The sequence below is a fragment of the Primulina tabacum genome, chromosome 2 (genome assembly GCF_025594145.1).
Source record: "Primulina tabacum isolate GXHZ01 chromosome 2, ASM2559414v2, whole genome shotgun sequence".
In the NCBI taxonomy this organism is placed as follows: domain Eukaryota; kingdom Viridiplantae; phylum Streptophyta; class Magnoliopsida; order Lamiales; family Gesneriaceae; genus Primulina; species Primulina tabacum.
Window position 1 is genome coordinate 7,785,925 of NC_134551.1, and position 72,089 is coordinate 7,858,013.

Here is a 72,089-nt window from a genome sequence, read left to right on the forward strand (position 1 = left end):
CTCGTTCTCTTCTTGACCCTGATCATGTCCCACCTGTTGTCATGCACACATGCAAACAAGACAACAGACGGATAACTCCGGTGAGAATTACATTCCCAGTATAAATCAAGTATACATGCAATCATATAAACAATATAAAAACATGAATCAGATATACAAAATGTGAGGCCCGGGGCCGAAGAGGGCGGGGGGTGATCGCCGGTGCCATGAGGTTGCACGGACAATGAGCGGCTCCTGTCAGGCTTCTAGGTGGAGGGAACATGAATGAACTGATCCCACACCGGAATGAGAGGGATTCCGAGACTGTTCAATGTAATGGACTGTACAGTTGAAGAGGGCTTAAAAGATTTGATTGGTACTACTCATATCACGAAGGTGCATCTTCTTTTCGGTAGCTCATCACATAAGAACTCCAAAGTTAAGTGTGCTTGACTTGGGGAAATTTTGGGATGGGTGACCTCCTGGGAAGTTTCCCAAGGTGCGTGTGAGTGAGGACATAAGCACGCTGGAAAGACTTGTTTTGATACAGTGAGGACAGTCGTCGAATCTGGGACGTTACAAGTGGTATCAGAGCCGACCTCTCTTAGTACGGTGTGGTTCGGGGACGAACCAAGCGGAAGCTGGTGGGCATGTGAGGCCCGGGGCCGAAGAGGACGGGGGGTGATCGCCGGTGCCATGAGGTTGCACGGACAATGAGCGGCTCCTGGCAGGCTTCTAGGTGGAGGGAACATGAATGAACTGATCCCACACCGGAATGAGAGGGATTCCGAGACTGTTCAATGTAATGGACTGTACAGTTGAAGAGGGCTTAAAAGATTTGATTGGTACTACTCATATCACGAAGGTGCATCTTCTTTTCGGTAGCTCATCACATAAGAACTCCAAAGTTAAGCGTGCTTGACTTGGGAAAATTTTGGGATGGGTGACCTCCTGGGAAGTTTCCCAAGGTGCGTGTGAGTGAGGACTAAGCACGCTGGAAAGACTTGTTTTGATACAGTGAGGACAGTCGTCGAATCTGGGACGTAACACAAAACATGTATCTAAATCAGAAACCTGAATCGATATCAACTATCAATTATACTTTAAATATGTACCGCAATCTGGAACATAATTCAATATCAAATAAGGAATCACACTCTGTGACTCTCAGACTCAGACTCGACTCATTTCTAATCTAGGGATCCCAATCTAAATAAGAACGCAACGTTCTCCCATCTACTATACCCCAGCTAGATGGTGGTACGTTCTTAGTCCCAGACTTTGGTTGTCTATAATGAAGATCTGCAATAGGAGTTGGTCTTCTCCTCAGTCTATCAATATATATCCAAAAGTCCAGTGACTCGGCGGTTCTGCCAAAGACTAGGCGGGTCTGCCAACTCTGACAATGTGCAATGGGCCATTAACAACTCTGTCCTAATCTGGCCCTTCTGTCAGTGACTCTCACTCAATAGCTATATGCTATACCATGCTTTTCTATAAATCAGTAATCAAGCATATTCCTTCAAATAATACAAATGTATGAAAAGCAATAACATACAAGTATGTGATTTAGGAAAACTCAAGTCCAATCTGACTTAAGTCGATCTCCCGATTCACATTGGTTTATACCTTTGTCTTCTCGGTCTGACGAAGACGAAGTCTCGCATTCCAATCGGTCCATACCCAATCTGGCAATGACAATATCAAATATGCAAAATATCAATGTACAACTCAATTTAAGACATGTTCTGATCAATACTCAAATCCATACATAATCTGATCAATGTCAACAAAGTACGATACAATCTCAATCAATACAAAATCTGATCAATATCAATCTACTGATGTTTCAACGGCATAGTAATACAGTCTCGATAATCCCGTCAATTTCAATATCACAGATATAATATCACGAGACATAATTGATATCGATACAACTCATACTCCCAGCAATAACATATCATAATCTCAAATCTGTACAATCTCACTCATATCATTTCAGAAAATCATAACAATTACATAAAAAGTATGTTCTTCGATCTGACTTCAATTATATACTGAGCAGTACATCCAGGACACAATATATCAGTCAAATCATAATTCCCCCAATATCATAATTTCCAACGATACCAGAATTCAATAAAACTTACGTCCTCTTGTAGCTGTCGTCGCTAGGAACTCGGTGCTGTACTCGGATTTCAAATCAGACGAGCGCATTTTCACAAATCAAAATCTAAAATAAAAGGCATCAGAATTTTGACAAAGTCTCTCGGTGCTTCTTCCAATTTCTGAAGAGAAAATCGACTTATCTATATATATATATATAGCAAGTTGTACGATGAACCACCTGTCGATTTTATATTTCGCATGCCGCGCGCATATGCGCGTCCTAACTCTGCGCATATGCGTCGGAAGTTCGATCCGGAAGATTTGCTACTGGACTGCTCGCGCATATGCGCGCACATAAGTCGCGCATATGCGCGAGACCTGTTGTCTCGGCATTTCAATACTCGCGCATATGCGCGCCTTCAGCCGCGCATATGCGCCAACTTCTCTGCCATTCTCGCGCATATGCGCCCATTCATGTCACGCATATGCGCCAACTCTTCTGGACTTCCCCCTTGGCTTCTCGTATGGCTCGCGCATATGCGCGCACACTTCTCGCGCATATGCGCGAGGTCTTCTGCCACTCACGCGCATATGCGCGGATCCTCACCGCGCATATGCGCCCATTCCTGTCACGCATATGGCCAACTCTTTTGGACTTCCCCCTTGACTTCTCGTATGGCTCGCACATATGCGCGCACACTTCTCGCGCATATGCGCGAGGTCTTCTGCCACTCACGCGCATATGTGCGGATCCTCACCGCGCATATGCGCGAGGTGTTATGTCCTCGCACATATTCCGTGTTTTCTTCCCGTCTTTTCTGAAAATCTTACTGTGTTTTTAACAACAGAATAATCTTCATTCTGAAATATCTCTCTTTTACAGATCTCTGATTTCAAACTGGAATATTAATTCAAGAAGTATAATATCTTAATACCACTCAAAATAACTCTGACAGAATCAATCTCGCAATACTGGCTATACAACATCCGTATATATCAATCAACAGCTCATAACAAATCAACACCCTCAGCTGTTATCGAATCTGTTTATCCCAGTCAAGGATATATTCAATCTTCGGCCTTAAATACCAACAGTCATCGTCTGACGTTGGCATATTCAGTCTGCTTATTTTGAGTTGTTTTCATTCTCTTCTGAATCAGCTACATTTTTCTTGCCATATCTCTGACCGTATCAGATCTTATCTTAGGTATCTCCGAGATATTATCCTTATACAAAAGAAATCTGCAGTTCTCACTGTACAATGCCTCGTTTGCAGCTATCTCAATGCTCATCTGATAGCTATTATCATACAATCATTCACAAAGTGACAATACATCGTGTTAGCTAGTACTAAAATCCAGCACTACAGTTCCACAAATATCCTCCCATATCTAGATAGTCCGCTCTGGCTATCTGTCAGTCTGGGGATAATATGTGAAAGAGCTCAAGGTATATTCTGCTACAAGTACAAAATCAATCAAAAATCACAATCTGATATAATCTATTTTGGCATTCTGTTCAATCTGACCATTTTTCTGACATCGATCTTTGTCATCTTATACAAACTAACATATGCAGATTGAACAATCTGTCAATCACAATCATATCACATCACAATCTTGAAAATATTGTGGTAGTTTCATTAAGAAATTCATAGAAATGTACTCTCATTTCTATTCAGAATTAAACAAATCTGTAATACATCTTCTGGTTTCTATCTTTCCTTTTTTTATCTGTCAGTAATTTAAACATTTCAGTACAATTCTGCCATATCTAATCTCATCTGTTTTTATCAAACATTTTCTGCTATCAGAATGCATACTGAATCAATTATTGTGCACTTCTGACAATATCTATCATTTCAGCTTCGAAATATCTGGCACAAACAAGTCAGTTATTAACATACAATACAGTATTACTTACCTGGTATTCTGATCGACATCCTGTTCTGACTATCGATATCGAATTCTGTTGTGTAAATCTGAAATATTGGGCACAACAAGATGAGTATTCTTATACAGTATACTGTCACATACCGATTACTCTGATCGATGCTCTGCTCTGATTATCAAAATCAAGTTCTGAACATTCAGCTCCAATTTCTGAACTGCTTTAATTCTCGAAATCAGCTCTAATTCGGTTTGAACTGTATATAATCTCAATGGTATACAACAATCTGTATCAAACACGGATTCAGAATAACAGCAATATCGTATCAGATTCGGAATATCACTCATCGATACTGATCTAGTAAACTCATAAAACTGCAATTTCTGGCAATATTGTCGATTCTGACTAACCGATCACATTTCCACGTTGCCCAGATCAACTGCTATATCATCTTCAGATATAATGTCTGAGGCTCAAATAGCTTCAATATAACAATCATATATAATAGCTTGCTAAACTCGTGCAAATATGGATTTCTGACATTTCTGACACCGATATCGTTCTCAGTTAATAATCACGGCCTCAACTGTGTTAAGATCAATCGACATAATGTCTTCGGATATCACATATCACAATTACAATCTGTTTCAATCAAGATTCATATCTGAACAATTTCTGTATACAACAATTTCAGTTTTCCGATAATTCAATACAATTTTCAATTGTTCGATTCAATCAGTCATACGCTGCGAATATATCACGATATCATAGATACAACGAGCGTAAAATTATCAGAATACTTCTAGATATAAGGTTCATCAACCTATATATAGAACTGAAGTATTTCAAAGAGAAACACTCAATCCGATGTAACTCTCGGTCAGCACTCTTCTAACTGGGTTTTTTTTTTTTCAATTCTTTCAGTTCAATCAGTGTCATTCTGTATGGAGTTCTAGAATTGAAACAGTACTTGCTATCGAGTCAAGGCTATAATCACTCTCCCCGACATAAGGCAAATTCGGAATCTCATCTGAAAAGACTTCAGCATCTCATATATCATTGGCAAATCTGCCAATGCTAGGCTCGATTTCAGTACATCTACTGGATACATAAGGATTCCATCTGCTCCTTTATGTAACCATCGAGTCACAGACAATACGGATATCAAAGGAATTCTGGATCTAGAACCCTCACCGTAGAATTTCTACTCATCAGCCATATCTGGTCTGAATCTTACCATCTCCTGAAAGGAGTCTACAATAGTCATGTACTTGCTCCGCATATTAATATCAGTAATGCGGTCAAAATCAGACAACAAAAGTACAACACATTCTATCTCGATTTCATTCTCATCTTACTGCAGTATACGATATTTACAGAATTCACTGATATCAATCTTTCCCCCAAAAGATAAAGAAATCAATACTACAGTATATACAGACCCAACCGATAAAGCATGTATCAATGCAATTCATACAGAATCATGTATAGGATGTATGAGTATCTCTTACGTACACAAAATAATCATAAAAGAACAGTTACATGTCACTATATCATCAAGTGTCTCCTGGATCTATTCCTCGGTCACTTCCACCAGATGATTCTGCTCTCTGAAATCTTCGGGAACATCTCTGTGGACAAACTCTAGCAAAGTGTCCCTGCTGTCTGCAGATACGGCAACTACCAAATACTCCTTGGCATTGCTCTGTGGGATGTCTCCCTCCACAGGTTCTGCAATAAACTCCAGTATAACTCGGGCTAGAACCACTGGAGCTAGATGAACCGCTCGGTCCACTCCCCAATTTCTTAAACTGTTTCTTTCGAGCTTTCAGCAAATCTTGCTTCCCACTCGTACTGCCACTATCAAATTTGAGAGGGGATTGCTGTATCTGGGATCGAATTACATCGAACCTTCCTCGTTGTCGAATCAAACTTGCCTCAGCTCTCTTTGCTTTATTCAAAGCATCAACAAAATGATGGGGTCGCTCTATCTTCACCAAGGCAAATATCTCAGGATTCAATCAGTTGATGAATTGATCCGCTACAGCTTCATCATTCCCAGCTACGTGAGGAACAAAACGCAGTAAAGTAGATAATTTAACAACATATTCTTCAATATTCAGTTGGCCCTGTTTCAAATTCTCAAACTCTGCTCTTTTGTCCTCTCGGTACGATCTTGGGAAAAATCTTTGATAAAATTCAGCTCTGAACATCTTCCACGTGATCATCGTACCACGCTGTTCTAATACTTCTTTGGTTACCAGCCACCAGCTCCTTGCGATGTCCCGTAACTGGTTGGGCACCAGTTTAACTCTCCGTTCATCTGGGTAATCAAGTGAATCAAACAGTATCTTTATATCATCTAACCAATTCTCACAATCATCAGACGTCTCAGTACCCTTCAGAATCGGCGGTTGAAATGACTGAAACTGTTTCAACTGTATTTCCATCGGAATTTCCAACTCATCTATCTGATCCACCGCAGTACTACCTCTTTCTGGAATTCTTCGAGGAGGTATATCTGATTACCAAAAGCATTAGTAACCAAATACAACAAACCTGTTTCAGTCCTCCTCTGATCATCTTACTGCTGATCAAGAATCGGTTCTGATTCATTCTTAATAATACACGTTACAATCAAATCAAATAGTCAAGTAAACATGTATTATATAAAGCAGTAACACATGCTAGCAATCACAAGCAAGGAAAGAAAACTCAATATACCCCGCTCATTCTCCTCTATCTCAATCTAAGAAACCTACTGTTCTAGGACCTAAAGCTCTGATACCACCTGTTGTGGGGGCCCGGACGCTAATTCTAATTTTAATCATTCTTAGGACTTATTCAATCGATTATAATACACAGGGTCTAAATTTTTTTTTTTTAAATACAATGCGGAAACGTAATGTAAATCAATCTGAATTACATATTAAGCATAAACATACAAGTCTTGTATTGTTTATGATAATTCAACAAGGTTCAACTACATATCAGTGCTGAAACCTAATTTAATTCTGAGCCCGGATCTCCACGCTAATTAGTCTTGCCTCGTTCTCTTCTTGACCCTGATCCTGTCCCACCTGTTGTCATGCACACATACAAACAAGACAACAGCCGGATAACTTCGGTGAGAATTACATTCCCAGTATAAATCAAGTATACATGCAATCATATGAACAATATAAAAGCATGAATCAGATATACAAAACATGTATCTAAATCAGAAACCTGAATCGATATCAACTATCAATTATACTTTAAATATGTACCGCAATCTAGAACATAATTCAATATCAAATAAGGAATCACACTCTGTGACTCTCAGACTCAGACTCGACTCATTTCTAATCTAGGGATCCCATCTAAATAAGAACGCAACGTTCTCCCATCTACTATACCCCAGCTAGATGGTGGTACGTTCTTAGTCCCAAACTTTGGTTGTCTATATTTAAGATTTGCAATAGGAGTTGGTCTTCTCCTCAGTCTATCAATATATATCCAAAAGTCCAGTGACTCGGCGGTTCTGCCAAAGACTAGGTGGGTCTGCCAACTCTGACAATGTGCAATGGGCCATTAACAACTCTGTCCTAATCTGGCCCTTATGTCAGTGACTCTCACTCAATAGCTATATGCTATACCATGCTTTTCTATAAATCAGTAATCAAGCATATTCCTTCAAATAATACAAATGTATGAAAAGCAATAACATACAAGTATGTGATTTAGGGAAACTCAAGTCCAATCTGACTTAAGTCGATCTCCCGATTCACATTGGTTTATACCTTTGTCTTCTCGGTCTGACGAAGACGAAGTCTCGCATTCCAATCGGTCCATACCCAATCTGGCAATGACAATATCAAATATGCAAAATATCAATGTACAACTCAATTTAAGACCTGTTCTGATCAATACTCAAATCCATACATAATCTGATCAATGTCAACAAAGTACGATACAATCTCAATCAATACAAAATCTGATCAATATCAATCTACTGATGTTTCAACGGCATAGTAATACAGTCTCGATAATCCCGTCAATTTCAATATCACAGATATAATATCACGAGACATAATTGATATCGATACAACTCATACTCCCAGCAATAACATATCATAATCTCAAATCTGTACAATCTCACTCATATCATTTCAGAAAATCATAACAATTACATAAAAAGTATGTTCTTCGATCTGACTTCAATTATATACTGAGCAGTACATCCAGGACACAATATATCAGTCAAATCATAATTCCCCCAATATCATAATTTCCAACGATATCAGAATTCAATAAAACTTACGTCCTCTTGTAGCTGTCGTCGCTAGGAACTCGGTGCTGTACTCGGATTTCAAATCAGACGAGCGCATTTTCACAAATCAAAATCTAAAATAAAAGGCATCAGAATTTTGACAAAGCCTCTCGGTGCTTCTTCCAATTTCTGAAGAGAAAATCGACTTATATATATATATATATATATATATATATATATATATATATATATATATAGCAAGTTGCACGATGAACCACCTGTCGATTTTATATTTCGCATGCCGCGCGCATATGCGCGTCCTAACTCCGCGCATATGCGCCGGAAGTTCGATCCGGAAGATTAGCTACTGGACTGCTCGCGCATATGCGCGCACATAAGTCGCGCATATGCGCGAGACCTACTGTCTCGGCATTTCAATACTCGCACATATCCGCGCCTTCAACCGCGCATATGCGCCAATTTCTCTTCCATTCTCGCGCATATGCGCCCATTCATGTCGCGCATATGCGCCAACTCTTCTGGACTTCCCCCTTGGCTTCTCGTATGGCTCGCGCATATGCGCGCACACTTCTCGCGCATATGCGCGAGGTCTTCTGCCACTCACGCGCATATGCGCGAGGTGTTCTGTCCTCGCACATATTCCGTGTTTTCTTTCGTCTTTTTCGGTCTAATCCTTCCCGTCTATAATCACATCAATTATCGCCAAATCATTTCAGATCAATTTCAGATTACGGTAATAAAATTCTCGGGCCTTACATCGTGCATGCAATTCACCGTTTTAAATAATTAAATATTTCATTGTGTTGAATTATTTAACATAGCTTGAGAAATAATGTTGATTATTTAGGAAATCCTATCAAAGAAAAAAAATAGTCGAGATTAATTACCAAAAAATAACGAAGGGTAGATGAACCGAAATTCTCAACAAATTTACTTCATATTTGATTTTAAATATTCATTTTGTTTTATTTATTTAGCATTGGAACCACTTAGTTATTTAAATTCTAGTCGCTAACAAATCAATTTAAAGTATCGTTTACTAAAGAATATACAACTAAAAATAATATTCGTGTAAGACAGTCTCGGTGGAATGATATCCATGTTTTTATACACTATATTATAATTTGCACCAGCATAGTGCACTTGCGATCATTTTGACATTGAACTTGTCAATAATTTATACTGGAGATTTATAGTGAAAGAAAATCTCGATCACGACTCACAACGAGTTCTGAGTCCACCTTCTTGAAGTCCAAAAATTTTCCCACAATGAACTTATTGAGACCAGCATATTCCGCCCTATACTTCTTATAAAACATCTTCCAAAGTTTTTTCGCAGTCTTGACTTGATAATACACATTGCACAGTGCATTATTCAATCATTCAAGATGTATTCCTGCAGAGAAAATCACTTAAGTTCCATGCATCCAGTGCAGGCCTCTTATTAGCGTCGACTTATTTATCTACGACGGTGGGTGGATCCTCCTTAAAAAAAATTTCAAACTCGGAGTTGTAAGATAGAACATCATTTTCTTTTGCCATCTTTTGAAATCTGCGCCATTGAACTTATCTTGTTTTCCCCTTGTGCTATTGGAACAGTTATTGCAGTAGATGATGATGCCATGTTCGAATTTCAAGATAGAAAATTTCTTTTTAAGATTGTTGGCTGCATTATACCTTGAAACTCGAGAATGATAATTAAAAATCTTCATGAATTTGAGTTGAGGCAAGTGTTGAGCACTCTTTCCTTAAGAATAATTTTTTCACCTCTTAATGTTTTGGTTTATGACAATTTTTCCCCAAGATACAACAATTTCTTCTTACAATAACACTGTAAATTATAAGAGGAATAACTAGAAAATTTGAGTTGGCTCTCTTTCAAAAGAAGGAAGTAAAGGAGAAGGCAAAATGAATGCAATGTATTCATAAAATTTGATTATCAAAAGTGTTTTTTTGTTGTCTTATATCATGTATTTATAAATCTCAATCATTAGGAAAATATTGTTTCATATTTGAGGTGTTCTTTCATCCAAAAGTATGATGAAAAACGTCAAAGGACATCATTTGGATGCAATATATTATGAAAACTCGCAATTTTTCGTCATCAGGACGCCTTAGCACCTTTCTTACGGCCCTGGAATTTCCAGGGCACTGAAGCGCCTCAATGCCCCAAAGTGTGGTCTGGATAACGGATTTACGGGAAGCAGATGGCCTTAGCATGTTTAAGTTTAGAGGAAAGGTTGCAGCCACGTCTCTTCAAGAGCTACACAATTTAGTCATTGGGCTCGTCTGTTGATTTTCTTTATTTAAATTTTAGATGTTAACAAGCTCAATATTTGTTCACATATTTTTTTTTTTTAAAAAAAAAGCAGAGTTGAATATGTTTTATACAGATAATACAAAATGCAGGGGATAAGGGTCCCATTTATTATGCTTTGTTATATATACTATTAGGTACTGTTTGGTTCGTTATATTATTTATTTATATTTTTTCGATATTTTTATCAATCTAATTTAATGTTTGATGCACCATATTATTTATCTATCTCCCAAATATTTATCTTACATCAGTCAACTCATCAATCATTTATCTCACATCAATCAAAAACTGAATTGAAATTACAATATCACCCTTAATAAATAATATTATAAATATTTTATTAATATTTTCAAAAGGACAAAAAAGTAATATCACATTATCTCAAATTTAATCAAATCAAACATTTTATCATTTTTATATATTTTATTATTAAAAAATATTATTTATCTTCGTACAATTTATCTTATACCACGAACCAAATAATGCCTTAATAAAAAAAATCTTGAGATAATTAATAGTTATATGTCTAGCTCAGTTGGTAAGTGCATAAGTTTAGGGCTCGAATCCCATGGTGGGCGTAAATTGTTTATAGAGTAGGTTTCTTGTGAGACGGTCTCACGGATCTTTATCTGTGAGACGGATCAATCTTACCGATATTTACAATAAAAAGTAATATTTTTTAATGCATGACCCAAATAAGATATATATGTCTCACAAGATACGATTCGTGAGACCGTCTCACACAAGTTTTTGTCTTTTTATGTTTGACTTTTTTTTGTTTCTATACAGAACGTATTGTAATATAATTTTAGGTATGTCTATGTGGAAAACGTGCCTAATTGAATTTAATTATATATAGTTTTAATTTAATGTTTTAACTACTGAAATACATGGAGACGACCCATAATCGAGGCATCAAATTTCCGCATTTAATCTATCTGATTTTATTTTAAATTCAGTCTGATTATATAAGATATTTTGTTTATAAAATTTTAATAATCAAACTCAGTTATAAAATATGGAGATATTAATTGACAAATGCATTTTATTAGCTCTACAATCACAGGTGGACCTGACTTCTCTTGTGACGAATTTGAAAAATTAGGCCTCTTAAACGATAAAATATGCTACTTATTTTTATCTATGAAATGTTTTTTTTTTTAAATAGTTAAAATAAAAATAAATAAAAATCACTTTATATCTGAGGCAGACGTCTAGGCGATTTTTTTAATGTTAAGCAGCCGTCTAAGCAATTTTTTTACTTAAATATATCATTCTTCTTGTAACATATATTAGTATAATATTTTCAATATTTTGTCACTATTTTCGTCTTAAATGACAAATTTTTCATTAATATTAGTATTCGTTATACATGATTGAATACTAAATATGAAATAATTGATATTCAAATATCATATATTAATACTATATTTTTTGTATCGATTTTCATTCGAAAAAAGACATGTGAGTTCAAGGAATGTAAACACGTTGATTTAAAGCAAATTTACCCAATTATCTTTAAAGTATTGATTTTATAAATTTTTTATATGAGTACAAAGGGCTGGATTTTTTTCACACCGGACCCTACAGAACCCAGGACCGGCCCCGACAAAATGCCTCAAACAAGTTATGTTTCGACACTTTCTCGGACATTTGCTTGTGAATTGGCTTACAAATAAAATGTGTGCAAAGAATAAAGGCACGCTTGAGCCTGTAGACCAAAAACAAAAATCAAGCGGAAAAACTGTTTATCAGCTCTAACTAAAACTAAACTATTAAAAAATGACAAGAAACCAAATGAGGAAAGTAAAATCAATATACATTAACAAAGAAATTGTTAACATAGTCCTCCACTCGATTCATGGACAATGATACGAAGCTAAAATTGTGAGCATCACATTTCGACTCTTGAACGATTTTAATATCCAAATATCGATGATTCGCCATTTCCCAAAGCTTGTCTCGACTGAAATATTTGGGTTCTCAGGCTGTATTCTTCCACCTGCTCATGTACATTCAATTCCATATACCAAATACTAATCATTGCCAAAGAAACGTGAAATAACAAATAAAAACTCAGAAACACAAGTAACATAATATGTGATGTCTCTTTAGCAAGACCCTGAGAATGTTTCTTGTTACCATTCCTGAGTATCTATTACGACGTCTAAATTATACTTTATAGGTATGTGGGAAATAAACCGAAGGACGGAAATAAACATCAATATTAAAAATGTGAAAACAAAACGAAAAAGATGGTGACATGTTATTGGAGGATTTTGAGCAATGCATGTTAGGGAAACTGCTTATCTAATATAAAAAAGTGAAATATGAAGCAGCCTAGACCTCTTTTTGCATACCGAGCTCTAATGAAGAAGTTAAGAAAAAGTATTACATGGAACTCCAAATTCTACATCCCACAATTAATATCCTTGAGTCTCGTCAACTTACATACACGAGTAGAAGAGCCAAACAAGAGAACGGTAAAATAGATAGATATTTTATTTGTTCTCGTACAGAAAATTCTATATCCTCACCTGAAATGCAGCTGTGATGCTCATTAGTGATTCACATTCATCAAGCATTGTTCTTTCTTGTGCTGCTATATCAGCAACTTGGGAAACCAAGGAATTCATCCCCTCCATCTGTATGGTACAATTGAGATCTTAAGGGTGGTTCGTTTAAATAATGTTATCCACAAACATCAATGTAGTAATAGCCTCCTCAAGATTGGTCTCAAGAGGAACAACAACTCACCAGTCTCATTAACTTTTGTGAATCAATTAAATTTCTGCGAATCAAATATAGTCACAAAGTTTCAATACCTTCTCAACGTCAATGACTAGTACGAATCAATATGTACCACGACAATGATAATGTCATCTTACAACTCAAGTTAACGACTCAAAGATACACTGAAAAATAATACGACAACCACATAAATGACTCATCTGTTCTTCCGCTACAGCATTCTTAATGGTTGATACACTGGATGGAACCCCGTCAACAATGGCATAAACATACCATCCATTGACTAAAGCAAGTAAACAATCCCTTCACGAATAAAAGCTCAACAACTTCAAAATCAGTAATAAGAGCCTAATATGCCAGATTAGGTAGCTGGTCAAGCTTACCGCACAAATGTCGGCATAAAACAACCAAAAATTTGGTAAAACATAAATATATTGCTAGCACATAAAGGAAATAAATTCTTATCCATCCAATTCATCTCCATAATTTTAAATCAGTTACTGCATTACATTATTGAGGAATAGCTTAAGTGATTAATGCATTATTCCTGATGAGTTCCCTCGGTCACCTATCTATAAAACATACACTTGAATAGAGGTAGAATTTGGGGAATATCTATAATTAGTAAAATTCTTCTCATGGTGAATCACGCCATCAGGATGTGACAAAAGATAAACGTACACAAAGCAATAATATTCTCCTTTTATGCATTAAAAGGTATAACATGATGCCGAAAGTTGTCTCACCTGTGAGATAATGGAACATAAAGAGGATCCTGTAGCCTGCATCACATCAACAACAGAGCATACAGTTGCCTTAATAGTTTCAATATCTCCCTGTAAAAGAATAGATTGATTTTAATGACTTTTGCTTTATAAAATTGAATATGAAGAGCTAATCAGCTGAAATACCCTTGCTCCTCCAGTGACTGGTATACGGATGATACCAGCTTGCAGATCTTGGATGACCAAGGTTAATGAGTTGGCATGGTCTCTTTCAACCAAAGCCCATTGATCAAGACAAGTCAGCTGAAAAAGTTTCATTTTGAGTTAGTAAATATCTAAACTAGCAGTTTCCGATAAATACAGAATGACGTGAGAAAAATATACAGTTCCATGCATATATGACCATTGTTTAGAATACATAAAAATCAGGAAAAACATGACCAATGGGAAGTTAGTGCTGAGATGCCTATTAAGAGAGACATAATCTTTTAGAACCTAAGCAAGTAAATCACTGAAAAACAACAGCAACTCCCACCATGCCAATGGGTCCATAACTGAAATCATCTGGTTAATAACAAAAAAAAAAGAAGATTATCACCCTGATAAAGTTATGAAACCAATCATTAATTTCATAAACTCATTTCATGACTATTACAGTAGTCAATTGAATAAAAAACAATTCACTGAGTAAAACAAGAAATACGGAACAATAATGGAATTACTCTCCCAGGAGTAATCTCTGTACAAATATATCTCCCTGTCTTCCCAGCAAAAGCTGGTCTAATTACTCGAAGTAACAGAATGAATCCTAACTCTCTCTCCTTTACATTTTATTTACCCCCCTCTATTCTTTTCTTCCTAATCCTTCTGGAATAAACAATTTTAATAATGGGACTCTCATTATTCTTTAAGCCTACATTTCCCACATCTATATCATTGACAACATTATTTCTAAGACTAATGCAAAAAAATCATTCAAGAGAACCAGAAATTTTGATAGCGCATATGAGGAGATAAGATCATCTGTTTCTCATTCTCTAGAATAACCAAGAAATCGGAATTTAATGTGATGACAACCTTGACATTCAGTTCACCTTTTCCATTAGGAAATCTTTATGAAACGTATTAAATTGAACGTCTTCCAATTAATCGATAATGCAATTATTTGCTTTCTCAACAATTTTCAATATGTCAGGAGTTGCTATGTGGTGAGAACTATTTCCTGAGAAATTAAGTACTGTTTGCAATAATTCCTTGGTGTGATGGCTATGTTTAACCATTCACTATTTTCCCTAAATTTTATTCCCGATGCAAATGATTTCTTGGAACATCTCCAGTTGCATCATGAAGCATGCACCAAATTAAACCAGGAGTTTTTCAATTGTCACAAGCAACTCATCAAGTTTTCTACTCTTAAAACTACTTGGTAGTGTCTGCCTTTTTCTCACTGTCAATATCATTTATCATCAATTTTTCTACTCTTAAAACTACTTGGTAGTGCCTGCCTTTTTCTCACTGCCAATATCATTTATTCTAGAATTTTCCTAATCATATTCGTATTTCTGCCCTTCATTTGTTCCCGGGAATATTGGCCTCTCTGTCCCTTCATATCCCGGAAAGACAAGAAAATCTTAAGTTCTTGAGTAATTGAGTTGACAACCATCTCTTGTCTAACTGTTCTATATTTAGACACCAACAAAGTTTAGCATAAATATTCACCTGCTGTCCCCTTTCAGAACAATTGATCTTAGGCCCTGATTCATGCCTGATGTTAGATCCCTATAGAGGAACCAAGCCTTCAAAATTTCAGAGTCTCCGTAGCAGATGGTCTTCCAATTAAAGAGCCAGTATAGCATCGTCAGAGAAAGTATCCTCTGGTGGCAAGGCAATCTTTGACTTTACCTTTCACTTGACCCCTAGCCACTGCTATCATGAGAGCTACTTGTAGTTTTTTTATCAAGTCACTAAGATGTTTCAGTCTGCCAACTTGTTTATTTCTGCCCAGGTAATATTCAAAACGTTGCCCCCTTTGTTCGAGAATCTCCATTTCTCTGAATATGTCAATCTCTACAATTATCCTCATCCAAAAACAACTGTGGGAACCTTTACTTTAATATTCTTTATCAGCACGAAATATCTCTGTCAGACTATATCATTGTAAAAATATAGCTACGGGCCTGCTATCTTTATCAGCATGAAACTACTGTGCCTCGTGAGCACAAAGGTAAAATATTACATTTTATATTTAACTAACTCTGAAAAGTTAATTAAATAGGGGCATAAATCATCCTATACACAATCATGCAATTTGACTGATTCTGAAATGTCAACATGACAAGTCCCAAAGCTAATGACAAGTGTGAATCATGATTCCAAAAGTAGAATAGTAAACCGGAATAAAATCCCTACGATGTTACCAAATAGCAATTTAATGCAGGGCATGCAGCGTCACCCACGTCTCCAAATTACGTATCATGTTTTCCTATACCCATCAAATATATTACCACACTCACGAATTTATGGTACTCACAGCTATAAAGCCTATATTGCCTTTTCTGGATAAATAATGTGTTACAATAACCTACCAAGCATCAAATCAGGTCAAAACAAGATGCTTTGAAACTAACCCGCATTATTCAGCAAGAAATTTGAAAAACTCAAAACCGTTTACTCTAAGTCATTTACTACCATGAGAAGAAGAGAGGGATTACTTGACTGTCCAAAATTGAGTAAAGTTTCAGGATTCGCCTCAGCTGCTGAAGATGTATCCTTTTTGCAGTTGCCAAGTCCAAAATATATGCAATTGTCCTCCAAATGCTATACAATATTTTCTGCAATTGATGGGATTATGGCCACATGAAGATGAATTTAATTCAGAAGATAAAGGATAAAATAGCATTATCACTATCTCCATCACCATTTAATTCATCTCATAAATAACTGTCGATGGTTAAGATTTGAGAAAACATGGAACAATTTAAGTTGAAAACTTTCCAGTGAGTAGCCTCTACCAATTATAGAATATGTAATTCTGAGCAAATACAGTCAAAGCACGAAAACTGCAGTAAATTGTGCAGAAAGAGAAGAATTTGGAACTTGGTAAAAAAAATTTATACCTGAATCAGACAATGAAAAACGCATTGATTTTAAGTGAAACATTAAAAAATGCTTGCTAGAGTTTTATAGAGATAGACTCGAACCTCTGATTTTACTTTTAGTGATTGCAAGACAGCATCACTTCGGGCATTTGCATAACGCCATTGTAAATGTCTATTGTACAACAACCGCAGCTGATGCACGTCTTCGATGTGATTTGCAGCCTTATTTCCTTTCTTAATATCAGAAATGAAGCTGAGAACAGAAGTTGAACTCTGAGGTTGTCGGGATGGGCCGGATGGCCTTGCCCGAACAGGACTGGGTCCTCTAGAAGAAGGCTTGCCAGCCTTATTTCTAGCTGGACTTATTCCCCTAGATACCGGTGGCGATGGAGGGCGCAATCCAGAAGTTGGCAAAGATTGAGCTCTTGCTGCAGCGCACATCAATAGCGTTTTATCTGGTGAACTTGAAAAGGCAGACTGCGTCATCGTAGAACTATCATCAGATGAGCATCCATTCAACATAACTTTGCAACTGTCACAGCAAGTTCTTAATATTAACAAATCACTGGTAAATTTTTGTAAAGGTTTGCTAGTCCCATCCGAAGACAATCTCCTGGGGTAAGACTCGGACTTAACGGAATGGGATAAAAATACAGTTTTGCTCATCTTATCAGTCAGATTGATATTTCTCTTCAAAGCAGTAGAACTTGCCCTTCCGTTTACTCTTCTTGGCCACTGATGCTGATCCACCAGACAAGGAGGTAAACTATCATTGGGTTTAGAATTCTCTGATTTGTCAGAAGACCTTTTTCCTTTATTTGGGGTACTCGTTCTCTCTGGTGTGGGTTTTCTTGAAGCAGCTAGTGCAGCCTGTTTATGAGCTATGTTTGATGAAGGCCTCAGAGCTCGGTCAGAGGGAATGTTTGAAACCGGTTTTTCTCTCTTGCTCATAGGGACAGATATGATATCAGATTTAAAAGAAATACTGAGACTCCGCATTGCAAATGGCCTTAAAGACTCCGGTAACTTATTGCCCACGATCTTTTTCGTGGCCAGTAGCATTTCTGAGGATGTATCCTGCACTGGCGTTGATGGACATGGACTGGGTGGTGATAATGGTCCAAGGGAGCGCTTTCTTTCTGCTGATACAACCCTCTTTGGACCAGATACAGTTGAGGTTGGAGATGTCCAGCTGGTATTGGGCGAAGGGCAGCGTTTCGATACAGTGGACCGTGTGGGTGACTTGTACCTAGAAGTAACTTCACTGATTCGGGACCGGAGGTTTCCATGATTGTTAACAGCTCGAATCAATGGAGGTTTGGTTGCATCTGACGTAGATTGCTTCTCTAATGCTTGCGGTAATTCACTTGTGTCCATCCAAACTGTTCAAATCAGACCACATTGATGTCTCTCTCATATGTTATTTACGACCGTAAACATACTTTTCATCAGGCTTTCACAAAACCCGATCAATATATTATTAACCACACCAATTGCTATAAAAGAAGGATACTTTCCGTGCTCATTATCTGCAACACATATTCGCAGTCAAAAGTGTGATGCTATAAATTGGAAAATGGGTAAAGAAAAGTAAAGTGCACCATGAAAAAGAGAATGATGGTCAAAAGAATACATCTTTAACGACACTCAGATCTCAACAACATCGAATTCGATAACTTCAATCAACAATTACAATTGTCTCTCCTGAGACAATAAAACTAAACCCAACTAATGTTAAGACAGATCGCACACCTTGGCAAAAGTAAAAACAATGTAATCAAATGAAATAAGAAACGCTAATACGAATTTTCAATTTACAATATCAAAAGTGGAAGACACAGTAAAATGAGTCCCTTCTTCAGACTTAGGGAAGCGTTGGAGAAGAACAAGGGGAAAAAAAGTAGATTAAGAAATGGGAAAATATGTAGTATAAGAAAGACCCCTCCCTTGCTTTTAGTTGTCATTTATATCTTACTTCCTTTTCTTCTTCCCCTCTTTTGTTTATGGTCCCAAGCATTAGTCCCTCTCGCGGGAATGCCATGGTTAGCTGTGCTGGAGCTGCCTCCCTAACACAGTCCCCCCACCCCCACGCAATATACATACACGTAGAACTCACATTTAGAGCGTTGCTCTTGTCCCTCTGTCCTGTTCCTTCTTTCGCCTAACCAACCACTTTCCATAAAAGGGAAACTGATAGCTGGAAATAATATCTTCACTGACAGAACCCCACAGCGCCACATATATATATGCACGGAAAATTTAATAGTGTGAATCTTCTCACACACAATGCAATAAGAATATTTACAATAATGCAAACAAGGGAAATCAACTCAAAATAATTCTAGGAAAATGGGAACTAAACACGGTGTGCGGGTAGAGATCATCGTCCGTCCTTGGAGATCAAAGTACTATTACAGATTACAGTCGAACAGTATTTTTAGCCATTCATATACATAATAATGTGTAAAACAACAATATTTCTTGACCAACCCCCCATTTCTTCATTTCCATTTCGCTGACGAAACAAAATTCTATGCGAACTTGATGCAAAAACTATCGAGGAATTTTACATGAGAGAATACATATAAAGATGCTCTGTGCTTTGTCTTGTCAGATTTTGTTCCCAAATTTGAAAACATACGTAGATTTCACGCAACAGCTTCAAAAAATTACCTTACGCCAATTTATGATTAAATGGTGAAATTGTCCAACAAAAGGAAAAAACTAAAAAAATCCTCATAATTTAAAATCCCCTTCATACTTATTAATTCAGCTTCCACCACTCAAAACCCTGGAAAATGAAACAAAGATCCCGTCCAAGCTTACTCATTATGAAAAGCAGCGATCGAGAATAACAAAAACGGCTTTTATCCAAACAAACAAAAAAACAAACAAACAAACGGTGCAAAAGTGACGATTATAGACAAAAATTTGCAGAAATAATTGCTTCCATAATAAAATAAAATTAAACCAAAGGCACAAGTTAAACATACATCAGCCGTAACCAGAAAACCCGTACTTCCCGGAAACGAAGATTAACCAAATTTCTGCGGAATCTGGAGCAATTTTGTAAACCGTGAAGCTCTTATAATTGTTTTTACAGTCGTTTTCCGAAGAGTTTTGAAAAAGTACAGAGAAAAATTGAAGTATGAATTTTCAGTGAAGAAGCGTGGAGAGGTTGACGAGCGAGACAGGAGACGAGGCGGCAGTTAATTTCGCGCCACCTAAATTTTATTTTATTATTTAGAAAAACTTTAAATAAATTTTTCATAATAAATTTTCTCTAATTTCGGGACTGAGTGATCACTGGTCGATTTATGGGATTGGACTAGACAATAATATTTTCTGTGTGTAATGGATAATTTTAATTTGATTTCGAATTTAGTTAAAAAAAATTGAAAAATATTTTAATTTCAATTTGATTTGGATAAACTCGAATATTAATCAAATATTTTTTAAGTCAATTCGAAAAGTTCATCGGTTCAGTTCTATTTCATGTCGCAAAATTGGATATTAGTTTGTGTATATTCCAATATAAATAATAATTATAATAATGAATAATCAGGTCTCGTGTATATAATATAATTATGTTGGATAAACTGTTTACATGTCCAAGTTTGTATTCTAGTTTTTATTTTGTTATTATGTTTTATTTATTATAAAAATAAAAATAAAAATTACGATGAATGAATGTTGGAATGACAAAAACTTGTGTGAGACGGTCTCACGGATCGTATTTTGTGAGATGAGTCTATTATTTGGGTCATCCATGAAAAAGTATTATTTTTTATTCTAAGAGTATTACTTTTTATTATGAATATCGATATAATTGACACGTCTCATAAATAAAAATTCGTAAGATCATCTCAACAAGAAACATACTCAATTGAAATTATACATATGGGATGTACCTTAAAGTATGTTGTTCAACGCTGCATTTTTTAAACTAGGATAATTGATTAGCTTAAAATTGGAATCTTAAATGGGCTCGAAGAAAAGTCTTCATTTGTTAAGAACGTTTTTCTCATTATTTTAATATTATTAGATCGTATGAGTTTCTCATATTTTTATAAAAATTATATATATATTGATGATTCAAAACTAATATTTGAAATCGTAGAGAGAAAAATATTTCAGATATAAATGTATAATACAGAGTTGACCTATTAATTCCCTTGATCGAGTCCCAAAGTGCAGTAATTTATTGCACAAATTTTTAAATTTAATCAAGTATAAATACTATACTATTAAATTTATTAAATATAATTTATATTATTAATAAAATAAATAAACAAGGGTAAGTCTGATTAAAATGAAAGGTTTCGAATTTGCTATTGAAATTTATTTTATATAAAAATAAAATGCTGAAAATAATTGGATATTGATGAGGCCTATGAAAATTTGGGCAGGTGCTGCATTTAATAATTACAAAACAAATCTAGCACGGAAATAAATATTTGTTGTACGAATGCAGCGTCTATATTGAGTAAATGTACAAGACATATTAATATCTGCCAATTATAAATGGTATAATAATACCTAAGTCTATGATTTATTTAAGATTTAGTACCTATAAGTTTATTTTTGTATTTTAATATCTGACGAAAGACCAGCTTAGTTTATACTACATGTTTCATGCATATTTACCTTTTTACTCTTTTAATTAATAAAAAATTATATAAATACCTATTTTTGTTGGTCATCTTCTCTTTCCACTCATCATTCCAATGCATTTGGATGACATATAAATTAAATTTAAATATTTTTATTTAAAAAAAAACAAATTCTCAACTAATTGAACTTTTTGAAATACTTATTTTTAATTGCGAAATACTTAATTTTAATTTTAAAATACTTGATTTAGTAAATGAAATACTCAGAATGTGTATTAAAATACTGAATATTCGAATATGCAACACAAGTTCACCAAATGATCGCATTTCCATCCAAGATCCATTTGGATGAAATGTTCATTTCATTTAATTATTTTTTTTATTGTTAAAAAAACAAATTCGCAACTAAGCATTGAACTTTTTCAAATACTTAGTTTTATTTTCGAAATACCTAATTTCAATTTTAAAATACTTGATTTGGTAAATGAGATACTCAGAATGAGTATTAAAATACTGGATATTCGAATATACAACGTAAGTTTACCAAATGCTCGCATTCCATCCAAGATGCATTTAGATGACATGTTCATTTCATTTAATTATTTTTTTATATAAAAAAAATTTGCAACTGAGCATTGAACATTTTGAAGTACTTACTTTTATTTGCGAAATACCTAATTTCAATTTTAAATGCTTGATTTGGTAATTGAGATACTCGTACAAGTTAATAAAATACTGGATATTCTAGTAGGCAATGTAAGTTCACCAAGTGCTCGTATTTCTATCCAAGATGCATTTAGATGACATGTACATTTCATTTAAATATTTTTTTAATTTTTAAAAGAAAAACAAATTCGCAACTAAGTATTGAACTTTTTAAATTACTTAGTTTTACTTGCGAAATACCTAATTTCAATTTTAAAATACTTGATTTGGTAAATGAATACTCAGAATGAGTATTAAAATACTGGATATTAGAATATGTAACGTAAGTTCACCAAATGCTCACATTTCCATCCGAGATGCATTTGGATGACATGTTCATTTCATTTATTATTTTTTAATTGTTAAAAAAAATTCGTAACTAATCATTAAACTTTTTCAAGTACTTAGTTTTACTTACGAAATACCTAATTTCAATTTTAAAATACTTTATTTGGTAAATGAGATACTCAGAATGGGTATTATCATACTGTATATTCGAATATGCAACGTAAGTTCACCAAGTGCTCGCATTTCCATCCAATATACATTTGGATGACATGTTCATTTCATTTAATAGTTTTTTTAATTGTTAAAAAAAAACAAATTCGCAACCAAATATTGAACTTTTTCAAGTACTTAATTTTACTTGCAAAATTCCTAATTTCAGTTTTAAAATACTTGATTTGGTAACTGAGATACTCATAATGAGTATTAAAATACTGGATATTCGAATATGTAACGTAAGTTCACAAAGTGCTCACGTTTCCATCCAAGATGTAATTAGTTGACATGTTCAAAGACTTTTCAGCAGCCACAAAGCTTTGAAAGAGGAAAATAGCTTAGAGCGAAGATTTGAAGATTTCCGAACAATGTTCTTCGAGAGAATAGCCCATGATAGGAACGAATATCATAATCCGTGGATTTATAATTTACAGAGAAATATGAAATCGGATACATGTCGATAGTCATAGTCCAGTAGGTCAAAAGCTATGGGATTTAATAAAACGACATGCAATTCATCATTGATAAATAATTAAAAAGATTTAATTACTTCACTGAGTTGAATTATTTTGGCATAGTTTGAGAGAGCGTGTTCAATTGGATACGAAATCTCGTCGAAAGCATAGATAATTGTCTAACGAATTAAGTAGATTAGCGAGGGGTAGGTGAACCGAGATTCCCAACAAATTCATTTCTCATTGAACTTTAATCAATCATTATAACTTATTTATTTCATCATTAATCTTTGAACCATTTCATTGAGTTTTTATTTAATAATCGTAGTAGTAAACAATCATCTGAAGTATCGCTGCTAAAAATTAAATAATTGAAAATAATAATTGAGAAATACAGTCCTTAGACAATGAAAGTTTTGCTCAATCACTAAGCATGGAACATTTTGACATCGTGCACTTGCGATTATTGAAAGTCCATGACTATATTATTACTTGACATCGTGCACTTGCGATTATTTCGAGCTTGAATATTATTAATTTTTGCTAATAATTTTACAATGAAAGTTTTGCTCGATCACTAAGCATGGATTGCATATTCATCTTATTTAATATATTTTTAAGCATGAAAATTTTAAAGTACTTAGTTTTACTTGAGAAATACCTAATCTGAGTTTGCAAATACTTGATTTCGTAAATGAGATACTCACAATATGCATTAAAATACTGGATATTCGAATATACAATATTTCCATGGAAAATTCATTATGATACTTATTCATATCATTTAAATAAATAAACATAGTTCATTATTCATCATGGACTAATTGAGAGATGCATTATAAACATAATTCGTAAATGAGCTTGAAGTTTGCACTTTAAGCATATCTATCGATTCTTGGATCAATGATTTATAAAATACTCATAAATATTAATTGACAATACTTTTTGATATTCATTGAATGACTTATTTGACAATTATACTTATTTGACATAATACTTATTGGTAATTATTCATTATACTTATTAATATTTTTTCTGTATACTTATGAGTATTAATTTATAATATCATTAATATTCATTCACAATACTTGTTGGTATTCATTAAATGACAATGCAATACTTCATTTGATATCATCCTCATTAGTATTCTTTCATAATATTTATTGGTAATCATTCATTATATGCATCAATATTATTTCATTATACTTATTATCAAATTTGAGTTTTTAAAGGGTAAAATCAATTATCAGTAGAATCTAATTATATAGTACTTGTAACAATTTATGTATCACATTTTTATTTCGCAGATCTCATCATCAAATGCAACTCAATATTGACTTCAAATTATATATTTTGACACCATCAAATAATCGAATTTGAGTTTAAATGGTAAAATCAAGTATCTGTGGACTCGTATTAGGTATTATTTGTATTAATTCATGTATCACATTAGATACTTCTTAAGTAAAAATAAGTATTTTAAAATTTCAATACTTAGTTGAGAAATTGTTTTTTTTTTACAAAAAAAATATTAAATGACATGAATATGTCATCCAAATTCATCTTCCAAGGAAAGATAAACACTTGGTGAGCTTACGTTGCATATTCGAATATCCAGTATTCTATTACAAAAATAAAATGACCAACCAATGTTTATGATCATTTTGATGCATTTAAAATTTCACAAAAATTCGTATATGACGACTGTTTTACGGATCAATTATATACGAAAAATATTTAATTCAATTTAACTCATGAAAAAATATTATTACTTTATGTCAAAAGTAATATTTTCACCATAAGTATGAACAGAGTCGATCCGTCTCTTAATTTTAAATTTGTGACGGTCTCACATGAGACATGCTATATTATATAGTATACATGCTCTTTGTGAGGAAGCCAGCCCCAGTTTCAGATACCAGAATTAAAATTACTTTAAAAATTAAAATAAAGATCAAGAGTAGGTCTCTTGTGAGACGGTCTCACGAATCTTTATCTATGAGACAGGTCAGCGTGATATTCACAATAAAAAGTAATACTCTTAGCATAAAAAGTAATACTTTTTAATAGATGACCCAAATAAAATATCTGTCTCACAAAATATGACCCGTGATACCGTCTCACACAAGTTTTTGTCAGAGATCAATTGGTTACACTGCAATTTGAAAAAGTGTTGTTACGTGGTTGATATAAAGTTGATAATAGTAATATTAATGTATAAAATTTAATAGATTTAAAAGAGATGGGTAGCTAGTCTAATTTTGTTCAAGAAAGCCTAACATTTTTTCTATTAAATACTACCAACAATAAAATTTGATTGATAAGAAGTTAGATCCAATGAGTAATTTGTTTTCATATCTTCTAAATAATTCACCTCTATAGTCCGCAAGGGAGTAGGAAATTCGGGAATGTGGAAACCCCTTGTGACCATGTTAGAAAAACTAAGTTTTCGGAATGCGATTTAGTTTTCATCGTAATATTGCTTTCTTTAAATAAACTAGTTATTTTGCACACGCGATGCGTGTGTGTACAGTCTTTTTTATCATTATCGATTGACTAAAGTGAAATTTGACAAATTATGGAGGTACTAAATTGATATTTGAATTTTTTAAATAAAAAAAATAAAAATAAAATTGTGTATTGAAATTTTTTAAAAAAAAAAAAAACAAAAGTGTAATATTAATATCATATAAGGGTAAAGTTGAAAGAAAAAATTGGTGTACTTTCTAGGTGGTTACTGTCATGTACTCAATCTTAATATAATAGAATAGATATTACTCATTGTTACGTTGTTGTCAAAGCAATGACAATTTTCTTCCAGAAACTTCACAATTCAGAAATAAAATTATATTTATAATGCTGAAACATCTTATGTCAAACGATGTGACTGTCTTCCAAATTATGTGACTATCTGAATATAAAGATACATTTTGTGAATAAACATTTCTTCATTTGAATCATTTCTGAATAGATAATGACTCAATTCGAAATATTGCATTGGTTCGTTTCAATTTATTATTACGCATTTTATTATTTAATTACTAAAATACTAGTAATCAAAATAATATATCCGAATTAATATTAATTAATTTTAATTTAATGTCCTAGTGCCTCAAGTGCCCAAATACAACTATGTTTGATACATCTTCACTTATAAGTATTTCATTATTTTTTTTAATCAGAGATTTGTTTTATGTAATTACAACTAGGGTTTTTTAATTATTAAAAATATGCATTTTAAAAATAATTTGAATGGAGATGTTTATCACTAGTACTACAAAAAGCAAAAGGTAAGAGCGGACGCTGCCTTATTTTTTGCAGCATCCGCTGCCTATGTGTCACCCTGGACAGTGTCCGCTCTCTTTGACAGCGGACGCTGCTTAGTTTTATTATTTTTCGGGTTTTTTAAAAATAATTTAAATTTAAAATTTTATTTCAAAACTAATTTGAAAAAAAAATGGTTTCAAAACTAATGCAATCCGCGCTTGGTAAGCGCGGACGGTGTATTTTGTAAATTTTTTTTATATATATATTTTTTCGATTTTTAATGTCCGTCGATGCCTGACAACTTCACGTGAAAGACGTTCATTCAGTCGATGCCTGAGAACTTCACGTGAAAGATGAGATTCTGAAAAATCACGTGAATTCCAATAATTCAAATAAGAATCGAAGCTATACAGTCTTCACATTTCTTCTCCTATATAATTGATGAAAAATTCGAGGAACGATGTATCAACTTTCTCTTAAATTTTCTCTCAATTTTCATTGACAAAATGTCAAACATCGACGTACTCTTATATTTTGGTGGTCAGGTAATTAGCGATAATTGATCGATTGAATATAGCATTCCATTTGTTAGACCGATACGAGTATTACGATCTATTAATTTGATGGAGTTAGTTGAAGTTGTGCATAAAATGTTAGCAATCGATCCAGCGAATTTTTCTCTGAAGATGTCAACAAAGTATTCATTCATGGAGAGAGCATCTTGGCATGAAATTGAAGTCAATCTCGTTGATGACGATGATTTACAGTTCATAATGCAATGTGACAACATGCATGTTTTGCATCTGTACGTGGAAGCAAATTCAATTGAGCATAATGTTGGATTTGATGATCTTGAATCTTACGTTCCACATGCATTCGATTCAGGTTTTTATAACCAACCCGGTACGTCTACATATGGTGGTTTCCAGGAGCAAGAATCTTATGTTCCACAGGTTACTGAAGGACTCGATAATATGAGTTTCGATGATTGTTCATGTGGTAAATGGACGATTGTTCGTGTGGTAAATGGACGATTTTTGGTAAATGGACGATTGTTCGTGGCCAACATATGCAGGTGGTCAAGTTATCAACGAGTGATTGTTCGTGTGGTAAATGGACGATTTTTGGCATACCATGTTCTCATGCTATTTGTACCGCAAAGTGGCACTCGTTGGATCCCACGACACTTGTGCAGCTATGGTATAATATATCTGAGTACTTAGCGACTTACGAAGGCAGATTTCAACCTCTTGCAGATGAGCGCTACTGGGAACCTCCAACTTTCGAATTGCACCACAACCCTGTTAGACGTGAAAGAAGAAGAGTTGGTAGAGATAGAACAACTCGATTGAGAAATGAGATGGACACAACTGTTTCTAGACAGAGACAACATTGATGTATTATTTTGTTAAATTGTAATAACATTTGATCTGTTAAATGAAAATTAATTCTTTACCTCGTGTTTACTTTGTTATTTTTTATTTCATGTGCAAAATAAACAAAATGGTTTAAAATTTTTTAAAAAAATTCGTTTAGTTTTTTTCACCCATTTTGCTAGCGAAATGCTCCCGCTCGGGCGCGAGGGATGCTCAATCAAGTTATCGCTCGAGCTCGAGGTGCTCGGGAAAATTTTCCAGAGCGCCTTGCGCTCGAGCGGTTTTTTGTTACCGCTCGAGCGGGAGGAGTGCGCTTGGAAATTTTCCAGCGCACCCCTCGCGCTCGAGCGGTAACAAAGTACCGCTCGAGCACGAGATCCCCCATATTTTTTTCTTTCCCTCTCCCTTTCCCTTTTCCTTTATATTTCCTCTTCTCCACTCATTTCCTTATCTCCTTATCTCAAATCTACTATTCTCCAAATCTCTCTCATTTATCTTTCCCCTTCCCCTTCTCCTTATCTCATTCACAAAACAAATTCTCAAATTCTCATCTCATTCTCAAACCATCTCATCTCATTCTCAAACCATGGCTCCCAAGAAGGTGAAAGGTAATCCCGGCTCTTCTTCTTCTTCGTTTGATAGAACTAGATTTGTTAGTGATGCGGTGCAGGCGCGGTATGAACATGCCAAAATTAATAGAAACCCGATTACCGAGCGGGGATTTCATAGACAAAGAAAGGATCGATACGTTGGGCCTCTTCTGGAGTTGAAGAGGCGTAGATGGGAAAAATTTGGAACTCAACCGAGAGCGGCGGTGGTATCGGTGGTGCGAGAGTTTTATGCAAATGCGGGTGAGAGGACGGATGCCAAGGCCTTTGTTCGAGGTAAACTTGTGTCATTTGATTCGGGTATAATCAATGTTTTTTTAGAAACGCCCGAGGTCGATGATTTCGCCTTCCAGGCTTTGGTTGCTAACCCTGATTATACGGTGATAATCAACACCCTGTGTCATCCAGGGGCGATATGGAAACCAGTAGGGGGGTCACCAAGTTGTTTTGATGAAAAATATCTAACGGCCGATAATGCTCTTTGGTATTTGTTTTTGGCGAGGAGAATGATTCCGGTCTCACACAAAAGTGAAGTACAAAAAGAGCGGGCCGTGGTGCTATATGCTTTGTCTCAGGGTTACCCAAACAATGTGGGAAAACTTATCAATTCTCAAATTTTGATGAGCGTTCATAACAGACACATCGGGCTTTTCTTTCCCTGTATCATATCAGAGTTGTGTGCGATGGCAGGGGTTGTGTTCCGTGATGATGAAGAGTGGCTGCAACCAATGAAGCCCATTTGTGGACAGGACTTGCAGCGAAAATACGCTAAACGACAGTTAGATTTCAGGACGGATGAGGGAGATACAGGTGGATCGAGTACCGCCGCCCCGCGTCGAACACAAACCCACAGACGGTCCCTAAACGACAAAGTAGATGAGATGCTTGTCTTCATGGCTCATCAGGAACAAGTTAACTTGAACCACAATGAACATCTCGTATATATCGAGTCCATGATGCAGACAACGATGGTCGAGAGGGGTGTTGACCCAGTGACCATCCATCCACCTCCTCCGTTCATTCCTCCGTTCAATTTTCAATATGACTATCAGCCGCAAGGGAATGCAACAGGAGTGCCACCACCAGATAATGACGAGGATGAATAGTGATCAACGATTCATGATGCTAGCTGAATGAGGTATGTGATATTATGTTCTTCTTTGTTTATTACTATATTTTTGGTTCTTTAATTATAATTTACTTATCGCAGATGAGCAGGATAAAAAGAAGAACAACAAATTTGAGGAGATGGACGTCAATTATGTTGTTTCATATTAACTTTCGATTGTGCATTTTCTTCTGTTGAGATGTGTAAAATTTTAAAAAAATTTGGAACGTTTATGTTTATATTTTTGATTTCATCTTTGTTTATTTGTGTTATTTTATTCATCTTATCTTTCGTTTATTAACACTATACTGTAGCGATAATAAAATTTAGACGACGCAACAATGCAAACTGTACAACAATAGAAATGTTATAGTTACAGTTAATTAGCAGAATCATCGTCATAATTAAAATGATACAAATGGCTTCCTGTTCCACAATCAGGTGGATTGCGTCTTCTCGTCCCTCTCCGCAATCCTACATTTTCAGGAATTTCCTCATTTGAGTAACCTGGATAAGTGACAGGGGAAATAACATTCCTCTGTGGTCGAGTGTCATGCACAATATGCTGAGGTCCAACGTTAAGCAAATTCGTGAAATTTGTGTGTTGGACCAATAAGGAGTCTGAAAATCAGTTTGACCAAACGGACGAAAATCACCGAACCTTGGATCACTGAAAAAATCAGGTTGAGTATTAGAGGTTCCTGCAATATTCAATTCAGCTGACGCAATAATCGTAGAGTCTCCTGCAAACCCACTTGGTTGCCTAACCATGTCACTTCCCCATCCTAATGATGACTGATGCGAAAACGCAGAAGGCGTACTAAAATTTTGTTGAACATTCATTTCTCCAACAAAAGTATTGTACGGACGTGGTTGAAAACCAACGACATTAACTGCAGGTGATATGGTGCGCACAGTTATTCGATTGCACCATTGAAAGTAGTCTTCGTCAGTTTGCATCGATCGCCCGTGTTGCATCCCTTTACAAACATATCTGAGCCGATTATTCCACAACTCCATTGAATTTCTATGATACTCTTTCCAATCGGGGTTTCGATGTCCAATTCTCTTGATATTATGCATATCGTCATTGTCGACGGCAGACCCTGGAATTGATTGACGTCTTCGAAATTGTCGCATTACACGATTAGGACGATGCATCTCCACGATGTCAAAGCATATAAGGGGACAAACACATCACCATATTTTGTTGTCGTATGAATCAATAATCGTCTTCACATCTATGTCATTTTTCTGGTATACGCTCCAATTAAACTGTAACAAAAAAGTAAATTATAATTCAATATTCATTTAATAAATCAAAACAAAATAGTCTTCGTGTCATCAATATTACGTATTAAGATTTTATAATACCTCATTATTATTCATACGATCTAGAAAATCCCTTATAATTCTTACAGAATGTGTTGGCGAATGTGTTTAACTAAATCCATATTTCCACCTACAATTATAAAAAAAAATAAATTACATGTCAACAAAATAGACAAGATATATATGATATTACCACCATAAATTTTAAACATTACCGTGCACCATATGAAGAAACTGGAATGAAAGCATCCGGATCAACGGGAGGTACAACTAATGTTAACCCATTTCGATCGGGGTTAACACATTTAATCCTGCTCCATGCCCATACCTACTTATAATAATAAAAAAAATTAACAAATTTAACCAAAATATTATGTTAAATATTCACATCACATTAATGATACCTGAAGGACATATAAAGGTCCAGCCATTGTAGTCTTCTCTATACGTGACGCGTTACACAACTCACGGTATAGAAATGCTAAAACTGCACTACCCCAACTATAAGACTTCACGTTATCAACATCTCGTAGCAGTTGCAAAAATATAAGTCTAGTTGACCTTCCTTGGTAGTCAGGGAACATTATTCCTCCAATAATCATTAACGCAACACAACGAGTAAATTTCACAACATCTACTTCTGAAGTTTCATCATTAACAAGGTTAGATATACAATGATCGTGTAGTGCAGTCATAGACAGATGACCACCTTTCAAATATTTTGAAGCTGGCAAAAATCCCAACATATCCAAACATATGTGTTGTCATTCCTCAACTTTATGTGACACATCTACTCCAGTTACTGCTTCACAATCAATTGTTAGACCCCAAATTATTGAAACATCTTGTAATTTCACTATTGTTTCACCACATGTAAAATGAAACGTGTGTGTCTCGCGTCGCCAACGTTCAACAAGCGCAGTAATCAAATGATTATCAAGAACTTGAGAGCCACATTCTAAAACTCCATAAAAACTCATATGATTTAAATATGCGAGTACACGTCTGTGTAAATAATTATCAGTATACAACTTCCAAATCAAATGGTCTGACCTCTTCACTTTGACAATATCATCAACTGTTAACGAAGACACGCTTGATGACATATGTGTCGCTTGTAAATAGAGGACACTGGGATCTTCTGGATTTCGATTATCTGTCATTTTGAACTATACTCTAGATCTTCTCAACTTCGTCAAAAAAATTTTCGGTGAGGAATTGAGAAACCGATGAATGCGAGAATGAGAGAGTAAAGATAAGAGGAGGACAAAGAAGAGGAGGGGAGGAACGAACAAGGAATCGGGTAAGATAAGGATTGGACGAATGGAGTAGGGACGGGTGGCACGTGGAGGACCGTCCGCGCTTACCAAGCGTGGACGGTGCTCCACGTAGGCACCGTCCGCGCTTACCAAGCGCGGATTGCATTAGTTTTGAAACCATTTTTTTTTTCAAATTAGTTTTGAAATAAAATTTTAAATTTAAATTATTTTTTTTAAAAAAAACCCTTATCTTTCCCGTCTTCAAAATTTCTCAATTTCTAAAATTATTTGCTTACTATTTTTTTCTTCTTCACTTCTTCAATCAAAATTTTTCTGTCAATTTATTTAAATTTTTCCTATATCCGAAATTTCTTCTTCCAAATGACTGCTATCGATGTTATTTTATATTTTGGTTGTCACGTTATTGTTGGAAATGGATCGGTCGAATATAATATTCCTTATATTAGACCACTACAAGTATTACGATCTATTACTTTGTTGGAGTTTGTTCAAGTTGCGCATAAAATGTTAGCAATCGATCCAATGAAGTGTACTATGAAGTTGTCAACAAAATGCTTATTTATGGAGAGATTGTCTTGGTATGAAATTCAAGTGAATATTGTTGATAATGACGTTTTAGAGTTTATAATGCAATATCCCAATATGCATATGTTGCATTTATACGTGGAAACAAATCCAATTGATCATGTTGGTTTTGCTGAACATAAATCATACGTTCCACACATGTTCGATTTATGGTTCAATAACCAACCAGATACTTCTACATCTAGAGGTTTTCATGAGCCAGAAGCATATGTTGCACACCTCATGAAAAGAATTGAGCAATATATATTGTGAGCATGGAAGTGGATCGTAAGATCAATATATGACCAGTGGATTTGAACCAAATCAAAAAAGACATAATTTTGTAGCAAATAATGTTGGCTTAGATATGGGAGCTCATTGGCCGGATATGGCCACTGATAAGGCCAAATCTTGAAAAGATTTTAGGGATTTGATTTAATAATATTTGCCCTTATCTAATATTTTTTATCCCTAATTATGTGCTTAATTGAATAATAATTGTAGATTTGAATAAAAGAGGAAAATGATTAAATTTGGAATAAAAGATGAATTTACAAGACTTCAAAGAAAAAATATCAAAAAAAAGGAAATAAAATATTTTTTATTCCTTGATGATATTGAAATCTTGAAAAATCTATGTAAATATTGATAAAAATCTTATCTACACTTCTTTTTATTTGAGATGGGCCTTTAAAAATATTTGGAGAAAGAGGCCCATGGAGGAGGATAAAAGAAGCGTACAAGGGGCCGCGCCGTAACGTACAGAGTGAAAGAAGGAGAGCAGAAGCACTGAAGACGGAAGGAAGGAGAGGAAGATCAGAACAAAAAGCTACTGTGAAGTAGCACCAGCGCGGAAGAAGAGCAGAAGCATGATGAATTCCTCACAGATGCTACAAATTACAGAGAATCTCTTTCATTCCTTCTTAACTATATTTTCTTCATTGAATTTAAACACTGCTTTTGAATTTTATTTTAAGTTTATGGAGTAGATTTTTATAGACTAAGGCCATGATAGGGCCGAGACATATTATTTTTTGATGTTTTGAGTTTAATTCAATTAGAATATTTATTTTATTCATTGATTGATGTCGTTTATCACGTGTTCTTTTAATCTGGCCAATTAAATTGAATATGTGTTGGTTAATCTAAAATCGGAAGGCGATAGATTAATATTTGCTTCACACATCAATCAACACATGGTTAAATTAACTAGAAATAGTATTTGATTTCAGTGTGCGACTTTAGATTGAAAAACTGGAATTTCACAGCGATCTAATGCGGTTGAATCTAATTAAATTCAGTTAGGAATAATTGGACTGTTAGATTTAATTAGGTTTATTAATTCGAGGAATCGTTTAATAAATAATTTTGGGAATTCCGTCGTGAATTAAATAATTAATTTAATGAATATGAATTTGACACGTAGATTATAAGTTGTCTCGATACCGTTGTGCGCCTTAGTCGTTTTTAAATAATTTGAATTTTCTTCTAGTTTAATAATTTGGATTTTTTTTGCTTTAGTTAATTTATTTAAATTGTTTAATTTAGTTTTGATTAATCTATCTCTCCCATGATTTGAACTTTATTTAGCCTAAATTAGGAAAAATAATTCATATTCTAGTAATTAAACATCGATCTCTGTGGGTACGATACCTGGACTCATCTTCAAATACTATAACTTGACCTAGTCCGCTTGCTAGATTTATTCCCAACCGAAATCGTCGGTCAGCCACTAATGATGATGTTTCTAGGAGTGATACTGAATTGGAGATGTCACATAGCGATTCAGAAGAAAAAGAAAAAGAAGTGAATGTGAACATAAATGTGAATAAGCATGCAAATCCTGATGAGGGGACATCATCTCAGCAACCACCTCGTGAAATATTGCAGAGGTAAGTCGTACAATTTCTTTCCAGCACTTCTGAAATGTCATCATTTTTCAATAAATTTTTCAGGAAAGAGCCTTTTGATTCTGTTGGTGTTCCTTCTGGAATGCGAACAAACTACTATAATTTGGAGAGAGGAGAATTATGTGTAAATATGCTTTTTAAGGATAAGAAAGATCTGATTGCATCTGTGAAGGATTATTCTGTTATAGTTGCAAGGCGTGAGTATCGTGTTGTGGATAGCACACACATTTTGTGGAAATTAAGGTGCAAAAGTGATTCCTCTACGGTCATATGTCAATGGGGTTTCGAGCTTCTTTCAAGTCGAAAACAGGTTATTAGAAAATAACAAAATATGACGAGTATCACACATGTATATCTACTAATGTCGGTATAGATCATCACAACTTGAACAGCGATATGGTGGCACAAACACTATTGAGAGTTGTACGATGTGATCATTTGTAAGAGATTAATTATATCATGGAAAATGTGAAAGATAAATATAGATATCAAATCTCGTATACGAAATCATGGTGAAGTTTGAAACGCGCAATGAAAATTGCTTATGGTACATGGGAGAGCTCGGTGCTACTACTTCTAAAATATATGTGTGCCATGTCCAAATATAATCAGGGAACAATTGTGGAATGGAAGCATCTCAGATCAAACACTGAAGTGATGAAGACATTGAACTATGTTTTTGGGCATTCAAGCCGGTCATAGATGTGTTTCAGTATTGTCAAAAAAATATTAGTGTTGAAGGTACACATTTATACAAAAAATACAAGCATAAGATGTTGATCGACGTCACTCTGGATGAGAACAATCAGGTTCTACCGTTAGCATTCGCCATTATGGATGAAGAAACATCCGATTCATGGAAATGGTTCTTAGATAATCTTGGTCGACATATTGTTTGTGGTGCAAATGGTGTGCTTAATTTATGACAGATATAAGGGAATTGTGCGAGCATCTGGGGAGCTACCTTATTTTCAACCTCCTCATGGTCTGCATTGTTTTTGTTTGAGAAATGTCTGCTCAAATTTTAATTCTAAATTTAAATATGTGCATTTGAAATATTGATGTTGGGAGGTAGACACACAACATCAAATTTTTAAGTTTGAAGCAACAATGGAAGCAATCAAGAACAAGAACATTTTGGCGGATAGGTATTTGACTGGAATTTCACCAGAGAAATAGAGTATGGCCCAGACGACGGTTGGCGTCGTGGGGTGATGATAACAAATATGTCGGAGTGTTTTAACAGCGTGTTAAAAGGAGCTCGTAGACTTCCTATATCTGCAATAGTACACTTGATCATTTTGAGTTGTGTACAGTACTTCATTGAATGTGTGACAAGAGGTAGTCGTATGATTCAGAAAATCAGCTATGGTCAGATTATGCATCTCAGAAGTATGAGGAATATGAGAGAAAATCTAGTGAACATCGTATTGTCAAATATGATGTACGAGAGCAAACTGCTTTGATAGCTACTGGAGGAAGGCCAAGTCGTGGCCAACATATGCAGGTAGCGAAATTATCAACCAGCGATTGTTCATATAGTAAATGGACGATTTTTGGCATCTCATGTTTCTATGTTATTTGCACCGCTAAATGGTACTCGTTAGATTTCACAACACTTGTGCAGTCGTGGTACATCATGTCTGAGTACCTGGCAACGTATGAGGGAATATTTCAACCTCTTGCAGATGAACGATAGCGGGATCCACCCACGTCTCGTGTCGCCATCGTTCAACAAGAGTAATAATCAAATTATTGTTACACACTCGAAACTGCATTGTAAAATCCCATAAAATCTCATATGATTTAAGCAAGTAAGGACATGATTGTGTAAATAATTTCTAACATATAACATCCAAACTAGATTGTGTGATTGTTTAACTCTTACAATAGCATCAACAGTTTCGGAAGAAATTGTTGATGACATATGAGTTGCTTGTAATTAGGTAACACTGAAATCTTCTGGACCTCGATTTTCTGTCATTCTGAAATAAGTTGTCGAAACAATAAGTTAATACATAATATTATAATAAGAAATAAAAAGCACATATAAAATTTAATTGAAAAAGTTAATAAGCATAAATTTAAAATATATATTTAATATATGTACAAAATAAAAAAACAATCTTCACTTTTCATATAAACAAATACTTTTTTTGTATAGATAAATATTTGTTTTTCTTTTTTATTTTATTATTTTACTCTTACTTCCCTTTATTTATTAATAAGAAAAATTACGTTCAAAATTTTTGTAAACGGACACTGAAAAAGCTGTAGGGTCCACCACATTTGGTGGCGTTTTGCAGCTCCCATATACATTATTTTTAAAATATTTTTTTTAAAAAATATTTTAAAAAAACCCTTACACTTCGTTTGGTAGGGTGGATTCATAAGAATTGTGTTGATCTTTTTATGTTAATCCATTGTTTGGTCTATTTTTTAATAAACCCATCTAATGTCTTCTACAATGGACTAGCCTCTACTAAGTGGGTTAAAATAAACCCTCACATCAGCCCAATATTATTAATCCTTGTATCTATCAAGGCAGCATTTTCCTAAATTACCCTGGAGAACCCCAACAATAATTCAGCCTTCATCTTGAGGACAACGTACGAACAGACGCGATGTGCTAGGTTTTCGTTGTGTGCTGCGAGAAGTACATAAATCAGGTAAACACGCTTCGAACGACTTCTTGTAAACGCTTTTTTTTGGTAATCTGTTGTCGAAATTAAGTTTTGGTAGGTTCAAGTTGCTGCTGTGTCGTGCGAAAATTGAGAATTGTGAGGAGGCCATCACGGTGTCGGTAAATGCGATCTCTTTACTTATCCTGCTTTCTGAAATACGACATTGGATCTCTTTTTTTGTTATTCCAGACGTTGAAATGAATTTTGCGTTCTAAATTGTTTGTAGCGTATTTGTTTGCAGCCACAATTTTTTTTTGTTTTGTAAGGCTCATCTTCTGCGACGCATCTTCTCCATCTTATTTACGTAACAACATAACTACTGAAGACCATTTCGGAGTAAACAACTGTTGATTTGTTGCTCACTACAATGTCGAAGTTTTAAAGTTAATAGAAATGTTTATAATATTGTGAAGATGTTGTTGTGTGCATTTTAATACTGCATTTTGTAATGCAATTTACACACTATTCGAAGAATGTGTTAACGTATTCATAACCATTGATTTCTAAACAATAATTGTTAAGGTTTAATATTTTCAGTATTTGTACTTGTTTTGTGTTTTCAAAATTTCATTCTTAACCCCATTTTGAATTTTATTTCTCTCTGAAGTTTCTTCCATAGCTGGCTATTATGCGTAGACACATTACTCATTTTGTGTTGATGCACCAAATAATGTGTCGAGCATTGTTGGTTATGTTACTCGTGAGACGACATGTACTGAATAAACATGCGCAACGACGTCGTAGCAAGCGTACAAGAACAATGTCCTATAGCATCACAGAAAGAATAAGTGTGCAAACGAACCATTTACACAGGATTGTTGAGATAGGAGACGTTCAATGTGTGCTGAACTTGCTAATGAACAGGAATGAATTTCTACGCTTGTGTTACTTGCTAACTCATGTTGGAGGACTAGTAGAGTCTAGATATGTCTGTATTCAAGAGAAGGTGAGCATGTTTTTGTCTGTATTGGCTCATCACAAGAAAAATAGAGTTGTTGGACATGACTATGTACGTAGTGGCCATACAATCAGCACTCATTTCCATCAAGTGCTCCAATCAATTCTCATGTTACATCCTTTACTACTGGTCAAACCATCTCCTGTCGATGATTCGTGCACCAACGAAGGTTGGAAATGGTTCAAGGTAATGTCAAACCTTTTTCAACAAACTGTACGAAGTAAACATTTTAACTACTGAGGTGTGATGTTTTTGATAGATACATTGATTTGTAGTTATTAATGTTAAACTGTACAGGGATGTCTTGGTGCATTAGACGGAACGTATATAAGTGTACATGTACCTACCGTGGACAAGGCACGATATAGAACAAGAAAAGGTACTATCGCAGTCAACGTTCTTGGGGTTTGCGACCGTGAGATGAAGTTCATATATGCACTTACGGGGTGGGAGGGATCTGCCGCAGATGCCAGGGTGCTTAAAGATGCCGTGACTCGTGACGAGACACTGAAAATTCCAAGAGGTTGTGATAATCTTTTTTGCTATTATGAACTTTGAATTGATGATACTTGTTTTTAAAATATTGTTCTCATACGTTGTAAACTAATATCTTATTTGTAGGCTGTTATTATCTATGTGACAATGGATATGCAAATGTAGAGGGGTTCTTGACTCCTTACAGGCGAGTACGCTATCATAGGGATGCCTGGGGAAACCGTGCAAATGGGCCACAAAATTATAAGAAGTTATTTAACTGGAGACACTCTCAAGCCCGAAACATAATCGAAAGAGCCTTCAGTTTGTTGAAAAAAAGATGGGCCATACTTCGAAGTCCTTCGTTCTATCCACTAAAAACCCAAAACAGAATCATAATGGCGTGTATACTGCTGCATAACTTCATCAGGTCTGAGATGCCCGACGATCCAATTGAGGAAGTCATCGATGATGTAGTCAGTCCGGAGAATGAGATGCAAGATGAGTTCATCACTAGTTTGGAAGCGTCGGATGATTGGGATAGTTGGCGGGAGAACCTTGCTATGTCTATGTGGATGAATCTAACCTAAATCATTATGTTTTTTGTAACTCTTTCGTTATAACTTTGGCATTCAAGTATTTTTCACATTTGATGTTACTTAATTTTTAATCTACATAACTTGAATGCATTTGATGTTATTATGTTTGAATCTAGTCCAACCAATTATATATTTCTTTGTTGTTTGAAAATGTGATGTTATGTAAACTAAACTAATGTGACAAGGCTAACCATTGTGGTGTGTTACTACCAGGTGGAAGACAACGGCAGTGTCAACATCGTAATTATGGATAGTTTTGCAACTTCCGAGAGTTTTGTTGATAAAGCCAAAAAAGTTGATAAGACAAGACGTAGTTGGAGTGAACGTGAAGAAGAGTTTCTAATACAAGCACTGAAAGATGCGTCCGTAGAAGGTTGGAAAAGCGGCAACGGATTTCGGCCAGGCTATTTGGCTTTTCTTGAGAATCGAATGAAAGTTGCGTTTCCTGACACAAATATACGTGAGAACCCACATATTAACTCTAAAGTTCATGTCTGGAAGAAACTGTACGGATCTTTGGTGACAATACTAAGTAAAAGTGGAGTCGGATGGAACGACACAGAGAAGACCATTGAAGCTTCAAACGACATTTGGGATGCACTAATAAAGGTATTTTTGTTTCCAACAATACTTGTCAATTTTTGTTCCAATAAAATGACTCGTGGCATTACTCTGTCATATTAAATTCACAGGCAGACCAAAACGTCAGGTCAATGAGACACAAAAGGTGGACCTTTTACCATGATTGGTGTGAAATCTTCGGCAATGATCGTGCAACCGGAGAGAAAGCTGAACATTTTGCTGCTGCAGTTCAAGAGATTCTTACCATGACACCTGAAGTGGCTAACGATACATGTATGAATCTAGACGCATTGTTCTCTGTTCATGAGGGAGGTGATGAGTCCATCTCTGTATCTGTCACACCGTCCTCGCGACCCACATGTGCTGCGAAATCAAAGGGTAAGAAACGGAAAAATGTAGACGCTGCTGACGATGCGATAGTGGAAGCCATTTCGCAACCATCACCAAAGACACAATGAATGACCTTATCAAACAATTAGCAAGACAAAAAGAAGCAGGTGATGAGAAGATGCGCAATGACCAAGACAATGTGTTAAAGGTCATGGAAACAATTCATGAGTTGACCGAAGACGAGAAAGTTAGGGTTATTGAAGAATTGGTGGAGAACCATGCGAAATTGTCACTGTTCTTGCGCTTGGGTCATGGCGGAAGATTGAGCTTAGCTAGACGGTTGCTAAGAGGAGGTTGACGTTACGACGTATCATGCGGCACTTTTGGGGTAAGATTGAGCTTAGCTAGACGTTAATTTTTTGCGCATCTCAAACTTCCAAATCAACTTTGCTGCCGCGGACTCGTGTGTTTGGATCGAATAGATTTGTGCGAATTTCGTGTTTCACGAAGGGCTTTGTTTTGGAGACGTAAGATGTAACAATTACATTTACTTTTGATTCATATTTCGCTGTAATGGTTTATTTTGGAAGGGGTTGGTTCTTCAGAACAAAGCTTCAGGCCTTCATTTGACAAAATTGTGTACAGTTGCTGTATCAAAACTATGGATATTTGATTCTACACCATTTATCAATTTACCTTTCTTAAACCAAAAAAGGTAAATTAAGTTGCTTCACTACACAACCATTTTATTGGATACGAACAAAGATGTATACACATCCACAGATTCAACACCTTTGATTGGTCTTGTGCAGATTTCAACTAAATGTGTCGCTATGCATTGACCCCCTCTCGTTGTAATCCATTCGTAAAATCTTTAAGCCAACGATCAAAAATATTCAACTACATATTTGCAACAAATTTTTTAGCAAGCTTTCTGAAATGAACACACCACGCATCTAATACCGATAAGTTCAAAGTCGTTGTTGGTAATGCATATAAAATGGCTAGCGAAATGTTGTATGAGTTCAAAGTCAGATGAGCAGCATAAAGCACAAATTATGGTATACATACTGATGAAAAGTTTCAAACATTGAAGCTTCGATGCATGTTCGCAATATGGTATCTATTAAACATTTACTTCAACATCTACAACAGATAGGGTCCTTTTCTTTTTTTGTGTTGTGCTGTTTACAGAAACTAAAATTTGAACTCAAGAAGTCTGTATCATACAAAAAATGATTATTGTTGAACACAAGAAAATATTTGTTGTACTGGTACGCAACATATGGGCTGTAGATTTGTTAAACATAATAATATATTAAAATGTACAGGTACATAGCATCATTTGATTACAGTGGCACATCACACTAGCGAAATAGTCTTGACCACCAAACCGTCGACTACATAGACAACTATAATACACTGCAAAACAACACAAGGGTGACTGCAAGACCATTTCACTTGATAAACAAAGTCACTACATTACCCACTTGACACTCTTGACGAGTCGATGACAACAACCGGTACACATTTATCTTCTGCAACTCGCTTCTTCGTGGCACCAGTGTCTGCAAGACAGCCACGCTTCTTGCTTGTCAGATGCTTCATTAGTTCTTTTACGTACATGTGTGCCACAGGGTGAAAAGATTTTTTGGTTGATGCTGTTTCCTTAAACGAATCAGCAGGAAACAAACCCCCCATTTTTTCCTTCGTCGATGGTGCTGGAGGCTGATCAACACCATCGCCTTCTTCATCTGACAACAGTGATATCAGCGGTACCACGTACTTGCTGGTCACGGAATCTTGAGACCCAGTGGGGAAAGTCACGGACATCTTGTTACCTGAGACAAAAGAATGTTTCTGTTCAGTGAGACAAATAGCACAAATAAATAGAAACTCAACAATTGCCTTAAGTAGAAGATGAAATGATTTAAATGATCACAACTCTACCAAATTTAATGCCACATCCTGTAACATACAGAAAATTAATTGATTGGCTGTAGTTGGCAGTACAGGTCAACCACTACACATAGGCAGCTCTTTGCATTCAATATAATACCTTCAAATACTGTATAACTGGAACCGAAATTAATACTAATTACTGAGAAATGCAATTAAAGCCAGTCCCATCAATCGAACCACATGTGGTTTGAAATACCAAGGAGAAATGTGCACAAAAGAAATTAAAGTGTTTGTTAAATGTTCTTATCTCCACAACCATACCTAAGTAGCTAATTCACCTTCGCATGCAGCAATATGGCAGATTCAATTCACTACACAGCACAACAAAGAAGCTCAAACGAAAAAGCTTGATGCACCTTAAGCCCTTGCAATTATTTGTCCTCGTCCCTGTGGCAACGGAAAAGTTCAAAAAATTATTCATAGCACTGTTCAATGAATATTAAAACAAAATCTAAACATTTTCAAATATTATAATGGAGTTCTTACTTTCATCTCAGCATTGCTTCACTGCACCGTGTATACATGGGGTTACAAATGAAATAACATTGACTTGTGTAGGTAAGAAGACAAATTTAAGATACAAAATACATTCTAAATTATATTGAACGTTACAACATGTACAATAACAAAATAGTACAGTATTACAACTACTACAACCAGCAAATAATTACAATGCCAAGTATTTTTGTAGCTCGTCAGGAAAATAACAAAAAAAGGCTAGGACATATACAATATCAAGCAACAACGTGGACAACATTTCGCACAACACTATTACAACATAACGAACATACACACAACATTTTACTTACGTAGTGATTACAAGAACAAGCATGAAGAACAGCATTAAACACAATATTGAGCAAATGCAACCAAAGCAACAACAAACTTGTTCGACAGATAGAGGTTTGTGATCCACTGGATCATTTGATGGAGCTGATGTTGTGGATGCCATGACTGACTTGGTTTGAACGTGTTGTTCCGTGTCAACTGTATGGGCATTCTTCAAATTATAAGACTGTGAACCAGAAGATGCATTGTATCCTTCTGTGTGCCGACGCTTTACGAAAGGGGAATTAGGATTTTGCGACGAATTTGAACCCATATCAATTTTGGATGATGGTTCATTGCTTGAAGTTACTTTTTGATACTCATCGTACCAAAAGAATCGGTTCCGATGTTTCAAACCGGCTGGACATATAAAGTAATAGTGGCCGGGTCGTGTCGAATGGGGACCAGCTTCACGTAAAACCATAAACTCATTGCCGCACTCGCACAGCGGTGCTGTCTTCAAATCCATGAAAGCTACACTAAAGAATCATTACATGATTTCCTAAATGAGTTACGTAGGTAGACATATCTGCCTAAAATACATTTGCAACGGAATGAAATGTTTCGAAGAACAGAAACTTCAGCAAAACAAAAAATTTGTATAAAAGTGTTGATATTCAACTGAGAAATATCTACAAAAGCTGTACAGCGCGAAGACTGAGACTAACACATTCCCACCTTGCCACATTCAGGAAGCAACTCAAAAGGCAAGTGTAAAGGCATGAATGCAGATTTACGATGCCATGCCGGGGAACCAAATGTACATGGAAAGGGTTCAAGTTCAAGAGATAGGAAACCTGCTACAAAGTACAAATTGTCTAAAACACAGTAGGCAACCTTGAACTGGACTGTATCCACTTTTGCAAAAAATAACATCAATTACAGAGGAAATTAGCGTAGGGAAACCAAAAATCAGTAGCAATGTTAAAATGTAAATGTCCATCACTCCCACCCAATAAACAAGTCACTGATAAACATAATCCTCCCATACCATAAGGCACTCAGATTTCAGCATAAATCCTTCCATGAAACATTTACAAGTAAACTTCTATTTCACCAATGATACGAATGAATCACAGCAAAATCACGATGCCCAATCAACCACACACCTAAAATTTTAGTAACAATGCAGATAGAAGTTGAAATTTATATAAAATGTTAAACCCAAGAATAGCGTAACTCTAAAAACTTGTACACTTTTCTCGGAATTGCTCATATACCATGACAGAAAGAAATTCTCAACATATTTCAAAAACAAATTTACGGATATCAGTAAACGATCTTAAATCTAAAAACTTGTCATATTTTCTCAGAATTACTCACATTTACTGCAGCTGGTTGTATATCGAATTTCCTTCTACGCAATGTGTCCTCAGTTACATATTCTCGCCATTTCTCCAGACTTAATACCTGCAGAATCGATTTTAAATCCTTCACATGTTGGATTCACAGGTACCACATCAACGCAGAGTGTTGACGGCTAGGGTTTTGTTGCGAGAACGAGCAGATGAAATGTGGGGTAGATGAAATAGGTATTAGTTTAAAAATTTGTAAAGACAAAAGCAAAGGGTATTTTTGGTAGTACACACGTAAATAGTTTCTCAATCACACCCTTAAAAAACTGACCAAACGCAACACAGGATATAGGCAAACCATGCAAATCTTGGCATATCAAATACTTAATCATTTTGGTACTAATCATTTCATTTGTCCTATCATTTCAACCAAACGAAGCCTTACAACTAACTATTTTCAAAAAAAAATTAATATTAAAGAAGACAGTGTCGGAGTTAAGGAGGCGGGTGGTTGTAACCGCCCCTCAACTTTTTCTTGTAGGTAGGTAGCCGTGGGGTGGTGATGGTAAGCTACCCGCCCCTCAAATTTTTTGTAATTGTTTTTTAAATTTTTTATATAAAACTAAATTTAAAAAGTAACTTTAAAAAATACCTATATAAATCTTTGTATCAGATTAAAAAAATTATATTTTAGAACAAAAAATCGATTATTTTATGTATTGTTATTCAATATACTCAAACTTTAATATAACATATATATTTAAATTTTTTTATATTATTTAAATATAAGGAACATCTTATTTTATACAAGTTTTTTTAATAAAGATCTATTGTTGACGTAACTGGATTAAAACTATATTGACAACCATTTTTTATTGTTATTTGTAAAATCATGTCAATATGGGAAAATTATTCTAAGATTTTATAAATTTGGTTTTTAAAATGAAAAGTGAAAAGTAAAGAAAAATTTTAGAGTTGTTCTTTTGTACAATAATATCATGTATCTATATCACGTGATAGTCGTTTTGGTTTACACCTTCATTAACAATTAAGTAAGCATCTTTCGCTCTATACACCTCTTGATGAGAAAAATATCGAATTTTGGGTATACCGAGGTTATCGTACAAAAAAATATCAAATTTACAAAATTTTCAGTACGATATGATATCGATACCAAAATATTCGGTACAGTAACGATATGAAATTTGAGTTTTCGGTATATACCGAAATAATATATATATATAAATATAAATAATATATATTAAAAAATATATAATATTTTGATAAAAAAATATAGTATATTTTTCGGTATAAAACGATATATATCGATATTGTACCGAAATATATGTATATCGTAGTATTTCGGTATAATCGTTAACGGTATAAATATTTTTAATATCATAATTTTTTATACGATGTATGATATGCATTTTCGGTACGGTATGATATGATACGGTACGATATAGTATATCACCCCCAACCCCTCCGTTGACGATGGAAGAGAACACGAACATCAAACCCTCGATTTTGGTAAAGCACAATAACAATACTTTTGAAATTAAAAATAATAATTTTCACTCAAATCAGCATATATTATAAAAAATATTTTTGACATACAAATAATGATTTTAACTCAAATCAGCATATATTATAATTTTTCGTCATAACATAATTAACAAAAAATGATATTTTTCAATGAAAAATAATAAATTTGATATAAAAATAATATTTTTCATGGGTCAGATCGAATCGGAGACCTACCCGTCTAAAAATTATTTCTTTAAAAGCTATTGTATTCTTTAAAATTGTTTATATTTATGTTTTAATTACAAATAAAAGGCTAAATATTATATAATCTGTATAGCGACATAATCAAATCAAGTCAACTCAAGAATTATTTTATATTTAAATTATTGAAGCTGAATCAAGTTTAAATATACTTAAAACTTGAACATTATATTTTATGGACAAAAATACATTTTTTATTAAAGATTAAAAGAAAAAAACTCACCGTAAAATCTTAGCATTTTAAAAAATTCCTATCCGAATTCATCTTTGCAAAAGATTCGTATCTAATTATATGAGTAAAGATGAAAATATATTTGAGTCGGTCTCTTGTGAGACGGTTTCGTGAATCTTTATCTGTGAAATGGATCAACCCTACCGATATTCACAATAAAAAATAATACTCTTAGCATAAAAAGTAATAACTTTTCATGAATGACTCAAATAAGATATATGTCTCACAAAATACGACTCATGAGATCGTCCCATACAAGTTTTTGACAATATATTTTTGTCACAAGAAATAACGTCCTAAAAATAGTGTTGTTTTTTGGATTTTCGTATGGCTGAAATATTGAAAATTTGACGTTCTAGTTTCTTCTAATTTTTCTATTATTCATTTAAATAAATAATTTCTAATTTTTTTTAAAAAAATTCATCGTACTAATTTAAATTTTTTCTAGAATATATATATTGAAAGGAAAAAAAAATCGCCCCCCTCCAAAAAAAGCCTAGCTCCGTCCCTGAGAGTGTGGAACTTAATTTGATAGAATGAAAACTGCAGTTTCCAAAAGTTATTCGTAAAAATTTCCATGAAACTTATATACATATTCAAGATATTTTTTCAAATTCATGGTGATTATTTATGTAAGGTTCATGGACCTACCTCTTTTAGATCCTACAATCACAGCCTTCATAATGATCTATGCAACCTTACTCACAGAACTTCTCACCCCTGACTGTGGAGTACGTGTCTCCCCAGATTTCGAACCCAAGACCTCGTCCAGGTCATAAATACTTGGTCCAAAGCAACTTGGGCTGTCATAAGGACTCTGATTGCAGGATTCAAAAAGGACAGGCCCATCAACCTTATATTTACTTATATTTACTTGATTAATTATAATACAGGTGTCCTTTGCCATTTCAACAATTGTTGTTGGCTTGTCGTAATTGTAACATGCTTATTTGATTATAAAAGATAATTACACTAAAATCTATACATATATTCTTTGTTCAAATATTAGATTTTGTAATAAAAATTTACATAAAATTTCATTTTTTTTATTGTTTTTCTAAAAGAGGATGAATTAAGTCATAAATTTTATAATATGGTTCCATCAATATCGGAACAGCAAAAAATGACAAAATAATATTGATAAAAATGACAAGAATTTGCAGCCCATGTTATGAAAAGGACCAGTCCGATGTCATGTTGAACTTTCTTCTCTCCAAATGCGTTTGTCCCAACTTTTATCATGTGTGGTCTAAATCTGTGCTTAATTAATTAAATAATGCCAGTGTTTATTGCTTTTTAATTATATTTTAGCGCACATTTTTTAACTTTCTTAAGCAAATGAATTTTTTTTCCTGGTATGCCAAAATATATATCCATGATGTAATATCATATGATAATTTTTTTAAAAAAATTTACACTTCAACCTCTCAGATAGGACTATATCTTTTTCTTGGTGTCATGAATTTTTTCCATGGTGATAGGGAACAAAAGCTATATTATTAAAAAAAAAAAAATCATGCATGTATATTGCAACAACAAATAATAGATTATTTTTTCTTTCTTTTTGAAAAGGAATGACATCCATGGGTGTTGGAGAGCAACAATTATTTTGGCTAGCTAGAGCAATCGTAATATGATTTATGTGGTGTCATGCGATTATAAAGATTGGAATTATATATTTATCACTAGACATAACTTTTGGTAATACGACAAACGTTTGATCCTACAACTGATAACACTTGAAATAATTTGGATGTATTTATTCAAAACTAGTGTACGGAAATTTGGGAAAAAATATTTTAATAAAATTCGCCTTCATTTTATCATTTTATTTTTCACATTCATTCGATCTAATAGCAACACTATTTATCTCCTTGCTTCCAATAATTAATTTCGCACCGTGAAGCATATAGTTGAAAGCTAGAAGATGAATAATAGTAACGAAGGGAGGGCCATATTAGGGCAAATGATTGGGGCTCATGGGCCAAATAGAAATGGTTTTCATCATGTTACCAACATGGACTTTATCTACTCAACACATGACGCATGTACTGAGTGAACAAATCATGATAACTCATTCAATAATGATGTATGGAAGAGTGATCATGATTCATCACTCAACACACATATCATGTATTGAGTAAATAAAAACACTACTCATGCGAGTTAGCATCCAATAATATTTGAGGACAAAATCATTAACTATATGAATTGCCTCGCCGTGTTCTTGCCCAGTTTTTCTTCCCTTTAAGACGAGATTTGGTGACCTACTGGTCACTTTTGGCAGGTTTATGACATATTTCTGCAGGCAGATTAGGTAATTATAATTTCAAGCATTTGAAATTGCTGTTTGTCCTTTGTCTTTTGACCTATGTGAACATACATGTACATGAATCATTATGGTAGTGATGATGGATGATTATATGATTCTCCGCGATGGGAAAAAAAGGCTTATAAGTTAGTTCTAACAAGATGTGCATCAAGCAAGTTGAATTTGGGTAGAGCTAGAGTCTAATGCAGGAAAATCTCTAAATTTGAATATATTTACTGTATTATAAAGTCGTGTTATAGAAATTGTTTTGGTCGAATTCCTTATACAACTATGAAAATAAATATTGATAACTAACAATTTATGGAAAATAAATGTCGAAAAGATATCATCTTTCAAATTTTAACCCACTAAAACTTCCAACTAACATCAAAATTTCTCAACTTTCATTCCATATAATTTATGTTTCTTATATTCGTATTCTTTTTTTTCTAGAATAATAAATCGTGTGATAACCGTTTGAATGAACCAGTGCAGGTTTTCGAATTCAACAAGTGCACATTCATAAAAGATGTCATTCTATTCAAGAAACCGCACATTTTAATTCCTAAAAGTTATTTGTGCATTATAAATATAAATCCGTTTATGTAATAGTGATATACCAATTTTCGTTTTTCTTTCTATTATCTTCATAAATCATCTTTGTTCTCAAACTTGTTTTTTGTGAATTTATAGATTTATTTATTGTTTATAAATTCAATTTGTTTTCGAGTATCATGAAGGGAATTTGCCATTAAATCTAACAGCAATATCGTGGCGGTAAAAATTTCCTCAAAGACAATGAAATCACGCTTGAAACAAAATCGCAATATGAAATTTTAACAAACAAGATGTTGGACTTAGACGCCTATTAGGCTTGTTCTTTTTGAATGAGAAATTGGACAAAACCTAGTAGATGGTAAGTGAGAAATATCCCACATTGGAAAATGAACATAGCATTGGTGAGCTTATATTGATTTACACTTTGTGAAAATGTAAGAAAGATTGGTCAAGAGGCTCTCTTTCGCGCACGCCGGCGTAGGGATCCAAATCATGGGCCCAATTTGCAGTGAAAAAAGCCTTGACTTGTGTGCAAGCGTACGAGCGCGATCTGAGTGTGTCGAATGTCGGACCGATCAAGGCAAAATTTCCCACTAAGAATCACCTGGGTTTTGCTATTTTTTATTTTCGGAAAAATTATGTTGTGGACTGATCTTTTGTGTTTCAACTGAACTGATCTTTGGTGTTCCAGCTGGACTGACCTTTGGTGTTCCAGCTGAAATGACCTTTGGTGTTCTAGCTGGACCGACCTTTGGCCTTTCGGATGGCCAGCCGTGACTGTCCATATGGAACCGGAGTGCCTATATATAGAGGCAGCCTCAAACACACCCAACACACTTTCCTGCATTCTCGTATTTTCGAAGCTTTACTTTGTTGTCTCGGCTGCTGCTTCTTCCACCGGCTGCCGTTACTCTGCCCTCGTGATAAAGTTCAGGTACATTTCAGTTCAACATAGTGGTGCCTTGTGCTAGGGTACTACTGGTTGTTCCGTTATATCCTAGGAAACAAACGTCCAAGTTCATCCTTAAAGCACATACCGGAGGGGACGAATCTGTTTTAAAGACATTGTATTTCATACAAGCCTCAGTTTGCTTTATTTTAAGCATTGTGCTACTGTTTTGTTAACAATACTAGTTCGTTGGTTTTTCGTATATTCCATATATGTTGTAACACAATAGTTAGTGATAACGATACAACTTCAATTTTTTATATTATTCAACAATCTAAATGTCATATTTCGATTGTTGTCTCAACAGAAAGAATTATTGTTTCTCAGTCTTTTGTCTTTATTTGGTTGTGAATACGTGATTGTGAAGTTCTTCTTCCAATTCCCCATTAAGATTTTTTTAAAATTTATTCGAACCTTGTAAACTATATTGAATTCACTATCCATTTACATTAATTTGTATTTTACATTCAGGATTATTATTAGTGAGTTGGAGATTAGTATATATGGATTAATTTCACACCTCCTAATCAAATATGTTTATTGATTTTGAAAACCTTCCAACGGGCCCTATATATTTTCCTGCATACAATCTTATGTAACTTGATAATCAAGTTGAGAATTATATTGTCGATGTTCGTACAAGCGACGAATTTTCAATAGTTGATTTGATTGCATGTCATCTTGTTAAGAAAATTGTAAAAGCAAGAAAGATATGTGGTCTATTCTTTGGTTTATTTGGCAAAAATTTATGTGAGATGGTCTCACGGATCGTATTTTGTGAGACAGATCTCTTATTTGGGTCATCAGTGAAAAAGTATTACTTTTTATGCTAAGATTATTACTTTTTATTGTGGACCGTCTCACATATAAAGATTCGTGAGACCGTGTCATAAGAGACCTACTCCTCGACTATATCACCTGACTTCTATCTGCCCTGATTATGATTCATTCTGTGTTTGCTCCCCCAAAACATGATGGTTTCACAAGCTTTAACTGTAATTATGATTATTCCAACGGCATAAATTGAATATTAAACGTAATTTTCGGTCCAGTAGTCCATCCTTTTTAGCTTATGTTTGAAACTTCAAAGAAGTTCAAGGTGATTAAAAAAAAAAAAAATTATTTTTTTATTTTTGAAAGAAACGTAGCAGCTTCTAATCAATTACAAAAAAATAATATTTTATTTTTGAAAGAAACTTATCAGCTTCTAATCAATTATAAATACGTCACACGTATGTTAAAAAAATAAATGTTGTCTATATCCAACGATGATCTTTAATTGATTGTCGACAGGCCTTTACCCCCCGAAAATATCTGTATACTTCTTGTTTCATATCATACCAAAATTTCTCGAATTATGCCGATAACTTGTAACATATCTGACGTCAAGTTTGAGACGAAATATCAGATTCAAATGGTTTGATCACAGACAGACGTTAAGCTACGACTCAAACAAAAAAAAAAAAAAAAGTCGCATTGAAGAAGGAACGGAGCCCGACAGAAAACCAGGTTAATAGTGGCCCAAGACAACCGATGAAATCGAGTTCAATAAAATCTGATTTTAAAAATTTTTCTTTATTTCTAATTATACAAATTACCTCTACACTAATTATGTAATTATTATTTTCTTTATTTCTAATTATACAAATAATTTATTATTATTATTAATCAATTCAAATCAATTTTCGGATTTTCTGTACCAATTAATATAGTGGTATTAATTAAACTATCATTTGTATTGCTATTACTGTTGTTTTCCATTTCAAAATCTCCCTGACTGGCATTATTTAATTTAATTCACAGACTAACTTTTCTTTCCAAATCCTACACGTTAATCTACATGATTAAAGGTTCTTTCGAGGACTTATTTTATTCTGTTGATTTAATTTAAGTTGCATCTTGACAAAGACTATAATATTTTCTTATGGATGACTCAAATAGAAATATGTCTCACAAAATTGACTCGTGAAACCATCTCAAAAAAATTTTGCCTGTATTAATTTCATCTCTTTTTATCAATGATAAACGTTCAACCATTAAATTTAGACAAAAACTTGTGTGAGACGGTCTCACGAGTCGTATTTTGTGAGAAGAATATCTTATCTGGGTCATCCATAAAAAAATATTATTTTTTATGCTAAGAGTATTACTTTTTATTGTGAATATCGGTCATCCATGAAAAATATTACTTTTTATGCTAAGAGTATTACTTTTTCTTGTGAATTTCGGTAGGGTTGACCCGTCTCACAGATAAAGATTCGTGAGACCGTCTCATAAGGGATCTACAATTATATATAATATTTATTTTATAATGATGAGATATCCTCATTATTCAATCTTTTGTCATTAAATTAGATTCAGTATTCTTCTTCTAAAAATAAAAGTATGGTATATATGCAACACATTATAATCATGTATATTGTATCAGTGTGACTATATATATTTTATAAAAATATTTTGTTACATACCTGAACTTAGGAAAGAGCATGCACGTGCTTATGAGAAAATTTCAGTTGCACCTACAGCCACACGTTCAGATATTCTACACAAACGTCAATTCCATAAAAAACAATATTGCACCTGGATTTAATTTTTTGACTTTATAGTAAAAAATATAAAATAAAAAAATAAAAAAATAATTATTGTTTTATTTGGATATATAGATTTGAAATTCATAAATTCGATTATAGTTTTTATTGTTAATAATAAAATAATAGATAAAATCTTAAATTTACAGTTTATTTATTTATACATTAGGTACATAAAGTAAAATGAGTTTCAAATGTCTCAATTATTTAGGTGAACTTGAAATCAATTATAATTAACATGAAATACCATATAAACGTGCAAGAGTTTGATTTGAAGTTTTATTATATTGATTTTTCTAAAACTAAAAATACATTTGAAATTCATATATTTATAATACATCAATCCAAATGCAATATATAAGTCCCAGATATATACTTACATATTTTAAAAAGTAGCAAATAATTATATATTTTATACCTAAAATTATATATGCGTACATCACGTATCAATGAAGATCATAATATTGATGCGTCAATAAAAATTAAACAATATTATAATAATGTTTAAAAATATTTTTTATAAATATAATAGACGTTTCTTTTACAAAGTTGTGAAATTTCATTATAAAAAATAATTCATGTTCATTTTTTTAAAAGAATTTGCAATCGCGGCATGTATCTATCCATAATAAATTTGGTAGTGAAAATAAATCAAGAATATATTCAATCTGATTCATTTATATCAATATATTTCAATTATACAGCATTGCTCGATCACGTGTGTCATTTAATATGTTTTTTTAAATTGAATTCACCCATATATTAATTACAAATAATCTAAATAGATGTACAGAATAAAAATTAGGTTGAACATTTAATTGACATTTATTTATTTTATTATTATTATTATTATTAATATTATTATTATTATTATATGGATACATCATACTCACGATTAATAGATCATTTCTTTTTTATTTAAAAAAAACAAATAGAAAGATGGAAAAATAAAAATACAAGCGTTGACCAACTTCACGTGATTCCCCGATACCCGGCGGCTAACGAGGATGAGAAATCATGTATAAAGGATTCACGTAGACCACGTGAATACGATGGATAAATTTCTTGTGGGATGATACTGTGAAACACGTCAATCATCTCTATACTTAGAATAACAAGTAATTTTTTTAATACAAAAGTAATATTTTTCGTATATAACATAAATAAATTATTTATATCATAAAATTGAGACGTCAAATCACACGGAACTACCACTTCTTTACAGCTAGTTGATATAACTTTTTTATATAATCGGTCCCACCACAAATAATTCAATTTTATCCTTTGCTGTTGATGTTGATCCCATCCTATGTTTTGTTATTCTCGTATATTTTTATATAAAATGTCCAAAAAAAAAAATCTGAATTTAAGCTAAAAATGTGAGATTAACCGATGTTTGCACAAACATTTTTTTATATAAGATTCAACGGAAGTATAGAATACACAAAACTCTTATTACTACTGCTGTTATAACGTGAGTCTCTTTAACTTCGTACTTTTTATGTTCGAACTCTGACTTCTTTTATTATACACAAAAACTCTTGTGAGACGGTCTCACGGATCAAGTTTGTGGGTCGAATATCTTATTTGGATCATCCATGAAAAAGTATTACTTTTTATGTTAAGAGTAGTTATTTTTTATTGTCAATATCACTAGGATTGACTCGTCTCACAGATAAAAATTAGTGAGATCGTCTCACAATAGACTTAGTCATACGCCTAGAATATTGTGTTTCTTAGCATAGAGAAGGTAAATCTAATTTTACTTTTTTAAAAAATAATATACAAAGGTTAAAAAAATCTTATGTTTTTTTCTTCCTTCACTAAGGAAAAACACTCCATGACATCTACCGTTTGGTTGCATTTAAATCGAAGGATAATTGGATTTGAACAACAAATTTTGAGGGGAAGTTTCAAATATGTTGGAATTCGTTGTATTAGTTAACAAAGAAAAAAGTTAGAAATGTAAAGATTAATGATTTTAGATTTCAAAGAGTTTCAAAACAAGTGGGATTTACCTAAAATTTTGTATCTTTCCATTCAATCGATTAATAATATAATAATCATTTTTGCAAATCACTGGTACATAAAACAAAGCTATCGATACATAAAATATTATTCTAATACATATCTTCTAATTTTGCATAAAATACATATTTTTTAAAAAAAGTTAAACACATGTTATCGAATAATTATAGTATCAAATTTCCACTTGATATTTTTAAAAGAATACGTCTCTTCTTATGATACGATCTCACGAATCTTTATCTGTGAGACGGGTCAATCCTACCGATATTCACAATAAAAAGTAATACTCTTAACATAAAAAATAATATTTTTTATGGATGACTCAAATAAGATATATGTCTCACAAAATACGATATGTGAGATCGTCTCACACAAATTTTTGTCTTCACAAAAATGCACGACCTGGGTATTTTCTTCAATTATTGCTATTTTTGCGGTCCATTAGTGTCATTGTTTGTTCATATTACACATCATAGTCATCGTGGCCACATTACGATTGCGCATATCTACAATATGACATTGCAATCTTCGAGAATGAAAAAGAAGTCATTGGAAAATGAAGTGTCGTTTTATAGCACGTAAGATACAGTAGAAATTTAAAATTTTTGTTTTAACGTTCAAAACGTTTTTGAGTATATGATTTAAATCTCATTCATAGTGATTTGATTGTTCTTTGCTTTGACTTCAACTATCTCGATGTTTAGACGATAATAGCTCTTCTTGTATATCATTACGAACAATCAACTGGATCGTCTTCTATTCTTCAATCGTCTAATCCGGTCCACGATCGAATACTACACTTCTTGTATCGATTGCACTAGATATCTAAACAAAATAACACATTGAGATTCAATTGCCGGGAGAAAGCGACAATGCGACGACGACATGGTGGCTGGCAGAAATCAGTGATGTGTAGAGATGGTCTCGGCCGAGGGGGTTCAAAGAGAAGATGGCCGATTTCTTAAGTAAGGGAGAGAAGATTGAGAGAAAATCTAGACTTCATTTATTATTATTATTATTATTATTTATGTTTGTGTTATTAACTCGTAATAGCCAATATTTATATTATCTCAACTAATGAATCACAATGATATCGGGACTTTTCTTTTATCATGTATTTTGTCCATGTCAAAATCTTTATGTAAATTTATTCAACTTTTTTTTGAATAAAACAACACACCATATGATAATTAATTAAACATAATGCAAAAAATACAACAAATATATCGTACATCGATATTTACAACAATTATATCATAAGATTTTGCTATTATCACATAAGAATTTGGATTAAATGTTTCATTATATTGTGATAAATTGAATTTTTTGCATTATAAAAATTGTTGTACAAATCTCGTTGTACATGTAACATTAGTCATTAATTAATTATTAATACATATATCATAGACCATCTAGAATATTCCTTGAGGGCCTTGGATTAGTAGTCAAATTCTACTCTTTATTATTTAATTAGCAAATTGTAAATTAATTAAATATTTATTTGTGGTTTCATTATAATCTCGATGGACGATCTACCATCGTCGATATGACAAATGTACAAAACTCGTTATTATGTAGTAAAGTGAAAATTTCGAAGGTCAAAATTTTTTTATTGAATCATTTTTGGCAGCTGTATTTTTTGGAACTCTTTCACTAAATCAGACAGTTGCAGTCTACTCGCAAAATTAACGGTCATGCTAACTTCTACAACTTTCAAATATGAAATCTAATTATAAACCCTTTTATAAGCAATCTGTTTGATATCCATTAAATTACAATCGTCAAAATTCAATTTCTTACAAATTCAACTTCTTGAATTTGACTATCTCAACGAGAACACATAATTCGATACTTGTGTAGATCTCAATGGTTCACGGATACAACTAACCATGGGTTCACAATTTCTTGTGATTCAGAACAACATTTTTCTTATTCGGGCTTACCGCAATTAGTCTAATTTTTTTCATAACCCATTGATCAAAAACGTTAGAACTCAAGTCTGATTGCACTCATCGAATGATGATAAGAATGTCTAGTAGCATCGCCCCATGTTCTCCTAGGTATTACTGATAGTGCTTACAAGTACCGGTAAGTTATGGTTAGCTTACAGTACGATCTCTTCAAATCATAATCTCGATCGAATCTGCAATCATTGATACATCAAGAGTTATAAATGATTTTGATAACGATGTAACGCATCTTTGAGTAATTATAATGACATGATATGTATAACTAAAAAACACATTTTCATAATACACATGTCTTATTTTTGCTTAATATTCTTTGTACCATTAATTTATCATATCACGTAACATATCTTCTAGGTGAGCTGCGAATTCCGACTGCATAACATTTGAATACTTCCTAAAAGATCAGCAGACGAATTGCCACATAAAGAATATAAATTAATAGAACTTATTTTTATATTTTTTGGAGTTGAATCAAATGTTAATGTTATTACATGGAATGTAAACATTGTGGTTAGACAAAAACTTGTGTGAGACGGTCTCACGGGTAGTATTTGTGAGACAGATTTTTTATTTGGGTCATCCATGAAAAAGTATTACTTTTTTATACTAAGAGTATTACTTTTTATTGTGAATATCGGTAGGATTGACTCGTCTCACAGATAAAGATCCGTGAGATCATCTCACAAGATACCTACGCTTGTGTTTATTATTTGAGAATATCTGTTTGGAATATTGAAAACGAAATTTGAAGTGAAAAAAAAAAAAAAAAAAAACCTTTTCCTTCTTCATAATTATTGATACAAATTAAAATTCGGGAAAATTGTATCATTTGTCCGATATGGTTGGTTTTTTTATATAATTTTTTATTATGTACACTATCAGAGTTCAGTCTTAGTTCTGTATGTTTTGATTTTTTTTATAATTTTAATCATTTTTATTAGGAGTTTTTATATGACAATACGCATATCAGTATTTCATTAGCATTATATTAGGAAAAAATGAATAAATTTGTCACAAGATATAAATAATAGATTAACATTCAAATCTGATAATAAAAATAAAAAAAATTCACAAAAAATCAAATATATATTAGTGCAAATGAAATTTTCCCTTAAAAATTCATTTATAATAACGTGCATTTTCCAATTTAACGTGTGTAATACATTTAGTTTGTTATCTTCAAATGTGTGTGTGAGTAAGGATATAAATGAATCGATTCGGTCCGTTAACTTTTCAAGTCGGTTAGATAAATATTTGATTCGTATTTGAATTTATCAAACTTGAATATGTTCAAACTTTTTTCGACCCGAACTCGAACTAAAATAATGTTGTTCGATAGTTTGCAAGCTTTAATATTTTATTGATGCAATATAATTATATATTAAACATATATATGTTTCCAGCTTTCGAATGTTCATTGTCGAACCTTACTATCTTAACAATAATTCGGATAGCTCGTGAATAGGTTAAAATATTTCAAACCGAATTCGAGCAAAAAAATTAAAAACTTTTGAGTTTTGAATCAATCTTAAACTCGAATATACTAAATTCGATCCGATTTGAAACCTTACACTTTTACTAATACTCAACTCGATTCTATTAATTTACACACATGTGTGTGAAGGCTCCGTTTGAAATTGCCTCTCTCGATTTATCAATGGTCCCGTCGACTTTTGTTTGAAACATATCATACTCATTTTGTTATGTCACGTCAATTTCAAAAATCAATAATTTGAATTTTAAAATTTTTAAAAAACATTTCATATTAGTTTTTTTAAAAATCACCCAAATCGAATGTGTCACGAACGATTAGTATTAATTATAACTAACTATTCCAAATCGTATTGATTAGAGTGATAAATGGTTTTGTTTTCTCTTGATTAAGATATAAATCTATTTTATTTTATTAAAGTTAAGAAGACGATAGTAATCACCTAAAAAGGACACCAATTTTTTCTTCCAACTTTACATTTATATGATATTAATATTACACTTTTGTTTTTTATTTTTTTAAAAAAAATTTCAACACGCACGTTTATTTTTATTTTTTTATTTCAACAATTCAAATATCAATTAGTCCCTCCATAATTTGTCAAATTTCATTTTAGTCCATCAATAATGATAAAAAAGACTATACATACGTATATACGAGTGTTGAGCAACTAGTATCAATATAACTATATAAGTTACAACAACTTTTCTGATGCACATTCAAAGAATACGTATATTTATTTAAATAATTAATAATTGAAGGACTACTAATGTGCATGAATGATAGTTTCTTTTTCCTAATAAAACAAAACAAAATAAAACTAAACTAAACTATCATTATACGATTTGATAATTTATGGATGGGTCTATTGTCCTGGTCTATCCCTAACTCAAATGAAAGATAGATCTATCAAAGGTCCATGTATTTTCCTATAAATACCAGGTTCAAGTGTAATGTTTTCATTCACTATATTGTTTTCAGCAACATCTGCTCCCCACTTATATCATCTCTACTTGAGAGTCGGAGGGGTTACGCTGGGACACCCTCCTGGCCCTCTTCTAGCGGTTTTATTCGTGATTTCAAGCTCAAGATAATTTCGAAACATGCGTCTTGACTAGTGACATTTGCGGGAACCTAACCCTAAATTTCTATCACGATTAGTTGACTGTGATGACCGATAACAACAACCTCATCTTCAAAGAATTTCGTGGACATGATAATTCTAGGTAATGAGATATTACAGAGGGTATTTTTTGATTTTTTTTCCACTTAAAAAATAATAATTTTGGATCTATAATAATTACAGAAAGATGGAAGTCAAGGATAAATTTGAAGGAATAGAATTGGATGCAGAAAACATGGAGAACTCGGCTGCAAATGAGTAGTTGCCACCTACCACCCGTCCATCTACAACAAAGATTGCTTGAGCCATATATATAGTAATTAGTATACAAGATCCATGCTTTCTTCTTCAATCACAGCAATTCAACACCCGATAATGGTGAATCTGAAAGCTACACATATTGTCCGGCCAGCGGAGCCGACCCCAGATGAGATCATGTACTTGAACGCTTCTGATCAGATCAAAGACATATCACACACTCCGACTATTTACTTCTACAAACACACTGGTGCCTTGGATGCTATTTCGATTCTCAAGGATTCGCTAAGTAAAGTGTTGGTACTGTTTTACCCTCTGGCAGGGCGGTTGACCTGGTCGGCGGAAGGTGGCAGCAGGGTGGAGCTTCACTGTAATGGGAAAGGTGTCCCCATTTTTGAGGCGGAGTCGGAGGCGGTCGTGGAGGACTTTGGAGACTTCACTCCGACCTTATCTATTCAGGCTTTGATTCCGTCGGTAGATTACACTACCCCGATTGATGAAGTCCCGATGGTTATAGTGCAACTAACGCGTTTTCGTTGCGGTGGAGTTAGCATCGGCCTTGGGATCTCACATGTCATGGCGGATGGGCCGAGCGCTCTCCATTTCGTCGATCACTGGGCGAAAATTGCACGCGGCGGTGAAACCATTTCTCCGCCGTACCTGGACCGGAAAGTGCTGGAAACAGACAAGCAACTTGATTCCACCTTCGACCCATCGGTTCTGCGGCCTCCGCCGACGCTAATCGGCCAAGAAGATAACATGGAACAAAGAAAAAAGCCCATCACCGTCGCTTTTCTCAACCTCAGCAAACTACAAATCGAGAAACTCCGCAACAAAGCGAACCTGGATTTCCACCAAGAAAACAACACAGCCAGCCGCGGGTACAGCCGATTCGAGGCCGTCGCAGCTCACATCTGGCGCTGCACAAGCAGAGCACGCGGCCACGTCTCCGAGCAGCAAACCAGCCTACACTTCCCCGCAGATTTCCGCAACAAAATGAATCCACCTCTTCCGAGAAACTACTTAGGAAACGCCCTGATTCGTGTTGAAGCCACGGATACTTCAGGAAACCTGCTATCAAACTCCCTCGGCGCAGCTTCCAAGAAAATCCGTGAAGCAGTTGAAAAGGTCACCGAAAACACTGTGATATCGTACTTGAATTTCTTGAAGAATCTACCAGACGTAGGCCGATTCAGATCCTTGGATAACAACGGCCGGCCGAAGGGAGATTTCTACGGAAATCCGAATCTGGCGATCATTAGCTGGACGGCGCTGCCGCTCTACGGCACAGATTTTGGGTGGGGGAAGGAGATCCATATGGGTCCCGGACCAATGGGTTTCGACGGGAAAACGTTCATAATTCCTAGCCATAATGGAGATGGTTCATTCAATATCGCCATATGGCTGCAAGAAGAACACATGCAAGAATTCAAGAAATGCTTCTACGATCAAATATGATGATGGAGTATTGTTTCAAAAAATTTATAAAAAAAAAATATGGGTATCAGTATATTTTTTATTTTGTTTTTTTAATTATTATGTATTATTCAATCTAATGAGTGAATGGGTTTTTTTTGTTTATGCCTTCCTTCTTCCTAATTTTCCTTCAATAATTTGTTGATTAATGGATGGTATATTAATTCGATGGGGTGAATTATATGTTTGAAATTTGTTCTTTTTATTGATATAATAATGGTTTATTTAATATTTCAAATATTGCGTAATCAAATTTTTTTTTAGATATATGTGAATAAAGTTTCTTAATAATTTATACATTTATTTCGAATTTTAACGTCTTTTTGAGTTTAGAATCTATAATTCTATACTATTTTATTACGTTTGAGATACTTAGAGTAACTAACTTTGGTGTTATGGTATGTTCTTATAATTATATATATTAATAAAATGTAAAAATTTTAATACAAGATATATGTATTTCAGCAGACAGAGTAATTGTTTTTTGGGTTTAGGTTATAGATTCAATTCTTACTGATGTCATTTTTCATTATTTTATTTTTAATTTATATATCAAAATTACAGTGTAGTCTTTCACTATTTTTTATAATTATATTTTGATCCTCATTTAAATATAAATCAAATAAATTATAAAAAATGTTATACAACGTGGGTCGGGAGATTAGTTGTAATAAACAGTACATACCATATTAGTATTTCAGCGTACTCCTACATTTTATTTCGAAACACACTTTACTTGTTTAATTGTTTTTTTATAAAAAATATCATACATTATAAAGAAAACGACACAATTATATTTTTAGTTCCCACTTTTCTTTTTTCCTTTACATAAAGAAAACGACTTGTACAACTGCACCAATTCGTAATTATTTTTTAAAATTATTTTAATAAAAAATATGGATGAAATAAATTTATTACTGTGTGTGTATTAGCTTTGATGTTTTAATAACGTTTTAATAGTTTACTTGTGTCAAATTTGGTCAATTAATTTTTTTATTTTTAAAAAATGTTTGAACTTACTTAAGTCTCTTTAAAATATAAGGATGAAATGAGGCAATAGGTCAGGTTTTGGTAGAGTTTGCTAGCACCTAAGAATCAAAAACTTTTTGCACTAAAAAAATCAATCAATCCCTTCGATAGAGAAGTATCCAACTCAGCCCGTTCAAAAGTGTAAACCCAAATTATTCTCGATCTGATATCGGAAGTTTAACGAGTTCGATTTATTAGATTTATCAGAAAATTGTATCATATACATTTAGATAAAAAAATTATAAAAGTTGTAATTAAGTGTATATTAGATGATTATGTAGATGAATTCTCTGTTAAGATTGATATATAATTTTTTTCTATCTACATATTTTGTATTCTACTATTGTATCATATAAACAAGGGTTCTGATAATGTCCGAATTTAAAAAAAAATTTGAAAAAACAAAAGTTACTGTTCATAGGTTACTATTCAAGCGTTGCGGCGCTGAATAGTAGTGCCTAGGCGCTAGTTTTGCGCAAATTTGGCGCTGAAAAGTGACGTAGCGGCACTACAGACGGGAAAAATCAATATCTAAGCCCACTTTCACCTCCACCAATATCTAAGCCCACTTTCACCTCCACCAATCATTTCCCTCCTCCATGCAAATCCTTATCAATCTCATCTCCATTAACGAATTTCTTTCTTCAATTTATGGGAGATTTGTTCAAGAAAAATATGAAATGAATGTAGATTTGTGATCCTCTCATCACGGGCTTCAAGATGATGTAAGTATTTTCCAATTTTATTCAAATTTGGAAATGAGTTGAAGTTTAGAATTGATATGTAAGTTGATATTTAAGATATTGAGATGTTGTATTTGTGTTGGTCTGAAGTTAAAATGGATATGAGCATGGTTTCTAGTTTCTGTACAAGATCAGTTTTTATGCCTACTGTATTTCGGGTATATGAGACGGTTCTGGTTGGATTTTGATGTTATGGTCTTTATCAAACTTGTAGAGCATCAAGTTAATTCGATTTGGTTCAAGAATCACTCAGTTCCATGAAGCACTGAAAGAGATGCTATGTTTACTAAACCTGGTCTAGAATCCCGAGTTTGTGTCCATGTCTTCTGTTTATTTGAATTCTGGTATTACTCGGTTGAGATTCTGAATTTGATGTTCAAATGAAAGTTATAGAACATTGTCTTGTCTTCGAAATGATGCTAAATTGGCTCGATTCCATTGAAAGATCTAAGATCGATTTACCAATATTTTTTAAGAATAATTATTTGAAAGTTAGAAATCTAGCCAGATCCATGATTTATGATGTAAATAATGTCTATATTCCTGAAAAATATTAAATATAGAATTTAAAAACCTAATATTGATCTATCAATATTTCTGAAAATTATTGATATAATATTTAAAATTATAAATTTCGTGAAGAATAACGATATCTGATAAAACATTCATCAATATTCATGATAAATTTGAAAATCAAAAATAAAATTTGTCAATATTCCTGATGAATATCAACGTAATATCAAATATATATTTTTTGGTATTGAAGAACATTGATTTGAGATATACGACATAATATTTGTATTTAATTATTCCTAAATAATATCAATTTAAAACAAAGATATTTCAATAATCCTGTAGCATATTGATCAAATATCTAATATATATCAATATTCCAGAAAATAAATTGATATTACGACTGATAATCTAGACAGATCTATATATATTCCTGAAAAATATTAATCTATTATACAAGATATGTCAGTATTTTTGAAAAATATAAATCTTGAATATTTTTTTTAAAAAACCGATCTTAAACATTCTCAAAGAATATTGATCTAATGTAAATTAAAATATATATTTATATATTTATGTCGTGGCCTCTCAAAAATCGCATATTGTAACAAATATTATATTTAATATTTATTTATTTATGGTCCAAAAACAGCGTAATTCATATCGATTTGAGATCTATCCATATACAAGATCAAAGATCTATTAATATTTATGATCAATATTGATTTTAGATATATCAACTGTAATGCCCGAGATTTGATTACTGTAATCTGATGTGATTTGTTGATAAATTGATGTGGTTATAGACAAAATGGATCAGACCGGGATAGACGAAAAGAAGACCGAATTATGTGCGAGGAAAGAACACCTCGCGCATATGCGCGACCGGACAGGGCGCATATGCGCGAGGCAGGCAAAGAACCTCGCGCATATGCGCGACGTGTATCCGCGCATGTGCGCGAGGGTACCCGAGAGTTGTGAAGGACCTCGCGCATATGCACCGAACGAGGGCACGCATATGCGCGAGCTGCCGTGATGTTACACGCCGAGACAGAATGTCTCGCGCATATGCGCCGAGAAGGGTCGCGCATATGCGCGAAACGTGCAGCGTGAAGGACAAGCCATATATTGAAAATGTCATTCCTTCAAAGAAACCAGCGAAGAATCAAGAAAAGTTTCAGAGAAAGTGTTGAAAATGATATATATATATATATTGAAAATGTCATTCCTTCAAAGAAACCAGCGAAGAATCGAGAAAAGTTTCAGAGAAAGTGTTGAAAATGATATATATATATATTGAAAATGTCATTCCTTCAAAGAAACCAGGGAAGAATCGAGAAAAGTTTCAGAGAAAGTGTTGAAAATGATATATATATTGAAAATGTCATTCCTTCAAAGAAACCAGCGAAGAATCGAGAAAGGTTCAGAGAAAGTGTTGAAAATCCTTACGCCTTTTATTTTAGAAATTTGAAGTTTGTGCAAGATCCGCCCATCAGAATTTCAATCCGACTTCAGTACTGTGTTCCTATTGACGTGGGCTTCAACTGGACGTAAGTTTTCTTATGTTCTGTTATGATTTGAAATTATGCTATTGAAAGAATCGGATATGATTCATATATGGTATTCTTGACATAGTAGACATCGTATAATCGAAACCGGATTGAAGAACAGATACCGTATGAAATTATTATGATTTTCCGAGTTGATTTGATTGTGATCTGATATCAGATTTGTATTGTATCGATTATGAAATGTTGGAATTGATATCTGTTGATTTGTATTGCTGGGTATATTGAGATTGTACAGTTATGCTGTTGAAACAGAATTTGATTCAGTTCTGATTATATCCAGTATTGATTTGAGTTGTATATTGATACGATACCCTCGATATTGTCATTACCAGATTGAGTATTGACAGGCTTTGAATCCGAGACTTCGACAGAGTCAAATTGACAGGAAGAAAGGTATAAATCAATGTTGATTCGGGATTGCACAACTCAAGTTAGATTTAACTTGAGTTTCCCAAAATCACATAATGAAAGTTATTGCATTGACATTGCAATCTTGAGATTGATATGCTTAGTCTATTGAGTTATAGTAAAGCGTGTACTGAGTCATAGGCGGAGATACCTATTCAGTGGCAGGATATGCCAAGTCATTGGCAAGATATGCCAAGACACTGGATATTTGATTTATATCGATGTTTGCTTAGGAGAGGATCAGCTTCTATCGCTGAGATTCGATATACGAGACAATGTCCAGAAACGGGATCCCTAGAGTAGAGATGGGTCGAGTAGGAGATGACGAGTCTAGAATTGATTTACAGTTTTATATCGATACATGTTTTTCTGATTTGATACATGTTATTGATATCTGTTTCGTGCGTTTTTATATGCTTTTATATGATTGCATGTTTACATTGTTTATACTGGGATTATATTCTCACCGGAGTTATCCGGCTGTTGTCTTGTTTGTATGCGTGCATGACAACAGGTGGGGCATGATCAGGATCAGGAAGAAGATGAGAGATTACAGTTAGCGTGGAGATCCGGACTTAGAGTAGATTGATTTCAGTACTTGATGTAGTGACTGAATTTTAGTTTGAGATGAACATATGTTGTACAAGACTTGTACGTTTATGCTGACATGTATATGAGATGGAGTACCTTACGTTTCCGCATTTGTTATTTAAAAAAAAAAATTTATGTCCCAAATTTCTTAATTGTTATATTGAATCTTAATAATGATTAAGAAGATGAATTAGGTTCGGGTCCCCACATCAACAAAATGGTAGAATATTGAATAAAATATAAGACATGTCAACATTTTTTAAGAATATTGTTCAAAATCTAAAATTTGTCGATATTTCTGCAAAATATTGATATAAGATGTTTATAATTTATCGATCTTCATGGATAATATTGATATAAGATATAAGATTCATTAATATCCTCGAAAATCTTGATCTAAGGTAAAAAATTCGTAAATATTTATAAATAATATTGATTCACGATATAAGATTTGACAATATTCTTAAAGAAAATGAACTAGCATACAAGATCTGTTAATATTCTCTAAGATATTGATCTTAATATTTCTGAAAAATATTAAATAAAATATACGATATAATCTATCAATATTTTGAATAACATTGGTAAGAAATTAAGTTTCGTTAAGCTTTTCGATGAATATGGATGTAAGATTTTTTTGATATTCCCGATAAATATTTATCAAAATCTAAGACAATGTAAGATTTTTTTTGATATTCCCGATAAATATTTATCAAAATCTAAGACTTATTGATATCTTTGATAAATGTTGATTGAAATTTGATAGGTCGACATAGACAATGAAAAATCCTCGGGTTCTGATGGTTTTGGTTCTTTTTTCTTCAAGAAATCTTGGGATATCATTAAGGAAGATGTTATTGGCGCTACTTCTGAATTTTTTAGAGCGGGCAGATTACTTAAACAGTGGAATCACGCTATAATCACATTGATACCTAAGTCTAATGAAGCATCTTCGGTGAATGACTATCGGCCGATCTCTTGTTGCACTGTGTTCTACAAAGTGATTGCAAAAATACTATCCAATAGACTAGCTGCTGTTGTGGGGGACTTAGTTGATGGTGCTCAGGCTGCATTCATTCGAGGTCGTTCTATTGTTGACAACATTCATTTGGCACAAGAGCTATTGAGGAAATATGCACGCAAGCGAATTTCACCTAGATGCATCCTCAAAGTAGATGTCCAAAAAGCATATGACACGGTGGATTGGTCGTTCTTGGAAGAGGCTTTAGTGGGCTTCAATTTTCCGCCAATATTTCTGCGCTGGATCATGGAGTGTGTCTCAACAACCTCTTATTCGGTTGCAATCAATGGTAATTACCACGGTCATTTCAAGGGTAAACGGGGATTAAGACAAGGTGATCCTTTATCCCCTTTCTTATTTACTCTTTGTATTGAAGTGCTTTCTCGCTTGATCAAACGAATGTCCAGATCCTCGAGCTACGGCTTCCACCCGAAATGCATAGATCTTCGCATAACACATTTGGCTTACGCCGATGACTTGTTGCTACTTTCACGTGGTGATATTACTAGTGTCACGAGGATGGTTAATTGCTTGAACAATTTTGGGGACACAGCTGGATTGCGAGTTAATTTGTTGAAGTCTAATATTTACATGGCAGGGATTGATGAAAGCACAAAACATGATATTGTACGTATTTCTGGATTCACACAAGGTACGTTACCTTTTCGCTACCTTGGTATACCCCTAGCTGCGAAACAATTGAAATCATCAAATTATTGCAAGATTGTTGATGCTATTGCTGCTAAGATTAACTCATGGCCTAGACATTCTCTTTCTTACGCTGGTAAGCTTGAGTTGATCAGATCTGTCATACAAGGTATTGAATGTTTTTGGCTATCGATTCGGTTCCAAACTGTGTCATTGACTCAATTCACTCATTGTGCCGCAAATTTGTTTGGCCATCGAAGCGCCCCCCTATAGCGTGGGAGAGGGCTAATTTGTTTGGCCATCGAACCTCTATCAGATGGTGGATTGGGATTGAAAAACTTGAGAGTTTGGAATCTGGCATTGATTGCTAAAACTCTTTGGAAGATACATTTGAGGAAGGACAGTTTATGGATCAAATGGGTTAATCATTTCTATAGGTCTTTCGGAGATATTTGGAAGTGGAAATGGCATAAAGATGATTCACCGTTGATCAAGAAAATCTTATCTATAAGGGATGTTTTGATACAGAGAATGGGCTCGGTTGAAGATGCTACTGGCACCTTGCATTCTTGGTTTCATGATAGGAAAGGGCTAAATCGCGCTTACATCTGGTTTGCAAATTCTGTTGGAAGATGGCCATGGAAACCACTGATTAATCGCCCATTCATTATACCGAAACACAAAGTTACTCTCTGGCTTATGGCACATTCAAAGCTCCTCACTAGAGATCGACTGCCATTCGCTACAGATAAGTCATGTGTTCTTTGCAACTCCCATCTCGAGTCCAATAATCACCTGTTCTTTGAATGTTCTTTCTCGGCGGCAATTTGGATAGAAGTGAGAGAATGGTTGGGTATGCGCAAAATTATGGGATCACCTGCGGCAATTCTGAGAGCTTTCCGAACCTGCTACAGAGGTAATTCGATGCTATCGAGGATGAGGGTTACGGCCCTTGCTTCTACGATTTACTACATATGGAATGCACGAAACAAGAAGATGTTCGATGATGACACACAACAAACGGATGACTTAGTTCGTAGGGTTAAGATTAATGTTTTCCGTTGTATTCCTAGCTCTATTGATGTATTTCAGTGTGTAATGTACTAGTAGTTTTTTCTTGTTTCTTTTAGGGTCCCTACTGGGATGCCAATCTCGTTGTAACCAAACTTTTTTACCCTAGTTTTTTAATGATATAGTTCATTAAAAAAAACATAGAATGTGAAGTTGGACTTCGGTGGCCAAATGTAAATAAAACAGATGCAACATAAAGAAACGAAGAATCTACATTGATTAGTTCTTGATTCCTTAATGAAGTAGATTATTATAGATAGATGCATTTTATTTGTTCAAGGATTTAAATTTTAAATTAAAGTAGGTCATGATTCCATTTTTTCAAGTTGGATGTGTTTTGATTCATTATGAAATAAATTAAAGAAATATCCAATAGCGAGGATTTTTAAGCCAACTTATGACTATAAACGGAAGAAGGTAATTGGACAAGGATACAAAAACAAGCAAAACAACTCTCCACGAAACATCCAACATCATACACAAATCCGTCACTACTCCACAAACATCATCCAACAACAGCAGTGTCACCAATAATTACCACAATCAGAATAAATAAAGCAGAGCAACCGCATGCAAGTACAATGCACGTAGATGTGTGAGGAAAGAGCATGACTGAACTGCAATGCACAGATATGCATATGAGAAAAGGGTCTGACTGAAGTGTAATGCACACAAACGGATGCTTGGAATAGAGAAAAGTAATTCAGGTGAAAGACAACAAACAATTCTCAAATATAAGTGATACCCCTGTAAAGGTCCGAGTTAATGATGACCCGGGTTATCGGTTGAATAGCCCGGATCAGAAGCCAACGGCCCGGGTACTTTTCCTCCACCCGGTCTCTCATACAGGTACCCAGGTAGCCAACTACCCAGGCCACCTCGAGAATTGCACCACACTCGAGTGTGATCGATACAGGCAGTCTAATCCGTCAGAACCACTTGGGTTTGGAGTGTCCGAGAAGTCATCAGAAGCTAGTATGATAAACCGACTTAGTAGGTGGTGTGATAATCGAGGTAACTACCCATTCTTCCACTATAAATAGCAGGTATTAAAGTCATTTAATGATTCTGAGATCTTTGAACTAAAAGCATTTACATATTTTCCCTCAAATATTGCTTGTGTTCATCTAAAAAGCCGGCTGACTTAAGCATCGGAGTGGCCACGCCGGACATCCCTCCGGCGCCCATTCACGAGTTACTTTCTTGTTTGCAGGTGATGATCCAAGCCATTATCTTCACTCAAATTCCCAAACATTATAAATTATTGATTTGGTCCGTTGGAGCCCCGTACCCGGCTCACCCATCTTAACGAGATCACATCATTGGTGCCGTTTGTGGGAAATCACTGAGTTCGAGACGTTGATATGGCTCGTACGAGAAGAACCAACCAAGGTAATTCTCACGCCCAGGGTGATGGGGGACAAACTTCAAGGCAAGCTGATGTTAATAACATTGGAACAAACCTCATTACCCTGACCCCTGAAGAGTTAAAGAAAATGATGGCCGATGCCGTTGTGCTAGCTATGTCCAGGAAGGAGGTCACTCACCCTGTCACACCACCCGATGATAAACGGGGACATGATCAGGGATTTGAGCATGAGCAGGAGCAGGGCAGGGAAGGAGGGATAACGAGATGGTAGGAGAAGACGAGGGATCCAGCGCTGGGTCCAAATCTCCTACCGTGGCAGAGGAATTGTTGGAATTAAGGCAGAAGATGAAGGTCTTGAAAGGACAGTTGGAAAGACGGAGCGTTGCCCGGGCAGTCCCGAGAGGATGCCCGTTTTCTGATATCATCGTCCGAGAGCCTCTTCCTGGAAATTTCAAATCTGCGAAGGTGAAAGACTATGATGGCAATGCAGACCCGGAGGAACACCTGGCCAGGTTTGAAAATATGGCCATGTTGCACTGTTACACTGATAGAATCAAGTGCAAGGTGTTCCTAACAACACTAGTGGATTCAGGTCAGAGGTGGTTCGAAGGCTTGACTTCCCAAAGTATCAGTTCCTTTGGTGACTTCCAGAAGGTGTTTTTACACCATTTTAGCAGCAGTAAAAAGTACAAAAAGACTGCTTTTAGTCTTTTTGAAGTTAAGCAGAACCCAGAAGAGAGTTTAAGGGCCTATATCAGAAGATTCAACAGAGTGGCCCTAGACGTCCCTACTTGTGCCACTGAAATAAAGACTACTGCATTCACCCAGGGTTTGAGAGAGGGTGAATTCTTCAAGTCACTGACTAAGAAGGTGCCGGGAGATTTCGAGGATCTATTGTCGCGAGCAGAAAAATATATCAATATGGAGGAGGCTCAGAAACAGAAGAGGGAGGCTGTGAGAAAGGAAAAAGGAGACCGGATGTCTAAGCCCGAGGAGAGGGGACAGAAAAGAGGCAATACATGGCACTTTTCTCACCACGTGCCTCTGAAAATTGCTCGGGAGAGGGAAGTGCAGGAGTGCAGCAGAGATTTGGCCCCGGATCATCAGTTATCCCGGCCAGAAAAGAGTGGATTTTGCTCTTTTCACAAAGTGTGCCACCATAACACTGAAAACTACAAGGCACTAAAGGGAAATTATGTCTCACCCTCCATCCCGGGACCCAGTAACAATAGCCAGAGGCCGAGAGTGCCACCTTGGACATCTCGTCCACCAGGATCCAGCGCCCGAGGAGGAAGTGTGAGGAATATCCCGAGGATTGAGCCCAGTAGAAGAAGGGAGCCTGAGCCCGAGAGAAAAAAAAATTCGCCCCCTGCCACAGGAATGATCAAAATGATATTAGGATGCTCTACTGATGGAGACTCTAACCGGGCAAGGAAGGGGAGAAGCAGGAGGGAATGTTTGGAGGTAGAGGGAGCAAGAAGGAATGAGGCGATCATTAGTTTTGGCCCGGAAGATTTGAGAGGGGTGAATCTGCCCCACAACGACGCCCTGGTGATCCAAGCCCGAGTGGCGAATTATGATATTCTACGGGTCTTTGTGGACTCAGGTAGCTCTGTAAATGTAATTTTTAAAGATGCCTTTGTACAGATGGATTTACAGGGCTACCACCTAGAGGCTGTGGAGACTGTCCTCTTTGGTTTTGCTGGCCATATGGTTTACCCGGAAGGGGAGATCATGTTGCCATTAACCTTGGGTTCTCAAGATCTTAAGAGGAC

General features: G+C 34.4%; 4 protein-coding genes across 9 annotated transcripts in view; 2 read left to right on the forward strand and 2 right to left on the reverse strand.

Annotated features, from left to right (window-relative positions):
* Positions 1–12,303: 12,303 nt before the first annotated feature.
* Positions 12,304–20,358, reverse strand: LOC142529116 (AUGMIN subunit 8-like). 6 transcript variants are annotated; one of them, XM_075634531.1, is made up of 7 exons: positions 20,140–20,358; positions 17,249–18,675; positions 16,760–16,879; positions 14,235–14,351; positions 14,070–14,159; positions 13,110–13,217; positions 12,304–12,574 (listed from the first exon to the last, which is right to left on the reverse strand). In XM_075634531.1, exons 2-7 carry the CDS (start codon positions 18,521–18,523, stop codon positions 12,491–12,493), a joined length of 1,794 nt encoding a protein of 597 aa, XP_075490646.1. In that variant the 5' UTR covers positions 18,524–18,675; positions 20,140–20,358; the 3' UTR covers positions 12,304–12,490. The 6 variants fall into 6 exon arrangements, with proteins under 6 accessions (XP_075490646.1, XP_075490673.1, XP_075490665.1 ...); XM_075634558.1 differs by lacking the exon at positions 20,140–20,358 and adding an exon at positions 19,122–19,349; XM_075634550.1 differs by lacking the exon at positions 20,140–20,358 and adding an exon at positions 18,965–19,091.
* Positions 20,359–31,219: 10,861 nt separating this feature from the next.
* LOC142537441 (serine/threonine-protein phosphatase 7 long form homolog) lies at positions 31,220–31,857 on the reverse strand. The gene is made up of 3 exons (XM_075642958.1): positions 31,516–31,857; positions 31,327–31,439; positions 31,220–31,241 (listed from the first exon to the last, which is right to left on the reverse strand). The coding sequence occupies exons 1-3, from the start codon at positions 31,855–31,857 to the stop codon at positions 31,220–31,222; spliced, it is 477 nt and encodes a 158-aa protein (XP_075499073.1).
* Positions 31,858–59,795: 27,938 nt separating this feature from the next.
* LOC142529143 (spermidine hydroxycinnamoyl transferase-like) lies at positions 59,796–61,528 on the forward strand. The gene has a single exon (XM_075634569.1). It carries the CDS (start codon positions 59,953–59,955, stop codon positions 61,330–61,332), a length of 1,380 nt encoding a protein of 459 aa, XP_075490684.1. The 5' UTR covers positions 59,796–59,952; the 3' UTR covers positions 61,333–61,528.
* Positions 61,529–70,578: 9,050 nt separating this feature from the next.
* The window catches only part of LOC142537442 (uncharacterized), a 3,741-nt gene continuing 2,230 nt past the window's right edge, over positions 70,579–72,089 (forward strand). The window contains exon 1 of the mRNA XM_075642959.1: positions 70,579–72,089. This exon is cut by the window's right edge and continues 298 nt beyond it. Coding sequence (XP_075499074.1) covers positions 70,579–72,089 — 1,511 coding nt within the window.

What these genes read in the sequence shown, in the direction of transcription:
- LOC142529116 (XM_075634531.1), bottom strand. Translation starts at nt 18,523, where the DNA reads ATGGACACAAGTGAATTACCGCAAGCATTAGAGAAGCAATCTACGTCA. An exon ending in CACTAAAAGTAAAATCAGAG is followed by an intron (nt 16,880 to 17,248) that starts GTTCGAGTCTAT and finishes CATCAATTGCAG; the next exon opens with AAAATATTGTATAGCATTTG. An exon ending in TATGTTCCATTATCTCACAG is followed by an intron (nt 13,218 to 14,069) that starts GTGAGACAACTT and finishes TGTACCATACAG; the next exon opens with ATGGAGGGGATGAATTCCTT.
- LOC142537441 (XM_075642958.1), bottom strand. Translation starts at nt 31,857, where the DNA reads ATGTTGGGATTTTTGCCAGCTTCAAAATATTTGAAAGGTGGTCATCTG. An exon ending in GACCTTTATATGTCCTTCAG is followed by an intron (nt 31,440 to 31,515) that starts GTATCATTAATG and finishes TATTATAAGTAG; the next exon opens with GTATGGGCATGGAGCAGGAT. An exon ending in GTTTCTTCATATGGTGCACG is followed by an intron (nt 31,242 to 31,326) that starts GTAATGTTTAAA and finishes TTATAATTGTAG; the next exon opens with GTGGAAATATGGATTTAGTT.
- LOC142529143 (XM_075634569.1), top strand. Translation starts at nt 59,953, where the DNA reads ATGCTTTCTTCTTCAATCACAGCAATTCAACACCCGATAATGGTGAAT.